The following is a 72,089-nucleotide window of genomic DNA, read 5'->3' as shown; positions in this document are numbered from 1 at the left end:
GCATTGTTACCTATTTCTGCTATTTACATTGTGCTTTTATTAACTTATTTATTGATTAATTTATAAACCACTTCCCAGCTAAACGTTTCCAAAGCGATGTACAATAAACAAAATGCATGATAGAAATAAAGACACAGTTTAAAAGCAAAAAAAGTTCTCAGTATATTTGGATTAGATGTGTACATTATTATACACATACATCAATTTCGTGACATTCAGATTCACAACCCTTCTATGATGTCTTGATTTTTGTACAGTCATTCCTCGGGTTACTGCTGCTTCATGTTGCGTTTTTTCGGGTTGCGGACTGCCGAAACCCAGAAGTACCGGAATGGGTTACTTCCAGGTTTCGGCAGTCACGCATGCGCAGAAGCACTAAATTGTGCTTTGTGCATGCACAGAAACACTGAATCGCGACGCGTGCATGTGCAGACGCGGTGCTGCGGATTGCGAACGTGTATCCCGCATAGATCATGTTCGCAACCCAAGCGTCCACTGTATTCTCTTTGGGATCTTTTGATCAGTAGTGGAGGAAGCCGCTCAGGCGCCTGGGGCAGGGCGCACCGCAGGGCCGCCGGAGTCTGCCTGCCTCCTCCCACTCAGCCGCCCTACAGCTGGAGGGAGGGGAGGCAGCAGGCAGACCGTTTGGGGCAGAGTGGAGCCTGTGGGCACTCAAGCCACCGCGTCACTCCCAGGAGAGATGCGTTGCTTGGGCACACTGCAGGCCCCATGGTGAGTGCCACCCGCATTTTGTGTTGGTGACACCCAGGGTGGACCACACCCACCACACCCCCCTTCCTCCACCCCTGCTTTTGATACATGTGTATCAAAACACACACATTTAAGTGTGTTTCATGCACAAGGGTCACACACTACTTATGGCTCCTTTTGGACTTAGAACAGTATCTTCTCCTTCCTCCATGAAATATGAACTCCACTCAGTTGTCACAGGCTGGTCCATACTATTAAAAAGTGTAACACAGAGACTGCTAAAGGCGCATGCCTGAGTTCCACTTCCCTCCAACATTATAATTTAAGGTGTCTTTGCATGGCCTCTGCTAGAAGTGAAACTGCAAGCAATACCAAGCATGAAAGATGTGCTGATGGGGATGCACACAGGAGAAAGAATGAGAAGTCAGGTTGTCTCTTCCATCAGCAAGGGTCAAGGCCTAGTTCACATATGCATGTAAATAATTTTGTGTGGCACTCCAAACTAAAGTATGGGACGCGGGTGGCACTGTGGGTTAAACCACAGAGCCTAGGACTTGCCGATCAGAAGGTCGGCGGTTCGAATCCCCGTGATGGGGTGAGCTCCCGTTGCTTGGTCCCTGCTCCTGCCAACCTAGCAGTTCGAAAGCACGTCAAAGTGCAAGTAGATAAATAGGTACCGCTCCGGCGGGAAGGTAAACTGCGTTTCCGTGTACGCCGGCTCCCTTGGCCAGTAAAGTGAGATGAGCGCCGCAACCCCAGAGTTGGTCACGACTGGACCCAATGGTCAGGGGTCCCTTTACCTTTTTACCAACCTAAAGTGAGTGTGAGTGTATGCTTGAACACTCATAATACAACTCCTTGAAAGTAGGAAACATGCTCAGCCAGGAGAAGGGACATTTACTTCTATATATTTGTGTAATTCTATAAAGATGAACTATAAGTATTTCTTTATAATCACCTCTACATTTGTAACTTTTGGAGATACTCCTGAATCTTCTGTTTTCCCAGAAGATGAAAATGGAGATGTATAGGTGAAAATCAGTGATTTCGTTGTACTTGTACATCATTTCTGTTGTTCTGTTTACGTAGATATTTACACAACCACCAGATTATTTTTAAGAAATGAAAGCAGAACACCACATGTATGGGCAGTCCACAATATTAGCTGTGCACAAAATAAAGTATTCCAGTATGTACATTTCTTTCCAATCCGGCATCACATTTTTCAACTGCCCACATCCCTTAACTGTTAAATATATTGGAATTTGATACTTCTTTACATCTGGCCATTTTGCCAAAATCTTTCTCAATTATATGGGAATTCTATCCTTCCTTCCATCTGGTCATTTTAAAGTTTATGCATTTTACAGGGCAATCCTATGCATGTCTACTTAGAAGTAAGTCTCATTGGGTTCAGTGAGACTTATTCCCAGGTCAGCATGTGCAGGATGGCTGTCTTAGACATTTATGGATCCATTGGGGTATGGAATTTTGGAATGAATGAACTCTGTTCTCATTTGCACTGATGATCTGGAGAGGGAAAGAAAGCCAGGAGCCTGCCACATTCAAATAGCTTAAATGGGAAGAAATGAATTTAATATAGCTGCTAAGAGCTTTTATGTGCAATGGTGTTTATAATGCAACTCCTTTATTTGAACTATTGCATATGATAGAGATACCGAAGAGAATCATCTTGGTGGGCAATGGTGGAGAGAATTGGCTCATGAAGTATGAGAATAAAACACCAGCTGGAATTTCTTTCTAAGCATTTGGCTCGCTAACAATGGAGAGACCTTTCGGTGACCTGAACTAGATCAGCTGTTGAAAAGCAACTTGTAGCATCTGAACAGAATTCAAAAGCTATTGCTAAACTCCTTTGCCTGGCACCCAAAAAGTTCAAGTGCTCCAGTAGAATACCTCTCTTATTGATTTCAAGTAGTGCAAATTAAACAACATATCTTGGTTGGATTTAATGCAATGTTCAAAAGGGAACACGAATTGCATTCCATACTCAAGAGGGCTCCGGACATGAATACAAATTAGAGAAGCATAAGGACAGTAAAAAGGCTCTAGTACACCCCCCAAAAAGTCATCTCTGGAAGATTGGGGGCATGGGGGCTGCAGGGTAAAGGAAGTCCTGATGCATCTGCTAGCGCATGATGCCGGATCTTGTCTTCGCTGCACATAGCACATAAGCCATTCCACGATTATAAAACCAAAATAACAATTATACCCATGCAATTCCAGACAAATGATATTTCAAAACAAATGATCACTCCTGCAGGCAAATGCTATCTCAGCTTCTAAATTTTTGAAGCCATTATCTTTCATTAATGTCGAATAATGACATCCTATGCATAATATATTATCAGCTGGCAAGTTGCACTCTCCACGCTGCTAACTAATCATCACCTATACGAAGAAATATTTCTCCAAAATTTTGATGCCCAAATTACTCATACAGGAGACACTGTAAAATACAACATATACAGTCTCCTACTTTTCAGCTGAACCACAGATAGATGGGCTGATGAAGCTGGAATCTTATACAGTGGTACCTCGGGTTAAGAACTTAATTCATTCTGGAGCTCCATTCTTAACCTGAAACTGTTCTTAACCTGAGGTACCACTTTAGCTACTGGGGCCTCCCGCTGCCGTTGTGCGATTTCTGTTCTCATCCTGAAGCAAAGTTCTTAACCTGAGGTACTATTTCTGGGTTAGTGGAGTATGTAACCTGAAGCGTCTGTAACCCGAGGTACCATTGTATTTTGCTTTTAAACAAGCTGTAGGCATAGTTCTTTATACTGCCAAACCTTGATCACTAGATAATGAAGTCTCAAAATTTTGGGCACACACTTCAGCCAAAGTTAAGTGGTTTAAAGCCCAATTTAGCACAGGCTTTACAGGGCACTCCCGTGCATGTTTACTTGGAAGTAAGTCACACTAGGTTTAGTGGGCTTCATTCTCAGATAAGTGTTGCAGCTTCAGTCTCTCTGCCACTGGGATATTAGTCTCCAATAAACACAAAAGGCCAGTCTTTTCTGTTGGAAAAGCTACCTTCAAGGTGTTCAGTGAAGTCCATTAAAAAGTCCTTTAAAACTTTTTGTTGTTTCTAAAACTAAATTCTCCATTTAGAAAATGGCACAAGAAACGTTTATATTATTGGCTTACATAAGTTGCCTAAAGAAGTGGTTTATTAATAAATATTGGCGTGCTCTGGTTCATAGGGTCATGAAGAGTCGGACACGACTAAACAACAACAACCTTGACAGAAGTCCAGCAAAATTATATGTAAATTCAGTTCCAATTACAGTCGCACCTTGTAAGTTGAACGGCTTAGTTCTCAAATGTTTTGGCTCCCAAACGTCACAAACCCGGAAGTGACTGTTCCAGTTTGTGAACTATATTTGGAAGCCGAATGTCCGACGGGGCTTCCAGGGCTTCCTGCAGCCAATCAGAAGCCGCACTTTGGTTTTCGAATATTTCGGAAGTCAAATGGACTTCCAGAATGGATTCCATTTGACTTCCAAGGTATGACCGTATATTCAAGATCTATGTGCCATTGTAAGCAAAAAACCCTGTCAATAATAAGAACCCTGGAAACTGCTCTTAAATAAGCAGGTAGTTTGACAATATACCTTAGATTCTACACTTCCAGAAACCTGCATGTGAATACCAGGAAGTGAGGTCACATTGCTCGCCCAATCAGTGTTGAACACACTGTAGTCTCCACCCCCTTGATGTCCATGCAGTGGCATGGATATCTAATCTGACGGAGCTTATGCATGTGTGTCAGTGGTCACTGCGTGGACATCTAGTGATGGGGTCAGTGATGTGCTTGATAGCAGCAACGACAGCAGTGGCCCCCACTTCCTGGTAATTGTGTGGAGCACATTTCCCATTATTAGCATGGAGTATCCTTCACACAAAAGGGACGCGGGTGGCGCTGTGGGTAAAACCTCAGCTCCTAAGACTTGTCGATCGTATGGTCGGCGGTTCGAATCCCCGCGGCGGGGTGAGCTCCCGTCGTTCGGTCCCAGCTCCTGCCCACCTAGCATTTCGAAAGCACCCCTAAGTGCAAGTAGATAAATAGGTACCGCTTTATAGTGGGAAGGTAAACGGCGTTTCCGTGTGCTGCGCTGGTGCCGGCTTGCCAGAGCAGCTTCGTCACGCTGGCCACGTGACCCGGAAGTGTCTTCGGACAGCGCTGGCCCCCGGCCTCTTAAGTGAGATGAGCGCACAACCCTAGAGTCGGACACGACTGGCCCGTACGGGCAGGGGTACCTTTACCTTTACCTATCCTTCACGCAACTGTTTCTGTATCCATGTCTGCCAGGTCCCATAAATTGCATTGCCAAGCTGCACACACAAAAACAATACAAAGGTGAAGATCGTGTTACGGGTGTGGGTGATGGATGACATTTTATGTGCTCACAGTCCTGAAGTCCTTCAGAATGAACAACGGCCTAGATACGTTTTCTCTACGACTCAGGAACAAAGGAGAAATAACTAAACATTTTGTCTCCATTTTAATGTTATTTAGCTATGTTGTTTTAAGAAACACATACTGGGACGCAATTCAAAAGGGTGCAATTTCTAAGACTATTGCAGAATATAGTGTGTTGTCCTATTGTTTCCACACACTCATGAGAAATGTGGAGTTCCCCAAGCTTTCCGCCCCCCCCCCGGAAGAAAAGCCAAAGAGTCGTCATGGCAACACTATCTATGTAGACATAAGTCAAAACCAAGGCCTCAGGTATCATGACTCTTTGTTGTTCATCACCTTCTGTGGGTTAACAGTTCCCAGGTTCATTAAATTTGCTTTATTCAGTCTCTGTGTTACAGACTTACACTGTCAGACTTCGCTGTGATACCCCATTGACAGATTTCTCTCTCTTTCCATAAAACGGAATGTGAAGGGAATCACTCGACATGAAAAGCAGGAAAATTTGCACACTTACCTAGAAGTAAAACCAACTGAACACAGGAGGACTTCCATTCAGAGAAACATGCATAGGATTGCACTGATATCATTGGGCATTACTGTCTGAATCTGTGTGCACGCATCACATATGCTGAATTTATCCCCAGTCTTTCCACATTGGGTGAGAAGGTCTGAAGGGAGGAGATTCTTTGTGAATTCATCTGAATGCACAAATAATCCTCCCCAGGATTGGGTACCCATTAATGGACAATTTATTATCTATCACATCCCCATTCCCATTCTCCTGAAAGTGTAAGCATAGGCTTCCCCAACCTGGTGCCCTCCAGACATTTTGGATCACTTCCACTAGCCTCAGCCAGGACTGTAACACCTCCTCTATCCATAGGAACCTCCCCAGACCGTTCGGCTGGCACCTTCATTATACACTTTCAGGCACAGGTAAAAATGTTCCTCTTCAACCAGACCTTTGGCTGATTGACACCTGACACCCTTTTAAATGCATTTGTGGTAGGTGGGATTATTGGTTTATTTTGCTCTTGTTCTTGTTTTCATTATGTAGTTTGTGTTTTCTATCTTGTATTTTTATGTTGCCAACCGCCCTGAGATGTGAGGAGGAAGGGTGGTATACAAATTTAAATAAACAAATAATTTGATAATAATAATCAAAGTAATCCATGCCCCAACATTTGGAGGCCCAAAACCTGACATAAGCTTCCTGTTCACAGTGTAGCATTTTATGATTTGTCCCTATTTCTTATAATTTGTTTGCTTGGTTTTTTTTAAAAAATAGCATCAGTTAACTCTTTTTTTAAAAAAAGGAATTCACCTATTCCTGCACCAAAATGGGTTTCAGCCGGCAAAAGCTGATGCCACAATAAATCCATGGTGTCCCAGACTAAAGGAATATGCATGCCTCTCAATTGACTGCAAGGGTTCTTGAGCAGTGTGGGACTTAGGTATAAGCTAAACAAGCTATAGCTTAGGGCCCCACTCTCTTGGGGGCCCCCAAAAAAAATTAAAGGAAGAAAACTGGATGTACATTTCGAAAACATAAGATAAAAACAAATAAAATAAAACCTACATACAGGAAAGCAGCAAATAGCTTTAAATACCTATTAGGTCCATAAATTACCATATAACTTATATTCAACACAAAAATAGCAACAATTTGTTGTTGACAAAGGACAGCTGGACAAAAAAAGGGCCCATTACCTTCAGTAGCTTAGGGCCTCATCAAACCTAAATCCAGCCCTGGTCTTGAGGGTTGCACACTTTGTTCTATTTGTGCAAGATCCCTTCATAATTTAGAACCCTGGAATATCAGAATCACATAAGGAACCCCCAAGGGGAGAAAAAACTCCCTGCTGCCGATGTTCAGCTCCCAATATGAGAATGGCAATAGAGGTGGGGGCAGGAAACAGGCCCCTGCTCACCCTCCCAAACAGTGAGCCTTTTTTCAGAAAAACAGCAGCGCAATAGTTATAAGAACTAAAGTATGGACAAAGATTTAATATAAAATGAGATCTGAGAGAGAGAAAGAGCAGGGCGAAGGTGTGAGCCTTCCTTCCTAATCTGAATGCCAGATATACACATACACGTGAATTAACTTTGGTCAGTCATCCATCCTCTCTGCCACCTATCAGGTGGGTGCCAAGGGACTGCAGAAACTTGCAGAATCTGCTGTGGCTAATCTGAGTGCCAAATTAAACCGACAAATAATTAAACAAGAGGTGAACTAAATCAGATTCCAGGTGGAAAGCATCCAGGAACAGATGAAGTCCAGCAGATCAAAACAAATGAAGGAAGGACCTCCCTAAATGCAATGAAGTTAAAAGCGAATAGAGCCAAAAGTGCCGTCTGCCAATCTCTGGCTATAAAGTACACGGGAGTCTGCCAATGTGGCAGAAAATATAAATGGTCCCTAGTAAGCAGAGTGAAAGGAAACCAAGTTAATGGAGCCCCTTTTCTGAAGTACTGCAGCAGACAGATGTACAGTACTTAAGAAAACCCAAGCATCTCACCAATCAGCTGGGATAAGAAAAGTTTGTTACCAAATTGCATCGTTTTTTAAAGTGGTACATGAATATTTACCTCAGGGCCGTCTTAAGCATATGCGGCACCAAGGTGCAAAGATCCTCCCAGAACCCCCCACCCCCCCAGGTTGCCCAGAGTTGTGGATGGGCCTTTCCATGGCCCTACGCCAATCCCAGGCGCGCAGGAGGGTGGAGCTGGCTCGCTGGCCTCTGAACTTGTGGCGCAGAGCCGCCCACAGCAGAAGAGCCCGCTGTGGCGCTCCAACCGATGGGCAGGCTCTTCCCCAGACTTCAACTCTCAGGCCCCAGAATCTCGGCCTGGTGCCGCTGATAACCTGGTGCCCAGGTGCCCTGCACCCCTGGCACCTATGATTAAGACGGCCCTGGTTTATCTGTTCGTTGCCTGCCTTAAAAAGAAAAACTTTTTATTTTTTATTTTTTAAAATAATATTTATTAGATTTCCAACAAGAAAAAAGTTACAAAGATAGTAAAAAGAAAATACAAAAAATACAAAAACCAGAAAAAAATACAGTTAAAAATAAATCCCTCTTTCTATTATCTTATCACTCATTTACTTATTTTCATGACTTCCTCACACCTCCCTTTTTTGTATTCCAGTTAATAGTTAGTTCAGCAAATTCATACCCTCTTTGTTTACCCTTATTTCTTTATCTTCACATATTATAACTTCGAATTTTCATCTAATATCAATCCATTTTTACATATTCCTATTTTGCCTTATTGCTAAAACCACTTCATTTCATTCCAACATCATTAACATTCAATAATTTTACAGTGTTTCTGTAAATAGTCTTTAAATTTCTTCCAATCTTCTTCCACCAACTCTTCTCTCTTTAAAACTTTTTAAAATTATGGGTTGGATCCAGACTTAGTCATGCTTAGAGTCACTTGGGTCTACTTTAAGCAATACTAAGTCTGGATTCAATGCCGTATTTCAGAATGCTGGCTTTCCTTTCTTTTCTTTTTACACTTACAGAATATAACTGAATAAATTCAACATCAGTAGAAAAAGAAGGGTAAGAATGCACCTTCCAAAGGGTAATCAAAGGAGAAAGAAAGGGTGGATAGCTTGAACCCTGTTCTGAGTCCACCCCACCCCAGGGACACACAAGGGATACAGAGGGAAAGGAAGTTCTATTGCACAAGTGAACTCACACAATTCTACTCACTCAAGAACTGGATTAGATCAAGGGCCCATCCTATCTATCATCCGGTTTTCAATGCAGTGGCCAGCTAGGAGCCCTGGCAGTAACACTAGGATTCCTCCTCATGAATTTAGATTGTTCCCAAAAATTAACAAGTGGGCACATGTTTTGTAAAGGACATGCAAAACATTCTATAGAATGATTTCCAAGTTTCTCTGAGAAGTTGCGGGATCTCTTTCAATATTGAAAGTCACCTTAAATTGTTATCAAGGAAACTTAACATCCCAGACATTGTGGCACAGTGACAGCCGAGTAGTTCTTAGGTTATGGGAGGCTTTCCACAATGTCTATAATTCCTTTGTACAGCAATCAATGTTTACAGTAAAAAAGAAAGAAAAATCTCCAAGTATATTGACTGCTCCATAAACCAACAGCAGCTGCTTCAAAAGAGAGGAGTGAGGTCTTTGATTTCCACAGAAAACATGGAAAATCATAATGACTCGAGACACTCTTGGACCCTTGACTCATAAATGTTTCTCATTCATGTATCACTTTCAGCAGAACTGGATCATTTCATGAACAATATAATACAATATAAATGACTGGCAAAAGAAGACTTGTCTCACTATATACTTTACTACAAATAACAGCAATCCTAGAACAATATTAGTGTTTGTGTGTGTATTACTGGGCACAATCGAGCCAATATCAAGTGCTTCTGGGGCCTACTAATTTCAACAACAAGGAAGTATTATGCATATAAAAAGGTAAAGGGACCTCTGACCATTAGGTCCAGTCGTGACCGACTCTGGGGTTGTGGCGCTCATCTTGCTTTATTGGCCAAGGGAGCCGCTGTACAGCTTCCGGGTCATGTGGCCAGCATGACTAAGCTGCTTCTGGCAAACCAGAGCAGCACACGGAAACGCCACTTACCTTCCCACTGGAGCGGACCCTATTTATCTACTTGCACTTTGTGCTTCTGAACTGCTAGGTTGGCAGGAGCAGGGACTGAGCAACGGGAGCTCACCCCGTCATGGGGATTCGAACCGCCAACCTTCTGATTGGCAGGTCCTAGGCTCTGTGGTTTAACCCACAGCGCCACCCGTGGCCCCCTATTATGCATATACTTGATAGTAAAATAATACTCATAATTTACATAGCGCTTTTTGACGTTCACACACATGTTAGCAATACCACAACAGGCTTGCAAAGCTGTTTTGGAACCCTGGAAAACCCTGGAGGCCGAGACAGGTCTACAAATTGCTCCCAGCTTCACACAGTAACCTTTCACAAATTGGAAGGTGACAACAGCAGCGATTGAAGGAGCAGGGCCACAGGTTCTCACCCCTGCTTTGTTTGCTCGCCAAGAGGCAAGGAAAGGAATGTGCTGGGCTCATTTCTTTTGCAAAGCAACAGAATTAAGTTGAGTTGTTTATTCTCTGAGGTTCACTTTGTCTTTGTCAAATTTGATACATATTTAATGTGCAATTAAATGTTACAATAAAAAATACATAAGACGAGTGTCACATCATCCTAGAACTCTCCCGTTACAGAATTAAATCCCAGCTCAAGCTTTAAGTATCTGCTGTGCTAATGACAATGAGATTTCCCGCAAAGGAAGTGACTCCGATATCAGCCTTGAAATGATTTGCCTGAAAGATGAGCTATTTCGAAATATATTTTCATTAAAAACCACTCAAACCAATTGTCATGATGAAGCAGATTAAGCCACAGTTCTCTGGCATGTCGTCAAATAATTCAAGGGTTGGCAATTTGGGGTTCATATCATAACCCCCATCTGGAGTCTTCCACCAACCAGTCCCTCCTGAAGCTTTCCCAATGGCTTGGCAAAGTGGAACAATTTCCAAGAGGATAGAACTGAAAGGGATCCTTCCATTCTAAAGCAGTATCATCATAAACCTGGTTCTTTTATTAACCGGATTTTAGGATGTGGAGCCAAATATTTAGTGTCTTAGTTCTAAATCAGATAGTTTATTTCAGAATCCGTACTTCTCTTTAACGTCTGTCATACTAGGTAGTAGGCTGGTCTAACAGGAGAAGTTAATTGACTTTGGAAGACATTTTATTGTAGGGTTGATAAATGAGAACAGTATCAGAGATGGGAAAGTTTAAAGCCGTATCAGAAAACTTTATCTGCCATTTAATATAGCAGGCCCTTTAGCCAGAGCTATAACTTGTGGGGAAATACTATTTATTTGTACTTCTTATGCAAAAAAAAATTCAAAAACCCCCAAGAACTTGCATTCTATCTGAAGTTCTCTCCCTCTCTTCCTATTCAATACTTATTTTAAGCCTGTGGTATTCCAAATGACACACTTGCCCACTAGATTTCTGTATTCTTAATGGTTGACAACAGGGTTCCAGTTAGTAGCTTTTGATGGCTGGTGGCTCCTTAAGCTACTGAAATATGTTTCACGCTCTAGCTAGGTCTGTGCTGAAGAAACAGTTTTGGTCATCTTGAAATATAGCAGAAAAGAGCAAAACAGTCAGGTGCACATAATACAATGAACCTTATCAAAGATATATACTTTTCCGTCTCATTGATTTCAATGGCAGAGTTAAGCAAATTTGTCAATCACTTCCAGTTAGATCAAATAGGACTAAAAGGTGCTTAACTTTGGCTCATTATTCATTATTTTTCCGTAACGTGGCTCTCTAACACTTTTTTTTTTAAAGTAAGGAGGATTACAGCTGTAATATTTTTGACCTCGCAATCATCATTGGATAGGCCCTTCCCCTTCTTCTCCCCTCCCCTTTCATGCATAAATATCTCCTCCAATCCCTTTTCAGAGCTAAGATGCATTATTATGTCTGCACCACTGTTAATGCTAACCCTAGTTAGCTCAAACTGCAGCTGATGGATCCACTTCTAACCTCATGTCTTAAAACATGGGTAGGCAAACTGAGGCCTGGGGGCTGGATCCAGCCCAATCGCCTTCTAAATCCGGCCCATGGATGGTCTGGGAATCAGCGTGTTTTTACATTACAGTGGTGCCCCGCAAGACGAACACCTCGCAAGACGGAAAACCCGCTAGACGAAAGGGTTTTCCGTTTTGGAGGCACTTCGCAAAACAAATTTCCCTATGGGCTTGCTTCGCAAGACGAAATGTCTTGTGAGTTCCTGTGGGTTTTTTCCCCTTTCCCCCCCTTTTCCTAAGCCGTTAAGCCGCTTATCAGCTGATCCGCTGATAAGCCGCTTATCAGCTGATCCGCTAAAAGCCGCTAAACTGCTAATAGCGCTAATCCGCTGTCAATGGGCTTGCTTCGCAAGACGAAAAAACCGCTATACGAAGAGCCTCACGGAACGGATTAATTTCGTCTTGCGAGGCACCACTGTAGTAGAATGTGCCCTTTTATTTAAAATGCATCTCTGGGTTATTTGTGGGGCTTGCCTGGTGTTTTTCCATGAGTAGAATGTGTGCTTTTATTTAAACTGCATCTCTGGGTTATTTGTGGGGCATAGGAATTTGTTCATTATTTATTTTTATTTTTTCAAAATATAGTCCACCCCCCCCAACAAGGTCTGAGGGACAGTGGACCAGCCCCCTGCTGATAAAGTTTGCTGACCCCTGTGTTAGAACAAGGAACTGAACTTCATGATGGCCACCCATGCCCATTTCTCGGGATTACAGAGTGCCTGAGTTCACTGTGGAGTTCAGGGCTCCATTAATGTCCATGGAGGGTATTTGTGGAAGTGGCTCATGATGAGAGAAATGCTTTAAATGCAGACTTTGAAGGCTGTAGCTTACTGCTTTGAGGAGGCAGAATGAAGCATCCTCTTCTCTCTCCTACTGTGATGGCCTGGGACTCGGGCTCGGACTCAGAACCAGAGGAGACTCAGTCTGCACCAGATCCTTTGCCTCAGGCATCATCTGAACCAAGTCTGGGGCCTGATCCTGAAGAGTCCCAGTCTGCACAGGTTCCCCTGCAACAAACACCAGCTGGGCCGAGTCAGGGGCCTGAGCCTGCCCTGGCTCCAGATGTGGGGATTACCTCATCGCCTTCAGGTGGGCCATCACTTACAGCTGCTCCTCTACTGGTTTGGTCAGGGGAGGCTGAGGTGGCCTCTGGGTCTAGTAACCCACCAACGTCTCCCAAGCTGCAGAGACTAAGGTCTGAGAGGAGAGACCTGAGTACTCGCAGGAGGAGTGCTCACCTTCGGGCGAAACAGGGAAGTAAGTCACCGGGGGATCAGGACCAGTCACTACCCCGACAAAGATAAAAGGCTGTCGGACCCCGCCCCAGGTTGTGGGAGCAACCTTGCTGTATGATAGATCCTGCATGAGATCCTGTACCTGTCCTTGCCTGGTTTCCTGCCTCGTGTCCTGCCTTGGCCCTGTTGGACTGTCTCCCAGCGGAAACTTCGGATTCTGGACCAGTCCTGGACTGCGTTTCACGGGTTACCCCTGGGCCCAGCACACCTACTAAGGCCATTTGCTTTACTTGCCTTTGACTTAGGTTGAAAGGGACTTGTCAGTGGCAGAATTTGGGCTCTCAGATTTCAGCGGCGCCCTGTGTGATGCTAAAATTCAGTACCCCCTGTCTCTCATGCTCCATTCAACACCATTGTTGTGGCACCCCCTGCAGCCAAACTGGCCATGCTACACTAAAATCGCCTCTGGAGTTGTGAATCAAAGCTAGCCATGTTTAGTGCCAACCTTGGTACAAAAATTATAACCAACTAACTATGATTAAATGCAGAACATCTGCAATACATCACCCTATTTATCCCTTTTGAGTCTGTGCAGCTCAAATTAGTGATCTGCTTAGGAACTAAATGCTTCTCTAAATTTTAAGAACTCAGAGCAGCAGAATGTGAGGCAAAGCTGTAGATCTACTAACGGGCCACAATCTAAGAGAGATTTAAATACATCATTGATATCAATAGGCTTAAGTACACTAGGTTATGTCTTGAATTGTCTCTAAAAAGAAGAGAGGAACACCAGGAGTAAATACAAATCATTTATAGTGATTGATCCAAAGGTCTACTGTAGCAAGTAAAAAAAACAAAAAACAATCAGTGGCACCAAGAAAAATAAATGATGGAAAGCTTTTAAACCACCAGGAGGCCAAAGTAAAATGTATCCGCTTAGGCAAGATAGTGGGAAATTAGAGACAGTGGATAACAAAATGGTTGTTGTTGTTTAGTCGTTTAGTCGTGTCCGACTCTTCATGACCCCATGGACCAAAGCACAAAATGGTATTAAACACAAAATGGAATTAAACACCAAATAATCACTTTGGATCTGTCTTAAGCAACAATGAAAGCAAGGCAAAACAAGTGGGTGGCAATTTGGCTAAATCGCGGATCAGATCTACTAGGATAAAAGAACCCAATTTATTGAATGTGGAGATAGCATAAGAATTGGTTATAACAATGTCAGTCACTGTTAACATCAAAGGCAGTTAGATCTAGAGAGCACAGAGTGCAACAGAGAAGCCCTGAAAATGAAGCTAAAACAGTTCTGATGAAGATTTGTTAATTGCTTACTCTAGTTAGCATCAGGAGTGCCTGACGTGCTCTGGTCCATGGGGTCACAAAGAGTCGGACACGACTAAACAACTAAACAACAACAAATAGTTAGCATATTTTAATCTGGCCTATCCTATGGGTTGTTGGTTTTTTTAATCAACTATGCTTCTGATCTCAAAAAAATCAAGTACAACTTTGGTATGACTGGAGAAATCTGGTATAAAAAATTATATGCATCAAGGTCATCATATCATTCTGGTTAATCACTTGCTGTCTGTAAAACTATCTGATGAATCAAGTTGTATCAAATCAGAAAATTGTGTTTCTTGCTAAAAAAAAAAATGCTGATGAAAGTAATTAGGAAACATATCCAGTGACAGAATCAAGAAAGTGTTAGCAGTTTATTCCATCAAACATAAATTTGGCCTTTTTGTTTATGTTCTTCTGTAAAATTCCCTGATGGTGTGTTATAGAATATTCTTTGCAAATGCTCAATGTTTTTGGTATTTGGTTACATTCAGTAAACAATGTTCTTCTTTCAGATGCAGAACCAGGTTGTGAGGTAGACGCATGTGCAATCCCAGCACACAGGAGGTGTTGTACCAGGTGTATTTGCCCAATTATTTCACCTCATTCATCCTCCGACATCAGAAGGAGCTTGTCTCTGTGTAGGCCTTGTCAGTCCTGCTATACTGTGTTCAGCATCAGCTTGATTTAGAGCTTCAGGGCCTGGAGACGGAGGAGGTGATGGATGAGGTGACTCACCTTCTCAGATGTTCATTAGCTACAGGGCACACCAAGTGAAATGTGTATCTCAAAACACATCCTGATGTATGGCGGTTGACCGCATTTACTTTGGTTACACAGAGCATATGCATTATAAGGATTATTTCACAGCCATTTTGCCGTCGTCGTGAAATGATTTCACCAGGCTGATGACAACATTGCCTTGACAACATTTTCTCCTGCCAATCCTATCTTGCTCAATGTTGGGTTTTTAAAAAATGTCACCAATTAATGACTAAAATAGGTACTCCTGCGTGGCTGTATATAGCAAGCAGCCTTGTGATGCAGTTACACATACACAAAATTCCCTCTCAGAGTTAATAGGATTATCATCATCATCATCATCAGCCAACTACAGATCATTGATTAGTTATGGTGTTTGGGTGGATGCAGACATACTATGATTTCAGTTAGCATTTTGGGAAACACTTAGCTTTTCATTAGTAACTAAGAGTTTAATTTATAAACTTATTTCCCCTCTGAAAACAGAATCGCCTGATCCTGTACTTGTCTACACTTTTTCCAAATAGGGCATGTAAATATGTGGTACAGCATATCTCCACACTTTCAATATCATGTGTTTAAAAAGGGCATACACATTGCATTCTACGTATCTACACCGAATTCCTGTAGTGTCCTGCGTTCCTAAGCTATATTGTGTAAACCACGATACAGTGGTGCCTCGCAAGACGGAAAGAATCCGTTCCGTGAGTCTCTTCGTCTTGCGGTTTTTTCGTCTTGCGAAGCAAGCCCATTAGCGGCTTAGCGGATTAGCGCTATTAGCGGCTTAGGGGCTTAGCGGATCAGCTGATAAACGGATTAGCGGATTAGCGGATCAGCTGATAAGCGGCTTAGCGGATCAGCTGATAAGCGGCTTAGCGGATCAGCTGTTAAGCGGCTTAGCGGATCAGCTGATAAGCGGCTTAGCGACTTAGAAGAAGGGGGGGAGGAAAAAAAACCCGCAGGAACTCGCAAGACATTTTCGTCTTGCGAAGCAAGCCCATAGGAAATTCATTTTGCGAAGCACCTCCAAAACGGAAAACCCTTTCGTCTAGCGGGTTTTCCGTCTTGCGAGGCGTTCGTCTTGCGGGGCACCACTGTATTTGAATAATGTATGCCCCTTTGCTCCTCTTGCATACAACATATTGTGTGCACATGCATAGGGATGGGCATGCACACTGAGTTGGGGTACCAGAAAACAGACATGGCCTAGTGGGCCTTTTTGACACAAAATTATCTTGCTGTCTGGAATGGACTCTACCTATGCGTCACAGCGATAAGAAGACTGCAGAAGTTCAAGAGGTCCAAAAAGCAATAACTCTGAAGCACAGCATCCCCCGCCCGCCCCCGGCCTTCAGAACAATACATATATCTCATTTAATGTTAAAATGGATACATGAAAGCCAGGATCAAATGAGATATGGTGGGCAATCCTGTACCAACCAGAGATTTGGTATACAGAATTTTGACAAGTGTCCATGGAAGCCACAATAATTGTATTCCATTCACTATGGTGATCGTTCTTCTTCATCATTTATTTGTATGCCACCTTTCTGCAGTTAAAATGAAACTTTGATGCCTAAACAATATGCCACCCCAAGAGCCTCTAGGCTTCCTGACCAGCAGGCCCTGTAGGAAAGATGGTCTTTGGCCTCTTCAGCAACCTTGGTTGCTGTCCTTTCATTGACACTCCTGTGCCTGTTTGCTTGTCAAAACACACTTCTGTGTCATTCTGGACACAGGAGTATGGCATGAATGTGTATATGCAACTACAGTGGTACCTCGGGTTACATACGCTTCAGGTTACATACGCTTCAGAAACAGACTCCACTAACCCAGAAATATTACCTTGGGTTAAGAACTTTGCTTCAGGATGAGAACAGAAATCGTGCTCCGGCAGCAGCGGGAGGCCCCATTAGCTAAAGTGGTGCTCCAGGTTAAGAACAGTTTCAGGTTAAGAACAGACCTCCGAAACGAATTAAGTACTTAACCCGAGGTACATGCCCTCTAAGTGTCCCAATTTTCCAGGGACAGTCCTGGAATTACAGAAACTGTCCCAGTTTCCAATTTGATCGTGGAATGTCCTGATTTCCCTTTTTCCTCCTCCCACATCTAAGAGAACAAGTAAAAGTGGTGTGAATGTAAAAAACAACAACAGATCCCTGTTCATACTGAAAACAAAATACCTGTACCAAGTGAAGGAAACAGTGAAGCAAAGTCCTTCTTATAATTTTGAAGGAAAATGTCAACAATCCACTTGACAAAAAAATTAATTGCAAGGCTTCAGCAGCCAGCCATTTCTTCGGAAACACGGGGAATGCTTATTCCTTTACTGTAAATGGGGCCTTACATTGTCTACTCATAAGTAAGTCCCACTGTGTTCAACAGAGCTTACTCCCAGGTAATTGGGTAAAGACTTACACTGCAATCCTAAGCATTTTTACTCAGAACTATGTTCCACTGAGTTCAATGGGACTTACTGTCTTGTATGTTCCTGATCATTCTCAGTTTCTATCAGCATCACCACAATGATGTAGATGTGTATATGATGTCTATGTTTGCAAGAGATCAAACGCAGGAGAAGCTTCCTTATGTAGAACAGGATGTCCCTGTTTTCGCTGGAGAAATGTTGGAGGGTATGCAACTAAGAACCTTCACAGATCCAGCTGCTCATCATTACACAGCCAATTCTCACAATTCTCTTGAATGTCTCCTGAAGTGGAGACGGACAAAGATGTACATCAGCAAAAGCAAAGAGATTGCTAGTATTACAGGGGTTCTGAACCAAAAGAATAGGAGAATGCAAGAGTCCTGTTAGACTGGATCAGAGTATTATCTAGTTTCCAGTCTCCCACAGTTGCTTCTGCAAAGCTTCTGCAAAGCTTTTTAAAGCTTTGTGCCGCATCTATGCTTTGTGCAAGTAAAATATATAGCGGAAGATTTTGCAGAAGACAAGCATGAAATTAAAAAGTGCATGATGAGCCAAGATCTCTAATTTGTCATTTTAGATAACACTGTTGGGCTCTGAGTTACCTAGTGCTGAAGAATTAATAAAAGCTGTATATAATGTCATAAAAGTTTTTATACTCATGCAGGGAGCCATCGATACATTAACATGTCAGTCAGAGGAGGCTGGTCTCTGGCATCTCCAAGCCTCACGCTCATCCATGTGGTTTCCCATGGACCAAAACTGCATGACTGGTATGATTTTTATATCATTAACATCTTATTACGAAATAATGTAGAAACGTAATTTCTCTAAGTGCCTCATCACTTCTTGTTTAGTCTGCCAAATGCAAGAAGTCTATTTTATGGAGTGAGTGAACGAAGTGAATTAAGCCAAGATGCGATAACTAGTTTGGCATCCTGAACCGAAGGTTTCATTCTGCGCTGAGGGCAATGTTAAATAGACGGTGATAAATGTCCATTTTGTTGTAAACCTCACCGTTTGGTCAGAAACCTGAAGCTCTGAGGCACTGATCCAGCTCTAGTTGCATGAAAAGAGGGTACGGTGGACACTCGGGTTGCGAACGTGATCCATGCGGGATGCATGTTCACAACCCACAGTGTTTGCAACCCGCAGCGGCGCATCTGCGCACGTGCGGGTTGCGATTCAGCGCACATGCGCAAAGCGCAATTTAGTGCTTCTGCGCATGTGTGACTGCCGAAACCTGGAAGTAACCCGTTCCGGTACTTCCAGGTTTCGGTGGGTCTGTAACCCAAAAAAAACCGCAATCTGAAGCATCTGTAACCCAAGGTAAAGGTAAAGGGACCCCTGACCATTAGGTCCAGTCATGGCCGACTCTGGGGTTGCGGCGCTCATCTCGCTTTATTGGCCAAGGGAGCCGGCGTACAGCTTCCGGGTCATGTGGCCAGCAGGACTAAGCCACTTCTGGCGAACCAGAGCAGCGCACGGAAACGCCATTTACCTTCCCGCCGGAGCGGTACCTATTTATCTACTTGCACTTTGACATGCTTTCGAACTGCTACATTGGCAGGAGCAGGGACTGAGCAACAGGAGCTCACCCCGTCGCGGGGATTCGAACCACCGACCTTCTGATTGGCAAGTCCTAGGCTCTGTGGTTTAACCCACAGCGCCACCCGCGTCCCTGTAACCCAAGATATGACTGTATTAATGTGCACCTACTTGCACAAGAATGTGGCGTTCAAACACATGACAGAGGGTGTGGCCCATTCAAAGCAATGTGCTGCAGGCAGACATTTTAAATTGAACGAGCAGTTGGATGAGCATCAAACTAATGCTCAGTCCAGGAAGAAGTGTCTGTACAGAAGCCTTCTAATATCTATCAGTCCCCTTAACTTGATTGGGGCATTAATGTCTAACATCCTTTTATGGCCTCATATAGTGGTTTTGGCACCAGCGGAGTGAAGAAGAAGAAGAAGAAGAGTTTGGATTTGATATCCCGCTTTATCACTACCCTAAGGAGTCTCAAAGCGGCTAACATTCTCCTTTCCCTTCCTCCCCCACAACAAACACTCTATGAGGTGAGTGGGGCTGAGAGACTTCAGAGAAGTGTGACTGGCCCAAGGTCACCCAGCAGCTGCACGTGGAGGAGCGGGGAATCGAGCCTGGTTCACCAGATTACGAGACTACCGCTCTTAACCACTACACCACACTGGCTCTCGAGGGGTGGGGGAAGAGGTTAAGTGGTTCCTTAACCTCTTCCCCCACACCTCGATTGCACCAGTCCCATCCATTTAACTTCCCCACACGTGTTTTTGTTGTTGTTTTTTAGCACTTTGCCAAACACAGAGCGGAACTAGCAATTTCTCTGAACAGAAATTGTTCTAGCTGTTCAGTAGCTAATATTGACATGTTAGTATAGGAAGGAACCCTTATATGCCAGTGCAAAGCACTGCAATGCTCAGCAGGTGTTCCTCATAGCCAACAGTCACATGATGAAAGGTATTACAAAACGGGCTGTCGGAGATCAACGGGCTAACATATAAATATTTCAGACACACACAATTACTGCACTAAAAGCCCTCGCAGCTAGTAAGGCAAAGAATAAAAATATTTCTATCCCTTTTGCAAAATATGAAGTCATCAAAGCTGAGAGACATTCAAAGCCATCTATGGGACACCAGCATCGAAATCCTACTGACAGTTCCTTAAAAAATCATTCCAATTTATTTTTTTAAAAAAAAAGTCAAAGCATAAAACAATACCAAGATGTAAAACAACCTTTAACAGTCTGTATGACTCTTCCTTACATGAGGTGAAAATAGCTGGAAGAAAAGAAAATAATGGGAGGACAAATGCTGTGCACCAAATCCACTACAGAAAGCTCCTTGCTAAATATGTTGTTGTTTAGTCGTTTAGTCGTGTCCGACTCTTCGTGACCCCATGGACCAGAGCACGCCAGGCACTCCTGTCTTCCACAGCCTCCCGCAGTTTGGTCAGACTCATGTTTGTAGCTTCGAGAACGCTGTCCAACCATCTCGTCCTCTGTCGTCCCCTTCTCATTGTGCCCTCAATCTTTCCCAACATCAGGGTCTTCTCCAGGGAGTCTTCTCTTCTCATGAGGTGGCCAAAGTATTGGAGCCTCAGCTTCACGATTTGTCCTTCCGGTGAGCACTCAGGGCTGATTTCCTTAAGAATGGATACGTTTGATCTTCTTGCAGTCCATGGGACTCTCAAGAGTCTCCTCCAGCACCATAATTCAAAAGCATCAATTCTTCGGCGATCAGCCTTCTTTATATTGTTAAATATAGTGTCATTTTATTAAACAACCTTAGGGGCTGCCACAGAGAAGGCCCTCTCGGAAGCTGCCAGAACCTCTGAGGTCATGGAACTACCATGTGGATTTTAATGCCCCAAAGGCTCAATAGAGGATAGAGGCAGTTTTTCAGATATCTGGGGCCTAAGTCTTTCAGGACTTTAAGCACTAATGTGAGTACCTTGGATTGAGCCCAGACATGAACCAGTGCAGGCATTTTACAACACAGCTTATACACATTCTCAGCCAGTAATAAGGTTGCTGCATTTTGGACCAGATGAAGTTTCCAAGTCATCTTCAAGGGCAGCCCAACATACCAAGTGGAAGGCCACAAGTTAGCCACTTCTGGTTTACACAATAAGGTGGCTTATGAGTAATAGTTCTGTTGCAATGAAAAGGAGATATGAAAAGGAGAAAGTGTAGACTCCATTCCCTCTGGCATATGGCCTTAATAGACCTAGGATTCCCTGTTTGGTCCAGTAGTTAGAATAGCGATGAAGGAAAGAAAGGAGTCTCTCCCTCCCTCTAAATATATCTTCATAGGTCTTCATCTGGGCACAGAATGTGCTGATAAAGATGACGCCTCCTTATGCTCAGTTTCAAAGAAACCAACTTTGTAGGGTTTTCTATCAGTAGGCCACTTAAGAAAAGCAACACATTTAGTGAATATGGTAAGAACTACCTCTGACTGACCACCACACCAAAAATGAGCCCAAAATAGCTGCATGAATACTTCTCCCATCATTGCTATCAATAGAAAACCTTTACTAATGTTCGCTTGATATCAAACTGTTGGCCACAATCCAGTGCACTTCAAACAAACCTGCTGGCCCTTGCCTGCAATTAAATGGTAGCTGATGAGGATGGTTTGGATGAGTATCAACATAAATACCTGGAAGGCCCCTAATTTATATATTGAGTATTCAAAGATCAACTGTCTTGCTAATTGTTGAGGTCTGTGATTATCACCTTTCAGAAACATACTTAGCAGGGAAATCAAGCCCATCAATATATACACTTAGGATCCTTCTTGACCAAAGTCTTTATTAAATGGCTCAGCTGCCCAGACACCTTTTAGTGGTAGAATGTGCAGCTGCTGGGACAAGAGAACTGTTGTTTGTAGATCCTTTATAACAATGTGAGCATTTCTTAATGTTAACTCCCTAGAAGAGGTTCCCGTGCAATGTACTGTGTATTTTTTTCCCCAAGCGCCTATGGTTTACTGCGCCTGAATCAGTATTTGTAATATATCTGTGAGTCACCACAATGTCATTCCTTTGGGGATACTAGATTTTATTGGACATTGTTGTTGTAATTGTTTGCTAGGGGGAGCTCTTGCTGGTATTTTTCTTGTCCACATTAAGCCATATAATACAAATGACTTCAATAGCCTATAGTTTCTATAGGTCATTAGTAAGAACTTATCACTTACAGTGTTCTTTTTCATCCTTCCCACGATAATGTCCGTGCTCCAGTTGATTGATTGCATATTTAACATTATTGGAAGCAATGCTTTCTCATGGATGTCAGGCAACTAATTTCTCCAATTATTTCTGTATCAGTGTCATTCTTCTCATGTATAACTGTCACCGACTACAATATGCCTTCTAATGTTGCTTATTATCAACTCGGAGCACAGTTAACTCATTTCTTTCTCCTGGTTTTAATCAAAATTGTCTTGGGCTTCCATTTGACTGACATTTCCCCAGCACTCACATATATTATTTTGGATTAATTTCTGCTTTGTTAGCCATCATCTCTCCATCAGTTTGTTTTGCTTTCTAAATAATGTGTAATGATTTGTGCAGCACCCTGGGATTTAAATTGGATTATTCAAATTCGATGTCTCCATTTCTTTTCTCACCGCTCAACCTAGCCTATCAGTGGGTACGTGTGCGGTGTCCAATTTCTCCTTATTGAGAATTCAGGCTATGGTGTCTAGTCACTAAATGTAATCTTGAAACAGGCTTCCAGAAAATACAGAGGCGAGACTGCAGGAACAACCAGCTGTATGGAAAACATAGCTAACTTTACCTGAATCCCTCTTAACTCAACAATAATTCCATTTCATACAAAAATCAATATGAAATAATTTTCTGGCCATCTTGTATACCCTTCCATGAGCAAATCTTTAATTTATTTCCAGTGCTCAAGGCCAGGGGAGTTGCGGGGAGAAGGAGAAGGGAAGTAGCTTTGGAAAACTGGAAATAGCAGTTCAGGGTGGGTTCATATGCAGAGGTAGAAAGTATATATGGCCCACATACGGGTAATTAACAAAAGAATTGGCTGGGCGTCTCAATTCAAAACGTGGGGCTCTGCGCACTCCCCAGTAGTAGAGAGCCCCCAACAGAGTTAAAAACAGTCTCAGAGTTAACCAGCAGTATAGCACAGGATATAGGTTGTTAAACCTTTTTGCATATCCTGTTTAGTCTGCCTTAAAATCCTTGCCCCCCTCTTTCTTTCTATCCATCTACCAATGAACAGAGTACACACTGTTAATTAAGTTTAAAAGCTTTACTTACTAAATCCAAAGGTCTGATTTGTGCATTGTTCCATGCAGCAACAAGGAGAGCACAGGCAGATTGCACTTGGATGCAAAATACCAAATATAGTTTCAGACATGCAGTCCAAACTTGGAGTATATTGTATTCTTGTGAAAAGCAGGGATATCACTGCATAGGACTGTTCTTCATGCAAAGAACTAATACTATTGATTAGTCTGAGCTTGTGGAAGCACACGGCAGCCATCCACAGATGTCTGCAGTACAGACTAGTGGTGACAATCTAGTTTGATCCCTACAAAGCAAAGTTAAGTGAAAAAAATGGTTAATTCTCCATGAGTCAACAGAGATGACTCATTTTCAATGCAGCTGCAAGCATCAGTGTTTCTGGGCAGAAATGGCATGTAATGCTGGGTGGATAAGGATCTCAGGTTACAGCATTTAGTGTGGGATAGTGCAGAGAGTTTGGAGTGGCGTGGAAAATTGGAACTGTGGAGGAACTGGAACTGTGGAAGACTGAAGACTTTGTGAAGGAATTGGAACTGTGGAAGACTGAAGACTTTGTGAAGGGTTGCTGAGCTTTACAAGCAACTGAACTCATAACTTAACTTGTGGATTTTGGCACAGCAAAGGTTTTGTAGCAAAGAGCCCTCTCTGGGCTCAGAGAGTGAAGATTTCTTGTAACACCTATAAATAATGTGTGCATAAAGAGTGTGTGTTGGTAAAGATAACTGCTAAATAGCTGTTTCCTGTGGTGAGTTTAACTGCTTGACTGAGCTTCTGTAGTGCCCACACCGAATACCCAATAGACAAAACACATTCAGAAGTGAAATAATGGTTAAGAAGCAAGGTTTGGGACAAGGGACATTCATATGTAGGTCCAAATGACTGATTTCTGTACAAAACAAGAGCACAGGGTGTGGGAGAACTGAAGCAGAGGATATATGCTCCTTTTGTGTATTGATGGCAAAGGGCAAATCCACATCATACACTTTTAAATAAAATGAATTCTCATAGGGAATCCTGACAACTGTGGTTTGTTAAAGTTGCTGGAAACTGTAGTTCTCTGAGGGGAAAATTACAGTTCCCGTGGTTCCTTGAGGTAAGTCATGTGCTTTGACTGTGTTTCAAATATTTGGTCTGGCTCTGCCTCCAAGTTGCCCTGTTCCAATATCAGATGGCAATCTGGAACTGTGTTGCTCTGAGTTGTAACCATAGGATATGGGCAGCCTGCATCATGGTTTCAAAAAGTGGCATGAACAACAAAAGACTGTAGTGCACCGAGAAAGTAGCTATGAGTCCTGAGGACTGGATTAGGCTGTGGCATAGAATACCACCTATACTCTGGTTTATTTCCCATATTCAGTGTATTACAGGAAAAACCTGGCAAAAGGAGCTACTGGTATGCCCCGCAGAGGATCTTAAGGTCCATGAATAACCATAGTTTAGAGGTCCCGGGCCCTAAGGAAGTCAGACTATCCTCCACCAGGGCCAGGGCCTTTTCAGTGATGGCTCCGACCTGCTGGAATGCTCTGTCCCATGAGACCAGGGCCCTGCAGGATTTAACTTCTTTCCACAGGGCCTGTAAGACAGAGCTATTCCGCCTGGCTTTCAATTTAAACTTAGCCTGATCTTTTATTCCCCTTCCTCCCCTCCCCCTCCCCTTTTTATGAAGATTAACCACTCTGGTTTTAACCACAGCTAATTCTCCCCTGGTCTCTTCGCTGGCCCAAATAGGACTAATTTAGCCAGCTAGCCCTGGTGACCATCTAATGTTTATTGGATGGATTTCCCCCCAAATTGATTTTTGAATTCTGAATTTATTGTTATTCACGTTTTATATTGTATTTTATGCTGTTTTTTGTTGCATCAATTAAGTGTTTTAAATTTGTTGTTAGCAGCCCTGAGTCCGGTCTTATTATAATTCAACACAGTGTGGAACTTGCCTTATGGCACACTTGCCAGAAAAGTTGGCCACACAAGTGATGCAGGACACGTGAAAGCATCATTAAAGGGATTCCTGTCTAGAAGAAATTAGCAGAACACTCTACAGCATCAGTAAGAGCCAATGTGGTGTCATAGATTCACTTTGGTGAAGAACACTGAAGGAAGAAGGAATGAAACCACTTTTAAAAGAGAGCGGGGAGGGAAAGGGGGGGTCTATTATTGGTTTTGTATTTAGTATTCATTTGTTTGAATCCCCAGCAATAAATAATTTAATATAATAAAGCTATCACTAAAGTCGCTGTGGTCGTAAATCAGTGTTTTTACTGTGCAAGGCTGAGCAAACCATTTTTTACTGTTCAAGTGTTGTTTTAAATTAACTGAATAAGATTTAAAATCCTCCCTTGGGGAGAGGAAAACAGTGTCTGGCTTGGCCTTCAGGTGTTTTCATGAAAATGTACTCACAGCTGCTTTGCAATAACTATTACATGTGAAATGTTTAGATATCATCTAAAAATAGGCATTCGCAGCCTGCGCGGCAAAGAGGACAAATAGAGACAGAGGAAAGAAAGGATTGGTTGCTTGCCGTCTCAGAAGACTTGCCCAGATATCGGTCTATGGGCTGAGGCATGTCATCCGTATGTGATTGACACCCAGATGTCTTTTGTGTTTTTCATTCCTGAAATACTGATGTCAGTATAGTATTGGATGAGGACGAGGGTGAACAAATGAAAGCTTAATCAAGGAAGGGAAAAGGTGCTGGTGGCTGATGTTTAGGAAATCTTCAAATATGTAACCTGTTTTGAATGGTGTTACACTGTGTGGGGACCCCAAGGGCCTCAAAAATGATAGCCTATCACAGACATCCCCAAACTTGTCCCTCCAGATGTTTTGGGACTACAACTCCCATCATCCCTAACTAACAGGACCAGGGGTCAGGGATGGTGGGAATTGTAGTCCCAAAATATCTGGAGGGCCGAGTTTGGGGATCCCTGACCTATCACTTTAAGAAATTCCTAAGAAAGGGCCTCAAAAATGATAGCTTATTGCTTTAAGAAACTGCTACAACACCCCATCTCACCCCAAAAAAATCCATTTTATTTAGGGGATGACTCCTACATTTAGAATGACCAGGAGTGCTTTCAGCTGGTGTGCCAACCATACCCTTCCCTCAAGGAGCCAGATGTGGCAACTGCCAAATAAGAACACTGCAATATGGCCTGCCTTATTGAAGTTTGAAGACTGTTTGAAAACTACAGTTGGTTCGGAACACAGCCACCAGGGTGTTAACTGAAGCAGGCAGACTGGAACATATAACACCAGGGTATCATTCCCTACACTGGCCAGTTACCAGTTTGTTCCCCACTTCAATTCAAAGTGATGTTTCAGGCACTGAAAGCCTTATATAGCCATATCACCCATATAAATCTGCACATCCTTTAAGATCTGTTCTGGTTTCTCTGCCATCTGAAGAATTACAGACAGCATATTGGAGCACATGCATGAATTGAGCCTGCTACGAATTTAGCTGCGAAGTGATGTGTAGCAAATATGTACGGTTCAGCATTTTGACCCCGATGCTCTTTAATGAAGTACCGCTGCAAAGAGTGATTAGGTGGACCTTGCCAAAGACTGCAGTGCTATGAATCAGCCGAAATGTGGGGGAAACAAAAACACTCTCGGGAGCAGAGCATCTTTCTAAAAGATGTCACAGCAGAAGCCCAGCCATGACTCAAGCAAGAGCAAATTGGCATTTAATGACTCACCAATACCATATCCTCCAGCACCTCCGCTTTCCTTGGAGTCGGCCCATCCAAATGGTGACTAATCCCAAGACAAGCGGCCAGCAAAATGTGATCTTCCATAAATGCTTGCTCAGCGTCCAAGATCTGAAGACATCGCATCCATAGGTAGCATGGCAAAAGGCCAAGTAATCATTAGGCAGGCAGGCAGAGTTTGCTCCTAATGTACTTCTTTTGTTGTGAGTCTGTTCCAAACTCTGTTACACCTCAGACTATAGTAAGCATATGGAATATAAATAGTCCTGTAGCATGTAGCAGCAGAAAAGCACAATGCATGCCAGCTAATAAAACTGAACTATACATATTTTGTGGACATGCTCAAGACCGCAATACCTCAAAGACTGCCTCTCCCGATATGAACCAACGCGGACCCTGCGATCATAATCTGAGGCCCCCCCTTTTTTGCAATGAGATAGTATTCTTTTTACTGCTAAAAGAGATATAGCATAAAATCAATATCTAAATAGAACAGTTTGATACTTTTCATTTATTTTCCCTATCTATAGTTCACCCTATATGTCAGGCATAGGCAAACTCGGCCCTCCAGATGTTTTGGGACTACAACTCCCATCATCCTTAGCTAACAGGACCAGTGGTCAGGGATGATGAGAGTTGTAGTCCCAAAACATCTGGAGGGCCGAGGTTGAGGAAGCCTGTTGTATGTTGTAACCATCATAGGGTGGGATACAGAAGCATTCAGTTTAAAACAGAAAATGAAACAGAAAATGCATAAGAAAAGATATAACCAACAAATTTGAGAATAAATATACAGAATGTTCCAGGCTACCATTTTAAAAAAGCCAGTTCCAGGACTGGAACCATTCCTTAGCCACATTCCTTATGGGTTTCTGTTTGCATATGCCTTTGATATCTCCACAGAATCGTGAGTTGATCTTCACACTCAAGTTTCACAGTAGAGTAATACCGCCTGCACTTCACCCTTAGCTCTGGGCTTTCATTTTCTTTAACATTTTCCGGATCGGTTACAAATTTTCCCCTGGAGGTGTCGTTTTGAGTAATTTTCCAGAAATATTTTTCTCCAAGGACCAGCGTTCCACTTAAGAGCTGTGAAGCTGCAGCAAGGAACCCCATATAGATAGAAAAGCCAGCACGTTGGTCTTTTGGAACAAGAGGCACTCCCAAAACTTGGGGAAGTTTCATTCCTTCGTTTGCAAGGACAGAATACAGATTCCACGAAATGGAAATCAGTACAAATGTTCCCGCTGCCAAGTCCATAATTGCTCCAATGGAAAAGAAGGTAAAGATGAAATTGTCGTGTTTTCCAGGCTTGAAGATGTTATAGAGAGCAAAGGCCATACAAAAAACGGCCACCGCATTTGCAACGATGGCTAATGGCATCAAGTCCTGGGCAGCGGTTATTTCAGTGGGTAGGGACTCCTCATCGTTTAACGCTGTGCATATAATGTTTATTTTCTTCACTGTAATTCTACTCACGGAACAGGCGCCCCAGATCCCAATCCCCACAATGCCAGGTTTGTTGCTGCCCATGATGTTCCCAACCTGCCATACTCTCCATTCGATATTGGCTGTGCTGCAGATGCTCATAATGCAGCCAATAAGAGCCAGGACAAAGGCACCAAGTTGAAAACAGGATACCCTGCACAACAGCCGAACAGGAAAGGAGCCATAATGTGCCTGGAGTGGAACTTTAGCTTTGGTACTGGGAAGGCTGGCAACTGAAGGCATGGTGAAATTGGTTCTTCAACCAGTCTCTGGTACCCAAGGGCTTTCTCTGACCTCAGAGAAGACCTGAGAAGACTGAAGCTGGTTTGAACTGGTCACCTTAGCAACTGCTCCTTGGAGTTCTGAGGCAGTTAGAATGCAGCAATGCTCAGAACAACACAAATCATAACTCCAGGGTACTGGTCGTTTGGAACATTTGGCAACTGTTATGTGTTGAAGTTCTCACCCTAGCCACCAGGGTATATAGTTTTCACTCAGGTCCACGTCAGTTAATTTAGGCGGGAAACCCTGGGTTTTTGTTGTCACAGTGTTGACAGCCAGCTGCCTATAAAAGCAGGCCGGCTGAGCTGTTTGCTGTTCGGTTCAGTTCCAGCTTACTTATAAAGAACTACTTGGAGAAATCTCTGTGTCGTCTGCTATGTCCACCCACTACTTAACAGCAACTGCTTGGAGACAGTATGCTTTCGAAGACCAGTATGATTCTGGCACTTTTAAAGGACACTTCTTTGTTAGAAGTAAACTTATGCAAAGCTTGGGTACAAAATGTGGAAATAAACACTCCAAGCTGCCCGTTCCGAAGGAATGAGCGAGCAAGATTTGAAATAAACAAATAGACAACCCCCCCCCCCAAATATTATTTTTTTTCCATTGGGTTTGAACACCGCTTTGAATTACAGTAGTGCTGGTGGATAAGACTAAGGATCCATCTAATCCAGCATCCCTTTTCTAAAAATGAAAAGCTTTATAAGAACTCTCTGGGAACAGGCAAGTATTATTTCCAGGGCTTTTTTTTCTAAAAACAAATGTTTAGGGGTATTCTCATTTTGACTCAAGAAAATCACCATTTTATAGTTCAAATTGGGGGAAAATAAATACAGTAAATGGACAAAAGTACAAAGATTCACAAAATGTTGAGGGGTATGTGTGCCCCTGCGTCTGCGTCCCCCCAGAAAAAAACACTGATTATCTCCATTTTATAGTCTGGTAGAGGTTTGGAGACGTCTGATACTGAAATAATTTCTAGCTTAAGTTAAGACCACTCTGTAAATTCATGTTGAGGGTGATCTTTGGGGGGTTTTTTGAAATATTTTTTATTGGTTTAACAAAATAAATCACACAATTAAATTTTGAACTAAAACAAGATTCTTCCGAATCTTAGGACTTCCCTCCTCCCCTCCGTGGGTCCTTTAAATATCTTAATCATCTGCATATTATAGTTCATCTGAATTATAGTCCTCCAAAATACCCAAAGTCTTTATAATATTGCAAGAGTTATTCGAAGCCTGCCAAAGAGTTCAAGTGTTTACAGTGTTCTTTTAATGAGCACTCCCACTTTACATTGTGGGTGCCCTTTGCGGGATCGCACGTGGTGCTACAGTTCCCAGGGAGCTTACTGGCAAACAGGGGCTGGCTTGCCTCTCAGTGTTAATTTTTGGAGGTAGTCAAGTTTCTTGCTGGGAGGTGGGGCCAGCCCCATTTATAAATAGGGGGTGGAACCGACAATAGCCAGGCAGTCGGCTCTGGAGATTCACCCTCCCTCCCCTCCCTTTGTTTAATGTTTCTTGTTTGCAGGTTAACTTTTTCTTCCTGTTTAGCAGGCTCTGCTATGGTCTTTGACTGGTTGCTGTTGAAGGACCGGGAAGAAATTTCCCTGCACCGGCAGCTTTTGTCTTCCCCATAGCAATTCGTCACAACTTTGGCGGTTATGGCCTTGGGTGGAATCCTTTAGTCTTTTCTTCCCTATATTGGAGGTGGGGGTGGTGACTCACCCCCCTGCGGCAGCGATTCCAGGGTCCCCCTCTTAAAGGAGATATATAATGGGTGTCCCTGGCCATACACTGAAAGGTCGTCAGTGAACTACCCTGCATGTGGAGATATGGCTTGGCTGCCTGCTATACTTAAGTCTCGCAGAGCACCCCCATATCCCATTTATCCTGATGAGCCTCAGTTCCCCCCAGCTGGAGGGCTGGGAGGGATACATGCCCAAGGCCTCAACCAAGGGTTTCCTACATTCAGAAGTTCAATAAAGTTGTGGTCTAATTTTAATTCCATATAACGTCTTTATTCCTTCCTTATGATCCTTGGGTCTGGGTCTGTCGCTGCCTGGTCACGCAAATACAGTGGTACCTTGGGTTACATACGCTTCAGGTTACATAAACTTCAGGTTACAGACTCCACTAACCCAGAAATAGCGCTTCAGGTTAAGAACTTTGCTTCAGGATGAGAACAGAAATCGTGCTCTGGCAGCGCGGCGGCAGCAGGAGGCCCCATTAGCTAAAGTGGTGCTTCAGGTTAAGAACAGTTGCAGGTTAATTACGGACCTCCAGAACGAATTAAGTACTTAACCCGAGGTACCACTGTACAATCTACATTTGTCCCATTCTCTATTGAAGGTTTGATCCTCCTGATTTCTGATTTTCCCAGTCAATCTAGCCATCTCTGCGTCTGAGGTCCTTCTTCATGTGCCCCCCTCATGAGTGATCCATATGGTGACAACATGAGAACGGGCCTTCTCTGTGGTGGCTCCCCACTTGTGGAATGCTCTCCCCAGGGGGGCTTGCCTGGCGACTTTGTTACATGTCTTTAGACATCAAGGTCTTCGGCTAATTAAACAATCTATGGCTTTTTAAATTGTGTGTGTGTTAGGGTACTGTTTTGTTTGTTATTAGGTTATGTATTTTTGTGTTTTACACTGCAAAGCACCCTATGAGCCTCACTCAGATGAAGGGCAGTATAAAAATAATAATAAATAATTATAACTATAAATATAATACAGTAGTACCTTGGTTCTCAAACTTAATCCATTCCGGAAGTCCGTTCCAAAACTAAGGTGCACTTTCCCATAGAAAGTAATGCAAAACGGATTAATCCGTTCCAGACTTTTACAAACAACCCTAAAACAGAAATTTAACATGAATTTTACTAACAAGACCATTGACCCATAAAATGAAAGAAATAATGTACTGTACTATAAAATAAATAAATAAGACAGTACTACAGATGATATTAAAATTATTTTTCTTTCCTACCAGCACTGATGATAGTCATTGTTTGGATGGGGGGCTTTTATCCATTTCCGCAGTCACACAATCAATCAGTAGCTGAACTGAGTTACACACAATCACAAAAACAAATTAACCAAAAAAGCCTCAAAAACGCAAAATAAATAGCAAAAACAAAAGCGCCAAACTTAATCCGTTCCGGAAGTCCGTTTGACTTTCGAAATGTTCAAAAACCAAGGTGCAGCTTCTGATTGGTGCAGGCACCCCGGAAACAATAGCCGACAGCCGCAATGGACGTTTGGCTTCCAAAAAACATTCAAAAACCAGAAAACTTCCAGGTTTTCGCATCTGGGAACCAAGGCGTTTGAAGAACCAAGATACCACTGTACACTGTGATATGTTGTTCTCTGTAGCGACACGGTTGGCGCTGTGGTCTAAACCACTGAGCCTCTTGGGCTTGCCGATCAGAAGGTCAGTGGTTCGAATCCCCACGAAGGGGTGAGCTCTGTCCCAGCTTCTGCCAACCTAGCAGTTCAAAAGCATGCCAGTGCATGAAGATAAATAGGTACCGCTGCAGCGGGAAGGTAAATGGTGTTTCCATGTGCTCTGGTTTCCATAATGGTGTCCCATTGCACCAGAAGCGGTTTAATGATGCTGGCCATGACCCGGAAAGCTATCTGTGGAGAAACGGTGGCTCCCTCAGCCTGAAAGCGAGATGAGCGCCACAACCTCATAGTCGCTTTTGACTGGACTTAACCATCCAGGGGGCTTTTACCTTTACCTTGTTCTCTGTGAAGTGACTCTGCCATAGAGGATGCAAAGACAGGCAAACACTGGACTGAACAGAATATTATAGGAGCAGCTTAGTAGGAAGAGAACTGCACTACATTATCAGTATCAAAAGTTAAAACATAGGTTCCCCTGTTGCAATCTGGCAATCCTACCACAGGCATTCCATATCATGACCAAAGTGGGGCTATACTCTCACCTCCTGCGCACGCCCCTCCTTACGACAGCCCAGCGGCGTAGCGTGGGTTGTCAGCACCCGGGGCAAGGCAAGTAATTTGTGCCCCCTAACCCGGGGAAAGACAAGTAATTTGCGCCCCTAACCCGGGGAAAGACAAGTAATTTGCGCCCCTAACCCCTAACCTGCCACCACTGCCAGCTTCTTCTTGCTGCTGCCTGAGCTGGGGTATTTACGGTAAGGTAGCCACGGCAGCGGCGGCGGGTCCGTGTCAGGTGATCTGCGGCGAGTTGCCGCTGGCGCTGCCGCCCAAACGACGACGCTTGCCCGGAGAAGGAGGAGGGCAGAGAGGCGAGGAAAATGCAACATGGTCCAGCAGCTGCAGCAGCGGCGGCGGCGGGGCTGTGAGGAGGGGCTGCCTGGCGCGCTCTCCACGGCCCTGATGCGTGGGGACCGCGGCGAGCGCTGAGAGCCGCTGCCTGCCAGACGCCTTCAGCCCGGACGTGCGCACAGCTCGTCGTTTCCGCAAGACATGGGGCTCTGCTACAGCCTGCGTCTGAGGCTCTTCGGCGACTCCTGAGGCGGCGAGCGCGGGCCCCCCAGATGTTGCGCCCGGTGCGGCCGGGCCCCCCTGCACCCCCCACGCTACGCCACTGCGACAGCCCACTGGATCTTATGAATGTCTCTGCAACTTGTTCTGATTTGGGTAACAGGCCACCACTATGATGCCTGGTCACTGGAGGAAAGAGCTCTGCTGCTTCTGAGCATTGCTTTTGACTGAACATTTTTGACTGATCCCCTCGGGCTCAGTGACAGGCTTTGCAGGGGCTGCGGCTGAACCTTCCATGTACAGTGCTAATTATAGGACAGTCCTCAGGGGTTTTCCCTCAAAATGGAGGCAAAGCAGTTTGCTCTGGCCTATTTCCAGAGCAACTCAGCTGAGGTGGAGCTGCATTCTCAAAGATAGTTCTCTTGTCATGGAAATCACTAGTTCCCCCTTCATTGTTTAGGCTGCATTGTTTATAACATTAGGGCATTTACCACTTCAGATGCATGACCTTCCCTTCATTAAAACAAGATTTCCAAGAGCCAGCCAAATCACAAATTAAGGAGAATGACGAATGTTAGTTTTGTACATTATGGGATGCATACATGCAGAAAGGGATAGTTAGGGTCAATAAACATTTAAAATCAGAGAGTCACAACAGGGGTAGTCAGCCTTCCACTCCTTTCACATCCCTGGTCTGCTTTCTGCGTTTCAACAGTCTAATTTAAGTTGAAAAGTCACTTTGCGGCTAATACTCTTAAACAACTGGGAGTCGGGAGCACATGCTGGACTACTGAAATGCCAAAGCACTGTGGCGAGAAAGTAAAACTTCCAGAGTTGTGAAAATCAGATGCATTTAACTCAATGTGTAATGTTGGGCAAACTGAACTGCACGGTTTTATTTCCAAAGAGAAGAACCTTCCAAATCACAGATCCAAACTTGACTCCAGATGCAATGAATATTTGGAGCATAACGATAGCTGGCACTGAGTGGCTCACACAGAGAGAATATCCAGCATTGCAAATACATGCACTCGTTCCCAGTGCAATTATTGCTAGTGACTCAAGGTGAACTGGGACGCGGGTGGCGCTATGGGTTAAACCACAGAGCCTAGGACTTGCCGATCAGAAGGTCGGCGGTTCGAATCCCCGCAACGGGGTGAGCTCCCGTTGCTCGGTCCCAGCTCCTACCAACCTAGCAGTTCGAAAGCACGTCAAAGTGCAAGTAGATAAATAGGTACCACTCTGGCGGGAAGATAAACAGCGTTTCTGTGCGCTGCTCTGGTTCGCCAGAAGCGGCTTAGTCATGCTGGCCACATGACCTGGAAGCTGTATGCTGGCTCCCTCAGCCAATAAAGCAAGATGAGCGCCGCAACCCCAGAGTCGGCCATGACTGGACCTAATGGTCAGGGACCCCTTTACCTTTACCAAGGTGAACTGGTGAGCTGCTCTTATGGTCCATGTCTAAGAAAGTTCTTCCCCTCCCAAGAAAATACTGAGCTACTCATCTCCCATGTATCCCTTAACTTCCTATATTGTATTATAATAGATTTAAATTGTTTCAAAAGGCTTGAGCAAATTTTGGCTGAAAATAAGACCACAAGTATCAGCCTGCCATTTGCATTCATTATGACTTGGATGGTTTCTGCGCAGCTTTGTTGTTTATTTATTCATGCTTTTATTACGGTACTTTTATATCCTGCTTTCCCCCCAGTGAGCTCAAGGCAGCATGGGTGGTTTCCTAACCTCTCAGCTATCCACACGCAGAGGCTTTCTCCCTGCAGACAACCACAACTCATGAAACTAATACCACCAGGTAGAGAGGGAGGCGTGCAATTGTGGGTCAGGACCAGCAGCACAGCCCTGCTTCTGTGCTCTTGCTTCAGTTTTTGCTTTTCGATGGCTTCGCAAAATTGGTTCACACTGCTTTGGGGACGCAAGTTGAAAAGCAGCACGGAAACCCTGCAAGTCAATGTTGTAATCCTATGCACACTTCCTAGGCAATAAGCCCTGCTGAACACAATGGGGCTCTTGTCCAAGCTAAACATGCCTAGGATTGTGCTGCACATATTCATCATGAGCTGCCACACGAGGCTGGTAATGCAGCAGTTTCTGAAAAGCTGGTACCTCAGACACAAGCTCTGCAAAGAGCCACTGTAGTTTTTCAGTTCCCTCCCTCCCTCTGTGGGAATACCTCTCAGGCATGTTTCTCTGCTTCTGCAATCTACCAGCATCAAAGAAGAGGCATCAAAACAACATCACACCCTCGTGATGTGGTATGCAACTGCCAGCCAGAGTGTTAACCTCAGATCAAGCCTTCCATTAAACGTAGATCCCAGAGTATCAATATAATCAATGGGTTTAAAGTGCTGCAAAAATATCAAGCTTAGAACCACACGTTCTTCTCCCCTGCATATTTTCACTGCGGCAGTTGCTTCCTAATTCATTACTGTTTCTCGGAGATCTTGCTGAGATCTTCCTTCTCTTCTGTCATAATTGTAGGTGCGGGTATCCACCGTCTTCCTTAATTATTTTTCCATCCACGTCAGCCTCCATTTTCCCGAAGACATAATTCACATTAATTAGAGTGTTTTATTAGCCCACCTTAATCTATGGATTCTTTTTGCGGCATGATGGGTGGCTGACTTCATTGTTTCCCACCCCACCCACAACAGGCAACATGCAAACAACATTGCAAAGAGATAGCTGCTAAATAATCCGGGGGGGGGGGGCTGGGTAACAGCCACAATGCTGCGCCTGAGGGAGTTTGTGGTGTCGGCTCAGCCTTCATTTCTGTCAGTGGCAGGTACAAATTTCTACGTGCATCAGCTTTGCTCTTCCACGTATGGTATAAATGGAATGGAATGATGATATTATTCTACATTATTCCAGCTTGCACCTGGAAATTAATGGACCCTGAAAAGGATTGCGACAAGATAATGTAATGCCATCTTCCAGGGATACCAGAGGATAGGTGTTTTAAAGTTATTCACAAAGAGTGAAGCATAACTAGGCTGGAGCTCTGTTTTATCTTTTGTGAAACAAACCCCAAAGAGCATTCCCCCCAGGTCAAACAATTGTCATGTGAAACCAATTGGCCTCCAATAGCTGACCATAAAATTCCAGTCACCTGTTTCTCTTTTTGAAATTCAAGCCAATGTTTTAAAGAGAGTGGCTGTGTATACATAAAAGACATCCAAAATTACTACAGGATTTTCCCCCAGTAATAAATGGGGAATGTATAATGAGAGAGGCATTTCCTGAGGTCCAGAGCCCACTTGTAAAGTTATATGTCCCTGCTTACTCCCCAGAAATGCACTGCCAGGAAATTATCCACCTGGAGAGTGAATCTTTATGTATCCTCTATTCTGTCATCTTATTGACCTCATCATTGCTTTGTCAAATTCATCTGTGCCAAATGCTGCTGTCACAGAGGTTTGTAAAATTTTACTGCATCATAAACGGGAGTCCGTGGGTGTGTATGGACTATCAAGTATAATACATTAATACGAGCTAATATCTCCAAAACAAGCTAAGAATGTGGATTCCCACATCTGCATTTTATAAAAAAAATTAAACCCAGCCTTTACACATTATATACACAGTACCTATTAAAAAAAGTAAACATCACTATTTCAACTGTGGAACAATTTGCTGTGTTTCATGTTCTTGTTTTTTCAGTTTCAAAGAGGTCACCCTATCCTCTTGATTATTTATTTACTAATTATTTCAAGAATGTTCCCCTAGGAAGTGTTGCCCTTCTTCTGAATTGTGTTTGGGCACCAGACAGATCTGCATGCATGCTGATGTTGGTGTGGCATTATGACACCATCACATCAACAGGGCTGGGGAACGGCCATTTTCATAAAAGGGAAAAGTTGAAGGGGAGAAAAGGAACATCTGGAAAACTACCAACTGGTTAGTCTGACTCTGATACAACAGGTGAGTTGTATATGGGGCAGTGTGGACAGCCACCTCCGGCAGTTGGGTTTGGGCAGGATTATTGTTCTATAATGGGACGTGGGTGGCGATGTGGTGTAAACCACAGAGCCTAGGGCTTGCTGATCAGACGTTCAGCAGTTTGAATCCCTGTGACGGGGTGAGCTCCCGTTGCTCGGTCCCAGCTCCTGCCAACCTAGCAGTTCGAAAGCACGTCAAAGTGCAAGTAGATAAATAGGTACCACTCCGGCGGGAAGGTAAACGGTGTTTCCGTGCGCTGCTCTGGTTTTGCCAGAAGCAGCTTAGTCATGCTGGCCACATGACCCGGAAAAACTGTCTGTGGACAAACGTCGGCTCCCTCGGCCAGTAAAGCAAGAAGAGTGCCGCAACCCAAGAGTCGTTCGTGACTGGACTTAACTGTCAGGGGTCCTTTAGCTTTTTGCCTTTTTATTTTTCTGTAAATAGAAAATAGAGGTGCTGGAACTGAGTTCTGACAAGTTCTGGCTGGAAAAAAGCGCCCTGGTTTGGGCCATCATGGAAGGGGAATATTGACTATATTGGGTATTTATTCCCAGAGAAAGGCAATTGTGGAATAACCGGTTTTTGGGTGGTTTCCTTTAAAAAAAAAAAAAAAAGCTCAACAATTTGGATTTTTACTTTTTGAAATATGGCAACCCTAAGCCTTGGGTACTATGCACTTTGTATTGGAAAGGGGAGTTGTTTACTGTTTTGCCTCAAGCACCAAAATGTCTTGGGATGGTACAGTGTTGCGCATGAAGTCTCTGCCGCTTTAACAATGTTTTTCCTGTACCATTCAAGACAAGTGGTCACCTACTTCCTGATTTCCCCCGGTTATGTTTCTGTGGCCAAAGCTCTCTAAGCCAAGGACAGAAATTGCTATCTTGATTACACCCAGCATGCGATAAAATCAACATCAATTGTAAAATTCATTGGAATGTATCTGCTATAATCATACAGTAATAATCTCCAGGGAAATAGAGAGCTTTCTTCTTTGAGATATTTTTGAGTGTGCTCTTGTTTGAGTTCAAGCACTTAGAAAATAAGCCATTTATCTTATTAAGCCATGTAGCTCCCACAAATGTCACATAAAAATGTAATAGGGAAAAACAGATGTTGCATTACAGAAAATGATAGTGAAACTTATTCACATTAAAAATTGTAGGAAATAACCTAGGCTTCCACAGCCTCGTTTAACTGCACTGTGGATGAGAGCTTTGCTCTGTTCTGTGTTTGTGAATCGTACAAAGTGAGTCCCCCCCCCTCTCTTTCTTTCAGAGGGAGCATGCTTGTTTTCTCCTCCTGTGGAGGGTAGGACTCGAACCAATGGCTTCAAGTTACAAGAAAGGAGATTCCAACTAAACATAAGGGAAAAACTTTCTGACAGTAAGAGCTGTTTGACAGTAGAACAGACTCCCACAAGAGATGATGGACTCTCCTTCCTTGGAGGTTTGTAAGCAGAGGATGGGTGATCATCCATCATGGATGCTTTAGCTTAGATTCCTGCATCACAGGGGTTGGACTAGATGATCCTTGGGTCCCTCCCAACTCTAAAATTCTATGATTTTATGAACCATCTCAATTTAAGGATTATTCTTCCTCAGAGACAGGTGCACTGCATTCCCTCAAAACCAAGTACCATTTCAAGAAGGACACTGACAAACTGGAACGTGTCCAGAGAAGGGCAACCAAAATGGTCAAAGGCCTGGAAACGATGCCTTATGAGGAACGGCTAAGGGAGCTGGGCATGTTTAGCCTGGAGAAGAGGAGGTTAAGGGGTGACATGATAGCCATGTTCAAATATATAAAAGGATGTCACATAGAGGAGGGAGAAAGGTTGTTTTCTGCTGCTCCAGAGAAGCGGACATGGAGCAATGGTTCCAAACTACAAGAAAGAAGATTCCACCTAAACATTAGGAAGAACTTCCTGACAGTAAGAGCTGTTCGACAGTGGAATTTGCTGCCAAGGAGTGTGGTGGAGTCTCCTTCTTTGGAGGTCTTTAAGCAGAGGCTTGACAACCATATGTCAGGAGTGCTCTGATGGTGTTTCCTGCTTGGCAGGGGGTTGGACTCGATGGCCCTTGTGGTCTCTTCCAACTCTATGATTCTATGATTCTTAAAGATGTTGCAGAGCTCCAGAACAACACGGGTTGGCTCAAGTCCTAGGTGATTCTGTTCCCACAGACAAAAATTTAAATCTTCCCACTTCCAGATTTTGGTGTGTGTGTTCATGCAATGCCTTAAAATAAAATGTGATGAAAATGATGTATAGATGGTATATTACACCCGTCAAATTAGCTAAAATGTATAAAGTTAGTAATAAATGTTGGAAATGTAAAGAAAAAGAAGGAACATTTTATCATATGTGGTGGGAATGAAAAAAAGTGAAAAGCTTCTGGGAGATGATATATAATGAGATGAAAAAAATGTTGAAATATACATTTATAAAGAAACCAGAAGCATTCTTATTGGGCATTGTAGGAGGTGATATAAATAGAAAGGAATGTAAGCTGTTCTTATATGCAACAACGGCAGCAAGAATGTTATTGGCCCAAAAATGGAAGCAAGAAGAATTACCGACGAAAGAAGAATGGAGGATGAAATTAATAGACTATGCAGAATTGGATAAACTAACAGGAAAGATCCGAAATCGGCAGGACCAGAAATTCACAGAAGACTGGAGTAAGTTTACAGATTATTTGAAAAGTATTTGTGATGACCAGACTACGTTCATAGGTTTGCAAGAAGTTTTGTGAGGAGTATTATTGGAATTATTGCAAAAATGGATAAGGGGGAGAAGGGTTAGTTAAGACAATTAAAGGTAATAAGAATTTAAGAAATGCATAAGAAGTGGTTAAAACGGTGAATCATCAGAGGTGCTGAGGGAAGTCCAAAAAAAGATTGTATAAATGATGAAGTTTTGTGGTATGTATTATAATTAATATTTTAAAATTAATAAAAATTATTATTTGAAAAAAAGATTTTGGTGTGTGTTGGGGGGAGAGTTGTGCAACTTATGAGATTGCCATGACCAGCAAAAGGCGTAAGCAGGCTCAACGTACTGCTAGGAAAGAGCCCCACTGGTTCCACCTGTCCCCTGACTAGGCCTGGGTTGGGTTGCCACCATCACCTCCCTGGCACTGCCACTTGTCCCACTTGAAACCCCTGGCTTTGCAGGACGCTGAACATTGTGGGAAATATATGAAAGATTCGGACCCTCCTTCCAGATGGGCTTGCCTGGTGATGCCAGTGCCCTAGGACAGGAAGCTGTTGGCCCAATGTTGTATTTTCCACAGTGCCCAGTGTTTAGTATTCCTAAAGCCACTTCCGTCGTAGAAAGGAGGTGGGGTTGCGGGCTCTCAGCCTCCGTGCGATTGAGGGAATCCCGATCGCATCATCGGCTGGCCTGCGGGGCGTGGCCTGCTCCATTTAACGCAGGGACGGCCTGGGATCTCCCTCTTTGCCGCCTCCAGCTGCTCCGGTTTCCCACCTTCCCGCCCTTTAAGGTTTCTTCGTCTTTGACCTTGCTATGGACCTCGGTTGGTCGCCGTTAAGGGGCCTGGTAGGAATTTTCCCACTTGGCAAATTGGCACCAGCCACTTGGTTTTTTGCCTACCTCGTAGCAAATCGTCACAACTTCCTTGGTATTGGCGGTTAGGCATTGGTATTGGTATTGTTATGTAGATGGAAGGGGGGAGGAAGCGCCATCACCTGCCCCGCATATTGAAGGGTAGTCCGATAAAGGATTCCTGGTGGCATGGCCCTGTCTGAAGCCTATGGAGGTGAGGGCCTAAGCCACACCCCCGAGCGGTGATACCGGGGGAATTCCTAGTTGATGTGCATCAGCAGGACTCCCCCTACTGGTAGTTAACCCTTGCCGGACTTCAAGCGAACAGGCTGAAGCCGGATAGTTGGTTAGGACCAATGCCTAAGCCAATACTGCTCATCACCTGTAACCAATAAAGTTGTGGCCATATTTAGCCCATTAACCTTAAATATCTGTGTCATGTGTCTTTATTTCCACTGGGGGTGGGGGGGCTCGCCATGCAATGCAGGGCTCCCATGTCAAGTGCAAAGATTCATTGGTGGCTGTGGTGCCACCCCAGATTGTGTCACTAGAGGGCCCAACTGGGCAGACCATACATTCTCCATCCCTACTGTGTACACTTATTAGTTAAAAATAAATAAATAGCTACATTGATGTCTCAACTCTTCCTTATGTGGTAGTGGCCCAAAGGGCCACAATGAATGTGATAATGTGAACCCCTATAAATCCTTGAATATGGCCCCAACAGAGAAGTTAAGGTAACCTGTTGCTTTAAGAAACTAATGATTTTGCAAGATGCCGTCCCCCACTGGGACAGAAGGACAGCTAAGACGTAAATCACGGAGATACAGCTCATAAGCTAGAACATAAGTTGATACATGGTGCAAAGGGCTACACGTAACACAGGTTCCCAACATGCACACTAACACAATGTTAGTTTGATCACGGTGAGAATCAAAGTTTAGTTTGCAACACTTATTGCGCATGTGTATTAAACATGAAATGAGGTAATGATGTACATGACTGGTGAAAATTCAAATCCTTTGTTTGAAATGTTATAAATACCACCGCCCTGACCCTTGGGCGGGTTGCAGTTTTCCGTAAAGATTCGACTGTAACCTATTGCTTTGCAATAAACAACAACGGACTCCTAACTCCTCTTGTCTCTGAGTTTTATTGGCGTAAACTCAGAAGATAAACCATTTTTGGCTTACAACACTACGATGACACCAGTAGAGTACATATTTTATCCTAGCAGAGGGGAAAGAAGCATTTAAAAATATTCTATGCCAGTTTGCCAGGTCACATGACCAAGCTGAATGAGTTTGGGATCCAGTCTAATCCCCACTTGCCATAGAATTGCTCCCTTGAATGCTTTCACTTGGTAGAATAGACCATACTGCCCAGGCTGGTGCCAAGCCCCTATCTCTCATGTCCATTTGTGAAGGTTAACCAATTTCACAGAATACCAGAAGCATACAAGTTATTATATTGATTGAGAATAAATTGTAAACTGGCTGTTTGCAAGAATAATGGTAACTTGTATCACAATTACCAAAGCATCAGATAAAACTCTGATAAATGAAACTTAGGTTTTCATGAATCAAGAGAAAGTTATCTCACAGTATCAACGTAAATCTGGCAACACAAAGATGGCACTAATAGTGCAGTCGTAAGATTGCAATAACACTTCAGAGGTTACATTTGCCATGAGCATTTAAAAGGTCAGTTAACAATAGAAAACATATTTTCAATGTAAACTTAATTAAGAAAGGGGTTGGCCAAATCTAAGGCAGATCATACATTAATAGGTAAGTGCAGACAAGGTTTCCCCTTAGAAATCACAGAGGCAACTGTATGAAAGTGGCACTGATAGTTGTTCTTAGAGGTTAAATTGATGATTTAGAGTGCTAAAACCACAACAGCTGTCAGCAATAAGACAAAATTCACCTTATTTCTCAGTCATAGTTAATATACACATTAAACACATGCTTTGAAAACCACAGACTTACAACTACTGCCTCTTTCACAAATCAGTCCCCCAGGGACCCTAATCCAGATTAAGATTATGAGACAGGGGTGTGGAGGAGTGCTTAACCCTTTTCCTCCTTGCAGCATTTCCCTGTTGAGAATTACATATTCAGGTAGGCAGCCATATTGGTCTGTCGTAATAAATAACAATGGTGAAAGATATATTTTTTTAATTTATTGAAAGATGTTCCAGTAGCACCTTAAAGACCAACTAAGTATAAGCTTTCTAGGTATGAGCTTTCGTATGTATACACACTTCTTTAGATACTCTGAAGCAGAGGCTGCTACAACCTTATAAGTGTTGATGACTGTTAATGATGGCAGTTGGTTCCACAGGGAAGGGCAAGGGATTTTTAAAGGGATAAAAAGGTAAAGGAACCCCGTACCGTTAGGCCCAGTCGCAGACGACTCTGGGGTTGCGGCACTCATCTCACGTTATTGGCCAAGGGAGCCGGCATACAGCTTTCCAGGTCATGTGGCCAGCATGGCTGAGCCACTTCTGGCGAGCCAGAGCAGCGCACGGATAGATGACCAAAATTAGCTTTAGCATGTATAATAGGTCATGAATCCAATATCTCTATTCAGACCAGGTTTTTAGTTTGGTAATGAGTTATAATTCAGCAATTTCTCTTGTTGAGAATTGTTCCTGATGCTGTTATTGTTGGAGAGAGAGGTTTGGAAGAGAGATTCCTACCCTCCGGTAACAGAGTTAAGCACAATGGTGATTCCTCCAAGCACATTAAAACTTGGTTAGATTTACATGTGCCCTCATCTAAATTTAAACAAATGTTTCCTGCAAAAATACTTAGTATAGAATAAATCATAGACACTTAGCTTTGCAAACAAGTGAATCTTTTACTCACCGTTTCCAGAAGTCACAGCAAACAAGCTCCTCTTCTCTTCCTGAACCAGAAGAGGGCCGAAATGGGTGGAACAGTCTCTGATTGCTTGGGGAAAGCCCTGGAGAGGAGAGGAATTAAGATACCTTTGAGGAGGCAGAGACTTTCAGTTTCAGCAACTGATTGATGGGTTCAGTTACAGATAGGTAGCCGTGTTGGTCTGCCATAGTCAAAACAAAACAAATTCCTTCCAGTAGCACCTTAAAGACCAACTAAGTCAGTTCTTGGTATGAGCTTTTGTGCATGCACACGAAAGCTCATACCAAGAACTGACTTAGTTGGTCTTTAAGGTGCTACTGGAAGGAATTTGTTTTGTTTTGATTGATGGGTTGACTGCTGTGGGTGAACTGCTGTGCTCCTTAGGCATGATACTCTGCCAAATCTGTGAAGATCATGTTTTTGCTAATAAAGAGTTAACTCCAACTTTGAACGGTGTGATTTACTGCTGGCACACTTTTCATAGCTGTCAACTTTCAGATTTGAAAATAAGGGATCAGCAGCCTCACCTGTCCCGGGGACAGTCTAAGGGATATCTAACAATCTGGGATAGCAGCAGAAAGCAGTGGGAAACGGCACTGGAATAAGGGAATTTCCCGCAAAAAAAGGGAAGGTTGAGAGCTATGACTTTTTGACACTGTCAAGCTGCAGCTTGGGGCCACCAAACGTTGGTCCTGCATCAGTGGCGCATCTCTCTGCCCACAGAGGCGGACAAGAGAGGGGGTCTGCGCAGCATCCTAATCTCCCCCAGTCAACACCAGGGGGGGCTGCATTTTAAGTGGGGCTCCCAATGATCAGTAGACTGTAACATCTAATCTAGATTACTTTCCTTTTTATATAGTACTTGTGGGTGTGGCTCTCATACACTTTCATATTCTATATCCCTCACACACACACCCGCTCCATGTTCTCTATTTCACCCATAAAACTGCCTGCCATTTGGTAATTTGAAGGAAAAAAGGCAATGTAAACAAGCATACACATGTCTATAATTGGAATAATTCATTCGGATCATAGCATGTGCATTTTCACTGCTCTTTTGAGTCTGATTGCAAAATTATGGGTGGGAGTGTTGGGGGTGTGACTCTGAATTCTAGGTCCTTTTATCCCTTAAAAGAGAGAGAGAGGGAGAGAGAGAGATTCCAGAATAACAGGCTGAATGCTCATTCTGAGCAGCAGTCAAAGCACAATGTATTTCCTGCAGATTAAATGCTGGCTGGGAGTTGGTGGCATTGCGCAGGGCCATTAGTACCACTCAGCCATTAATTCTCCAGGAACTCATCTTTGCCAAGGTGATATCTATGAATGTTAACGGGGCAAATTTCTCCCATCCTCCAAATTACCAAATCTCTACATAGCTACATACCAAAGCTCACTCATAAACAATACCTTACTTTAGAAAATATATGTATTCCAAATAGCTCCTTTTGCAGCCATTTTCTGCCTTACTAGCTTTCTTCTCTTGTCTTGTACAGTACAGTTTTATACACTTGAATGGTCAGTCAATCCCCACCCCAAGGTGTTTGGTTATCAAGGTCAGTTAATATTTCCCCTTCATATCTCCTGTTGTGTTGGCGACAAGCTTTGCCAAGAAAAACCTTTCGAAATGTTAAAATGCCGGGGGTGGGAAATGGCTAATTTTCCATTTGCAATCAAGGTGTCAAGATTTAGTAAGGAACTTGTCTTTCCCTCTGCTTTATTTTCTTACCCTAGAAGAAAGTCAGCTATAACAGCAAAGAGCGGCTGCTATTCTGAGTTAACTTATTTCAGACTGGGCTGAACGTGCACACATCATAACCATTTTGTAAATGCTGCCAGTTCCTTGCTGGTTGTTCAGGTTTAGACGCCCCAAGATCATGATATCTAACAAAAGTGGATGGGGAAGTCAGCTTGGAGGGGGAGCGAAACCCCGAGGAACCATCTAACTGCATCCCAGTAATTCAACATTCTGCTAAGGTTAGCTAGCAACACTCTTATTTCTCATCTTGAAATGTTTACAGTGATGGGCATGTTTCTGAGTAAAGGTTAAGGAATGAACCCAGTCACAGAGGCGGAAGGATTGGTATCTCATTCCTTGCTCATGCTGGAGAAAAACATCAATTTTGACGTAGATGGGCATCCATTCTGCATTAAAGATGCAGGCAGCCAGTTTGGGGAGACAGGTGAGTAATCCAAAATGCATTGACATTGTGCACATTTCAACAGCACTCCTCAGATGCAGTGAGAGTGGTGCAGACCCACTCTGCACAGGCTTTCTGTGTTTGCTGAGCAGTTTTCCACTTAAGAAAAGCCAGAATATTGGATCTGCTCTTGCTATTCACATCCAAAGGAACAACCTCTAGAGAGTAATTATTTTTATCTACTACTACTCTTTTATGTTGGGACGCAGGTGGTGCTGTGGGTTAAACCACAGAGCCTAGGACTTGCCGATCAGAAGGTTGGCGGTTCGAATCCCCGCGACTGGGTGAGCTCCCATTGCTCGGTCCCGGCTCCTGCCAACCTAGCAGTTCAAAAGCATGTCAAAGTGCAAGTACAGTGGTACCTCGGTTACAGATAGGTAGCCGTGTTGGTCTGCCATGGTCAAAACAAAATAAAAAAATTCCTTCCAGTAGCACCTTAAAGACCAACTGAGTTAGTTCTAGGTATGAGCTTTCGTGTGCATGCACACTTCTTCAGATACACACCTTTCTTCAGATACACCTTCTTCAGATACACACAGTGGTACCTCGGGTTACATACACATCAGGTTACATACGCATCAGGTTACATACTCCGCTAACCCAGAAATAGTGCTTCAGGTTAATAACTTTGCTTCAGGATGAGAACAGAAATCGGGCTCTGGCGGCGCGGCAGCAGCAGGAGGCCTCATTAGCTTAAGTGGTGCTTCAGGTTAAGAACAGTTTCAGGTTAAGAACAGACCTCCAGAACGAATTAAATACGTAACCAGAGGTACCACTGTAGATAAATAGGTACTGCTCCAGCGGTAAGGTGAACGGCGTTTCTGTGCGCTGCTCTGGTTCACCAGAAGCAGCTTAGTCATGCTGGCCACATGACCCGGAAGCTGTACGCCGGCTTCCTCGGCCAATAAAGCGAGATGAGCACTGCAACCCCAGAGTCAGGCACAACTGGACCTAATGGTCAGGGGTCCATTTACCTTTACTACTACTCTTTTATATTAGCTGGGCTAGTGCTATTGGGTATAGAGTCCACTTAATTCTCAGTATTTTTGTAAGGGAGTGTGATGACCAACACAACGTATGCATGCAGTTCTTTTAGATAAAAAGTGCTGGTGCATTCCTTTTCTATTGCTTGTCCCTTTAGACCACATGAGAGCAGCAAGTGTGCTTACCCCGTCTTTAGGTAGGGCAGCTTTGTGGGGTGGCCGGTAAAAAAGGTAGAAAGGTAAAGGACCCCTGGATGGTTAAGCCCAGTCAAAGGTGACTATGGGGCTGTGGGGCTCATCTCGCTTTCAGGCCGAGGTAGCCGGCATTTATCCACAGACAGCTTTCCGGGTCATGGCCAGCAGGACTAAACTGCTTCTGGCACAATGGAATACCACGAAGGAAACCAGAGCGCATGGAAATGCCGTTTACCTTCCCGCTACAGCAGTACCTATTTATCTACTCACACCGGCATGCTTTCAAACTGCTAGGTTGGCAGGAGCTGGGACAGAGCAACGGGAGCTCACTCCATCGTGGGGATTCGAACCACTGACCTTCTGATCAGCAAGCCCAGGAGGCTCAGTGGTTTAGACCACAGCGCCACCAGCGTCTCTGATGTGTAAGTGTGAATGAACCACCACAGATGACACTTTCAGATCATATCAGGTCAAGCACCATATTTTTCCAAAGGGGACAGTTTCAGTGGTGTTGTCAGGGTAGGACTTTGGAACTAAGGTCCTGAGCCCCACACAGCAAAATGAGTTGCAGCAGAGGCATTCTGTCCTGTTTTGCCACCTGAGGCAACACGGGGACATGTTGCTGTATTGCCCTATCCCAACACCCTTACCTGGGAATCCAAAGAAGTGGCCAATTCACCCTGCCTTGAATAGCAGGCCCCTCCAGAATGCAGCAGGTTTGGCTTACCACAATCTGAAGTACTACATATTGCCATCTAAAGAGTCCCCCAGGTAAGACTCCTAAGTACAGAGGGAAAAATTATCTAACTGCACCATTGGACAGTTGCCCCATGTGGCAGAGAGTCATTACAGCCCTGCAATGAGAGTTCAGACGATGTGTCTGGAATGGGTGACCGAGCCCTAGGATGGATTTTTATGTGGTGGTTTTATTTTCAACCTTACCCAATCCATTCTGCCTTGCATAGGATATCCTCACCCTGTTGTGCAGATTCGAACCGCCAACCTTCTGATCGGCAAGCCCAAGAGGCTCAGTGGTTTAGACCACAGCGCCACCCACATCCTGCGGCCAGTGCCTCCCCCCTGGCAATGCAAAGCTGGAATGCTGGCAATTAGTCTTGCCGGAGCATGAACTCCAGCTCCATGCCAGCTTGCCAAAATGGCCAGTGGCAGGCTGTTGCAGATGGTAGTGCTCGTCGGGGGTGGGCCTGGGGGAACAATCAGGCTTCCCTCAGGTCCTCTCCCAGGGGATCCAAATAGCCCACACCAGCCTCCAACACCCAGGTTGTTAAGTTGTGGGCGAAGATAGCAGATGACACAGCGATTTCTCCAGAGCAGCTCTTTACTTGCAAGCTGGACAGAACTGAACAGCAAACAGCTCAGCTGGCCTGCTTTTATAGGCAGCCGGCTGTCAACATTGTAGCAACAACAACCCAGAGTTTCCCGCCTAAAATGACTGACGTGGACCTGAGTGAAAACTATCTACAGACCTGAGTGAAAACTATCTACAGTATCCCCCTGCTGGCCCAGGGTGAAACTTCACTACATAACACAGGTAATCTGAGTCTTTGTTTGGGGGGGGTGTACCCTCGCCTACATCTCCAGTAATAGGGTATCCCATTAAAGGGATCCGTGAAGGGCTCGTTTCTGTCCATATGCCCAGACAGTGGCTTGGGCCTCAGTGCTCTTAAAGGCACCGATCCTCGTGGGGATCCCCCTATTTGATGTAAGCCATAGGAATCCCCACTGCCAGTTTGACCCTGATGTCATTTCCAGCAGGTGGGCCAGAAATAAATGGTTACTGAAATATACTCGGAGTCGAGTGTGGATTTCATGCTCTTTATTCAGCTCATAGTAGTGAGGAATGGAAGTTCCCCCGAAATGTCTGCTTTATATACTTAATTTATACAATGGGCCCCACGTGATTGGCTAGTTCCGGGATTCACCCAATCAGGATGCGGATTCACTTCCACCTGGAGTTGGATTGGGTGGCTCCTGCAGACCAATCAGACTGCTGCAATTTGGATCCTATTCAATATCCTATTCAATATCCTATTCGAGCCAGAACCCGAACCCCAGACCAGGGAATACCCCAGGCCGCAATGCACACGTAGGCGGCCAGCACACCTTGAGGACTATGAATGCGACCTCCCGGGCAGGACTGGAACTTAGAGAGGAGGGGTGTTATGTACTGAGTTGAATAGGGTCCAAAATGCAGCAGTCTGATTGGTCGTAGTCTGATTGGTCCGCAGGAGCCACCCAATCCAGCTCCAGATGGAAGTGAATCCACAACCTGATTGGCCTACAGGAGAATCCTGGAATTAGCCAATCACATGCAGCCCATTGTGTAAATAATGTATATAAAGCAGATACTTTGGGGGAACTTCCATTCCTCCTCACCACTATGAGCTGAATAAAGAACATGAATTCCACTCTCGACTTCGAGTATATTTCAGTACATAACAGTTACCTATTGCCTACGCCAGGCTTCCTCAACCTCGGCTCTCCAGATGTTTGAGACCTCATTTCCCAGCATCCCTGACCACTGGTCCGGATAACTAGGGATCATGGGAGGTGTAGGCCAAAAACATCTGGCGGGCCAAGGCTGATGAAGCCTGGCCTATGCCAAACTTCTTCATCTGTAGTCAATAAAAGTTGTAGCCTGATTTGATCCCATTCAATGGTGTGGTGTCATTTTTTGGTAACACATCTGGGGTGTGGGGGTGTGCACAGCTTGGGCCTGCAAGTGGGTCAAGAAGATGTGCATTTTACAGAGGAGAGCACTGAAAAATGCATGGACATGCACTTTGCGTTACTGACACCTCCCACATTATGTATCTGAGTGCAGAAAGGTTTCTTATGAAGCAGGTCTAAGTGCCTCTCAGTTAAATGGATTGGACTACATTTGATGACTTAAAAGTCCTCCCCCTTCATAGATATTCTATTTTTCTGATGATCAATAAAGGTCCGCTTCAAGCTGATGAGATCAAGTAGCTCAGCTGGCTGCTAAAACAAGAAAGCAGAAGAAGACCAGGCTTAGTTCTCATTGGATATTAGGTTCAGGCAATGGAATTAGCTGTAAAATAGTTTCTGCTTTTTCCCCCTGAGAAAATTTCTGAGATTTTTATTTTTCAAACGCCTCAGGGGGTAGAAGTCTACTATGTAGATTTTAACCCCTGAATATTTTAAACCATTTTTGTTTGTTTGGCAGCAACCTCCCCCCCCCCCCCGGACAATGCCACAGAATGGATGCAAAGTGGCTGCCAGGCTGCCAACATGGCTGCCGCTGTCATTTGTGGTGGCAGCCGAAAGAAAGGAAGAAATAATGATTTGGTAATTCATAATCTGTCTCTGCTCAAATCCATACCTATCCCGAGTTATTTTCCAATTGGAATGAATTAATATAGCTCTGCAATTTCGGTAAAAGCAACATATACATTACAAAAAATGAACAGACTCCCAACTTTTCATTTCAATTTATAGTAATAGCATTTTCAGATTATAATCCTGTATGATCTGAGGGAAGCAGAGCCACTGTGGTTTCCTACAGATAATGTTGGACTAATTTCCTATCATCCGTTATTGGCCCTTCAGGCTAAGGATGATCAGAGTTGAACAGCATATGAAGGGCTCTACCCCAATCTGAGGCCATATTCTAGCCTATCTTTTAATATTTATTATACACACACACACACCAAATCTCAGTTGCTTTCTCATCAGATGTTCTCAAGGTGAGATATGCAAAAATATAATAATAATAAAAAAAATTATTTATACCCTGCCCTTCCTGGTTCAAAAACCAGGCTCAGGGCGGGTAACAACAAATTTAAACAATTATAAAAGCATCATCAAATACAGTATAAAAACATGAATAACAATAAAATAAAAAATCAATTAGATAATCCCCAGGGCTAGCTGGCTGAATTGGTCCTACTTGGGCCAGCGAGGAGGCCAGGGGAGAATTAGCTGTGGGGTCTCAGAGCGGGTGGTCTTCATAAAAGGGGAGAGGGAGGGAAGAGAAGGGAAAGAAGAGATCAGGCTGAATTCAAATTAAAGGCCAGGAGGAATAGCTCTGTCTTACAGGCCTGATGGAAGGAGGTTAAATCCTGCAGGGCCCTGGTCTCATGGGACACAGCATTCCAGCAGGTCGGAGCCATCACTGAGAAGGCCCTGTCCCTGGTGGAGGATAGTCTGACTTCCTTAGGGCCCGGGACCTCTAAACTACAGTGGTGCCTCGCAAGACGAAAAGAATCCGTTCCGCGAGTCTCTTTGTCTTGCGGTTTTTCTGTCTTGCGAAGCAAGCCCATTAGCGGATTAGCGCTATTAGCGGCTTAGTGGCTTAGCGGATCAGTTGATAAGCGGCTTAGCGGATCAGCTGTTAAGCGGCTTAGCGGATCAGCTGATAAGCAGCTTAGCGGATCAGCTGATAAGCGGCATAGCGGATCAGCTGATAAGCGGCTTAGCGGCTTAGAAAAAGGGGGGAGGGGGGAAAAAACGCAGGAACTCGCAAGACATTTTCGTCTTGCTAAGCAAGCCCATAGGAAATTCGTTTTGCGAAGCACCTCCAAAACGGAAAACCCTTTCGTCTAGCGGGTTTTCCGTCTTGTGAGGCATTCGTCTTGCGGGGCACCACTGTATGGTTATTCACGGACCTTAAGGTCCTCTGCAGGGCATACCAGGAGCGGCGGTCCCACAAGGGCCCTAAGCCATAAAATGTATAAACAGAAATGTTTAACTAAAAGACATGTCAGTGGCATCCAGTTTGCATATGGTTGATTTGTTGATGTGAAATATACACATTAATGATTCCTATTTTTCCCCCTGTTCTGGCTTAGTGCAAAAAATAACTCTCCATCCTTTCACAATTGTGGCTGGGCAAACCTAGCCAGATGTGCCCATCTGTATAAATATAATATTTATATATTATAAATATAAATAGTTTTTAAAAAAATTCTGGAAACATTTTTTTTGCATTCTACAATTGGCATATATAGAAATGGATAAAGTACACATAAATGTGGATTATTTTTAGAGATTTCATACTACTGGAACTTTAACAAATATCACTTTTATTTTGATGATCTTACAATTTTAAAAAGAATTGTACCAGTGATTAGTATGCGCAAATAAACTTTTAAAGTCATTTTTATTGTACTAAGTGATCAATGCTTCATAGTTGAAGAAGAGTGTCATCAGCATAGATACAGATATATTTCATAGGAGATGTATTTATGCTTCATACTTGATATAGAAAGGTACATTTTTTAAAATTGAAGAAGAGTGTCATCAGCATAGATAAAGATATATAGATATATTCAGTAGGAGACAGGTACATATAATAATTACAGCGGACAGTTAACTTATGTTCTTCAGTCCTTCTACTCGGTACAGTGAAATTATGTTGTTTTCAAATGAAAGTTTAAGTAATTTAATTTTAAAAAGTGACATCTGTTCCATGGGCTTTAATGTTTGATATTTGCCTTGAAATCTACCTGTATTTCTCATACTACAGAATCCTTCTGTGATGGCCTCGATTTTAATTTTTTATTTTATTTTAAACGGGTTTGATCTTTTTATTTGTGAAATGCTCCTAAGAGTCACAGAGCAAAAGCAACCTCATAATTTTCCTCACAGGGCTTTCCACACCCCACACATTAACAACTCATTCAATTATATCTTTATATGGTGCTGCTGTTTGTGATTATTATATCCAGGAATGATGAGGATCAGCGTAAGGTCTTTGGGCACCAGGGCATGAGATTCTGGGCCAAGATGATTTAGATTTCTAGTCCTTCATTTTGTTTTATTAATACCCAAGAAAGCATCTTGTTAACTGAACCCAATCATTTTATGGTGATGTGCATGTGATAAGCTCAAGGTGAACTCAAATGGATAAATATATCTAGGGAGCACAGCTGCAGATGCTTGAAGAAAATGATGGAGGACAGCTTCATAATGTCAAATACAAAGAAGCAAAATAATTTTATTCTGATTCAACTAAGGACTACCCCTGCTATGCATATTGCTAGCTGGATGGAGGGTTGCCTCTGCAATCTCTTTAGTATTTTAAACTCTTAACAGTGCAATCCTGTGCACATCTACTCAAAAGTAAGTCCCATTACTTAGTTTCAGGTAAATGGGCATAGGATTGCAGCCTTAGTTTTAAATCGTATTATTGCTTCACCTGGAATATTGGTTTGTATTGGATGGTGACTAATAAAATCAATAATAATACAGAATAAAGCAACAGGGTATTGTGGCACCTTAAAGAATAACAAATTTATTATAAGTTAGAGTCCACTTCATAACCATGTTTTCATATTCTGGCAAGTTCCTAAGCTTGGTCTCATGGAGAAAGCGAGAGAGAGTCCTAATGCCCAGTGAGTTGCATGCCTAGGTTGTGGATTTAAATATCCACAAATATCCATATCTACTGACAATGGTCTCCCTGGCTGCGGTTCCAGAATTGTGGCGTCACTACTGAGAAACCTGTGGGATGTAATCCACTGGGAGCAGTCAAATACAACTGGGCTGGAGCATCCTTCCTTGCATGTGACTAGAGGTGGGCATGGTCTTACCTGTCCAGGTAACAAAAAGGACAAGGCACGCAGCCATCTCTGTCTCTTTGATTTCCTCCCTCGTTGGACCAGCTTTTAGCTAGAATTGCTCTGTTGGCTCTTAGCCAACAGTGGACACTGGGATTATCTCCATATGGGATAGATCCACATGTATATACTTTGTAATTAAGTCTGCCTTCAGGGATCCAACTGTGAACTGCTAATGTGAGTAAACTTCTTTTATATACTTTACACAAGATTGTGGCGTGTTTATTCTTTTAAGAGGGGTATAAGGGAACTTACCAGGATTCTAATATTGAGAGGCTTAAACAAGCCTGCAACCAGCTATATCTACTGTGCCTTTAAAAGGGGAATGTAAAACTCTGGTAAGTTATAGAACTTGCTAGCGCAAATTAGGAAGGATAGTAATAAAAAATATATATTTTCCTGCCTCCCTGAACATTCCCACCAAAACCCATGTCCTTTACGTTTATAGTTGTTGCTCTTTACCACAGAAACAACTTGCAACCAAGGGTTCTTCAGGTACCACCTCACCCTATGTAGGTCCCTGCTCAGCAGCTGTACTCCTCAGATGGGGCATGGCTGAGAAGTGCACTTAGCTCAGCAGAACTGTTGGGATCCACGGCCTGGTAATCTAGCAAGGAGGTGGTGGTGGAGGGAGGGAGGGTCTCCATCCACAACATGCAAGTGCACGACATCATTGCCCTTGCTGATGTCAGCAGCCCTTGTCCACACCAGGAACCAGTATTCATTCTTTATTATTATTTTTACAGTGCGGGAGTGATCTGTGCTTCCATCTTAATGCAGCAAAAGGGTTGCTTCAACTACCAAAGCAAGCAGCAAGAGAAACGAGATGGTCCTATAAAACAGTGGTAGCTGACCTGTGACCCTCCAGTGTTCTTGGACTGCAACTCCCATCAGTGCCCCATTCCTCTCTGCACCATGGTTGACGGTTAGGGGTGATGGAAGTTTTAGCCCAGTAACACCCAGACTTTACACCCACATTGTAAAGGCATACAGCGAAAAAGGTTGTCCCATAAACAAGTGACAAAATGGATTGAAAGGGGCACACCGCCATTCCCAACCAAATGTGGAATAAGAGACCTGATCATTTGAAGAATAACTTAGCTTAGAATAGTGATTGTATTCTAACTTGCATTTACTGACAAACTACAAGCATTCTTTATATATATAAAAAGCATCTGCATTTACAACCCATAAATTCTTCCCAGCCCTTTAAATGAGCTCTCCATCTTCAATATATTTGAGTTCTCTATAAATCTACCATTCCTTAATCTAAATGTAATCATCTTGTAATAGACCGATTCCAGTAAAAATGCCATTAATCTTGTTTCCTTGGAAGAGAAGGAGGCAGAACGGCAAAGAAGGGAATAAAGAGAAAATTTTCTTCTAGTGTTTCACTGTGGTGTTTTTTATTTAATTTCCAAATTTAAATAGAATCATGATGAACAGCAATAAACATGGGCAAGATCCAGCGAATGGCAAGCATTTCTTGCACAGTGGAATTTAAAGATGCTCCAATTGTGCTGCATATGATTTTGTTTACTTCCACTTGGGCTCCAATGTTTCATTTGGTGTTTTAGAAGGACCACAAAATGCCGAATGAAGGCCCTTTCAAGTTACCAATTGTCTAATGCAGCTATAAACCACTGAGCCTAGGACTTGCCAATCAGAAGGTCAGCGGTTCGAATCCCCGCGACAGGGTGAACTCCCATTGCTCGGTCCCTGCTCCTGCCAACCTAGCAGTTCAAAAGCACATCAAAGTGCAAGTAGATAAATAGGTACCACTCCAGCAGGAAGCTAAACTGTGTTTCCGTGCGCAGCTCAGGTTCGCCAGAAGCGGCTTAGTCATGCTGGCCACATGACCCGGAAGCTGTATGCCAGCTCCCTCAGCCAATAAAGCGAGATGAGTGCTGCAACCCCAGAGTCGGCCACGACTGGACCTAATGGTCAGGGGTCCCTTTACCTTTACCTTAATGCAGCTTAACAATTCAGACATCTCCATTTTACAAAAATATAAAAACACTCTCTGTAGGATTCCCATTATTGTCACGAGAATAAATGTTATGTCACAACAGTGACATTATGCTTCCTCAAGTTTGTATTTCTGCAACCTCAAACAACACGTGGTTGGACTACTGTAATGGGATCTTTACGGGGCTGCCTTCAAAAATGGACCGCATGCTGCGGCTTGTGCATGTTGAGCTTAGCAACTTGTCAACATCATTTCACAGAGGTCATGAAGGCATTGCCCTGCCTGGCGATATGCTACTGGGTCAAATTCAAGGGGCTTGTCAGAAGTACACCTGGGTTCCCTTGCCCCCTTGTCAAACAGCTGTACCGGCACCGGGGCCGGATTTAGGTTTGACAAGGCCCTAAGCTACTGAAGGCAATGGGGCCCTTTACATGTCCAGCTGTCCTTTGTCAACAATAAAAGGTCGGTTTTTTGTGTTGAATATATGCTATATGGTAATTTATGGACCTAATAGGTATCTAAAGCCATTTGCACATAACAAAATAACCAGTCCATGCAGAATATAGGCACTCTATACATAGAAAGGAGCAAACCAGTGATATTTTAGGGAGCTGGTCACCACTACTGAGAAGGCCCTGTAACTTTGCTTCTTGACCGCAGACATAGGTATGAGAGATAAGTATCCTTGCAAATCCTTAGCATCTATGATTCTATGGGAAAACATCATAGGGGCCTACACAACACACAACACTGGTTTTATTTTATTTGTTTTTTATCTTATATTTTGGAAATGTACACCCAGTGGATATTTTTCCTTTAAATTTTTTTGGAGGCCCAAAGAGAGTGGGGCCCAATCTATAGCTTGTTTAGCTTATATGTAAATCTGGCACTGATGTATCGGTACCTCCAAAGCTGGGAAAGACCAGGGACCAGAAATGCAGAAAGTTTGCTTTTCTGTGCTCCTCCAGCAATTTCCTCCATGCCCGTGGGGACTGAGTCTGCTCTGCCCCTTTCCCTTCTACTTCTCTGCCTCCCTCCCTTTCCCCTCCTGCTGCAACTCTCACCGGCTCTCTCTGCCTTTCTTCCCTCTGAGTCATGCTGGGCGCTCCGGTCAGACTTCTAATCACACCACCAAACTGGAGAGGGAGCCCTGCAAGGCTGCTGCAACGGCCCATGCCAGTGGCCAGATTCCGCCACCAAACTGCCCGGGGCTTCATCCAGCCACCCAGAGCAACAGAGGAGCGGCCTGGGGGTGGCCACAAATGGGTGGGCTCCTAGCCCCTGTGAGCCAGAGTGGAGACTGCAAGCCTAGCCATTGCTGCCACCTGGAGCTCAGGAGCTTCACCCGCATCACAAAAGACAGGATTCTAAAACCCTCCAATGACATTTGCTGGCAGATGGCAGGCAGCCAATCCCTGCTGTGATAGGGCCAGCATTGTGATTCGCCAGTTACAGCATAAGACGACCTATCACAGGTGGGGAGGTGTGTTGCCTGGGCTGAGTGTCTCTGTTTGCCATCCCTCTTGATGTTACAATAAATCCTTTTTGAGCTGAAATCTGGTCTTGGGTCATGGCTGAGCCCACCTACATTTCAGAGAGGCATGGTTTTTGTGCCCTCCTGGACCTGCACCCTTGACAGGGGCCCACCTGGTTAACCTCTAGGTATGCCCCTTCACGTGATTACTTAAAAAGCCCTAAACAACTTGGGACCTAAATACTTCAAGGAGCATCTTCATGTGAATCAACCTGCCTCTGAGTTCAGATCATGAGATCCCTTTTGCGGCAATCTACAAGAGGGACCTCTCTGCAGTCGCAGCCTCCCTCTGGAATGTCTGCCCCTCGGATACTTACAGCTGACTCTGACTGTTGAGTTTTCGTTGTCAGCTAAAAGCATATTTATTTGCTCAGGCAATTTGCTTTTTGCTATGTTTGTTGTTCGAGTTGTTAAAAACACACACAACAACCTGGCCTTTGATCTGATCTTTATGTAATTGTTATTTTTATTTTATTTTCTATTATTTTCTATTTGCTTTGTTGCACTCCACCCTGAGATTGCTAGTCAGTGAAGGGTTGGTTTAAAATGTTCTTAAATAAATAAGCACTTGACTGCATCTAGCCAACAATGATAGTAGTGGTGATTTGGATTGCAGAGTACAAACCAATTTGTGCAATCAACATCAGTAAACAAATGAAAAAAAGCTTGTGTGTCCTCAGCAACAACAATCACATCATTCCTTTCCTTTTCCTCTACAAAATTCTTATGAGATTCCCATCTCACTTACCTCTGATGTGCTTCCAAAGATCCCCCAGAAAAGTTCCTTTTCAAAGAGCAGAGACGTTTGAGAAAGGAGAATGTTTAGTTATTTAATTAGTTAGTTAGTTATTACATTTATATCCAAGGAGCGCAAGGTGGAATACACAGGTCTCTACCTCTCCATGTTATTCCCACCACAGCCCTGTGAGGTAGGTTAGGTGAGTGAGTGAGTGAGTGAGTGAGTGAGTGAATGAGTGACTGGTGCAAGCCCACCCAGTGAGCTTCACGATTGAGTCGGCATTCAAACCCTGGACTCCCAGGTCCTAGTCCGACACTACACCACACTATTCGTTTCTTGGAAGATCACCAGCGCCAAAGCAATGATTCTTCAACATCAACTTCATTGGACTGGCCATGTTGTTTGGATGCCCAATTATCATCTTCCAAAGCAACTACTCTATTCCAAACTTAAAAATCGATAGCGTAATGCTGGTGGTCAACAAAAGAGGTTTAAAAACTCTCTCAAGGTAAATCTTTTAAAAATGTAGTATAAACACCGACAACTGGGAAACGCTGGCCCTCAAGTGCTCCAATTGGAGAACATGGGCTTTGAAGATGCTAAAACTCAGGACAAAAGGGAGAAACATGCTAAGAGGAAGGCACAATTGGCAAACCCTCACCATGATCAACTCCTGCCCAGAAACCTATGTCCCCACTGTGGAAGGAAGTGTGGATCCAGAACTGGCCTCCACAGTAACTTATGGACTTACTGTTAAAACCGTGTTTATGGAAGACAATATTACTTTGACTGATCGCCAAAGAAGAAAGAAGAAGAAGAATAGCCAAATCCTTAGCGTTCATAGTGGAGAAGTGTTCTCATTACCTCAAGGGCATTTATTTCTAGAGTGGTTTTTTTATTCTTCAGCCCTTTTACTTTATTTTAAAAGGACTTTGGTTTTGAGCCTGGTCTGACCAATGCTGAATTGACCAAATGATTGTTGTTCGCTTTAGCCAGCCAAGTAGCCAACATACAGAATCAACAGTCTGATCACAAGCAGATTTCCTCCTTCACATGGGACTTACTCCCATATATGTGTGTACAGAATAGCATCCTCAGTTCCTAGTAAATATGCTTTGGATTACAGCTTTATGCTTAACAGCTCAGCAAAAGCATGAACCTGAGAGTTCTGCAGGATCATCTCCAAATTCAACAGCTGAAGAAATAAATCTAACTTCATTATGTCACTTCTCCAATTTCTTTCTCTCTTTAATGTAATGTACAACAGATTTCCTTCTGCAGAGCATTATCCAACTTCACTGTCAGACCAGCTTATTCAGATCCCATCTGTGTGCTTCCAAAAACAGTAAAAACAATTTCTTGAACAAGACTCATATTATCATAAAGACTAAAGTTAGCAAAATCTCTCCAAAAGCACACTTTTTTTGTCTTCTCTGGAAAGAAAAAGACCCTCAGATTAGAGGGTCTCCCTGCAATAAATTTTGCCATTTTCCTGGGCTGTTCCTGTTGGAGAGTGGCCTGTTTTGACCCAGATGAAGAACCTGCAGCACATTGTCCCAGTGTGGAGGAGAGAGGCCTCCATCAGTGCCAACCATACCTCCTTCTTGGGGCTTGCAGGAAGGGGGGTCTTATCCATAGAGGCTAGTGGCGCCAGGGCGCCAAGTTCTGGAGGGCACCAGGGAAGAGCTGGAGGCTGGACACAGCGCCTCCCAGCATCAACTTGCCACCCTTGCCCTGCCTCCACCATGCCACGCCAAAGCAGCGCCGTGCCTGGAGCCTCCATCTGCCATGGCCACCGCAGCATGAAGCAGCCAGCTGAACCAGGAGACACCACATCCAGCCTCCGCCTCTTCTCTGCTGGAGGAGCCGCCCTCTAACCACTGCCCACCTCCTCCAGCCCCGCTGGCGGCGCCGTCCTCCCTAAAAAAATGTTCAACAACTCTGGGAAATGGGGAGCGGGGCCTGCTGGAGGGAGCTTTGCACCACAGCGCCGGATATGCTTAAGACGGCCCTGCTTGCAGGGCAACTCTGTGTGTGTGTGTGGCAGCACCCAGTTATGTCAACATAGCTCACATTCCTCCATCTGAGCAAAGGGAGGGGCTTCCACCATTTCCTATGGCTTCCCAACCGACACGACAAGTGTACAATTGTTGCTCTAAGTTCCCTTTTCTTGGAGCAAAATAGATGAATAAATATTGTAATTGGTATAGGTTGTGACTTCAGATCACGGGATGCTTGGCCAATTAGAAAACAAATCCAGGAACAAAAAGTCAAGTTCAAAAGACTTTACAGGCACAGCTTCGCCATCAAGCTGGAGAAAGAACATCTGCAAATAATCAGCTGACGCGTCTTTTGGGGCAGAGTTGAAACAGCAGGCAGTTTCTATTATCTTGGTCACTTCATTACTTTAGTCATCCAGCCCTGTTTGGTGATCCTGGCAGATGTATTTAAGTGCAGAATGGAGCACATAATTCACAGTGAATAATTTCATATGAACAGTTCATTCTCTCATTTGAGTGTACAGGACGCAGGCAAAAGTACAGATACCTCCGGTTTAGTCATTATTTTAAAATGTTTGGCACTGTGTGTTTTTTTCTGGCAGCCTCCATTATGCAGTGGCTTAAAAGTCACAGTATCAGCCAATGAATGAACCAGAATTTTTTTCCAGGGAATAGGATATTAATCTCTTCATGAGCAGGCAAAGTCCAGCAGCAGTGCTACAGACTTCAGGTTCTTTTCAATGAATGAGCAATTGAGACGCTTGCTGCCTTTGGAATGTATCTGCTTACAATTGTCTAAGTAGACTCCTAAAAACAGGCAGCAAAAAAACCACCAGTCCTGAATTAGATTCCCACTGACCATTTGAATGGCCTCTGCAGCGCACACACTTTCCTGATCGCTTTTAATCCAGCTGAACATCAAATCAAAACCTCTCTCCCAACTGGAATGGCAAAAATATCATTTTTCTGCCTCCTCAGTTTTTAAATACCATTTAGAGATCATCCCTGAGTTGGGAAAAAAAACAGTTGACAAACAATGAATGCGTATACAAGGAGGCTACATTTCCTGTTCTAAATTGGTAAAAAAATCAAGCAAGTCCATTTTTGTATGTGCTGCAAAAATACATAGGAAGATGTGATTAGTCCTCCCGAATCTGAGTTATCGCTCCATCAACTTTCGGTCAAAATCAAGCTCTTAAAACAATCAGAAGAATAATGGTCTTCGTATTCCAGGTGCTTACATTAGGTGGTTAAAGCACTAAACAACTTAGGCCCCAAACACCTGAGAGACCACCTCCTTCCCTACAGAGCCTCTTGGGTGTTAAGATAAACAGAGGGGGCTTCCTTGGCAGTTCCAACGTCTTCGGAAGTTCAAGGGATGGTGGCCCAGGAGACAGCATGCTCTCTGGCAGCCCCTAAACTGTAGACTTCCCTCCTAGCAGGGATCTGGCATCTTCATTATCAGTTCTCATTGTTTGCTGAAGGTATTATCCCCACACCTCCGCTGGCTTTGCTGCTTCCATGCGGGGAAACCTGATCTTTAGTGCTGAGTTGGAACCAGCAACAATTGAGTTTCCCAGGGATTGTTGTTTGTTCTGATTTAGCACTAAAGAGTGAGTTTTCTGGGGGGAAGTGGCGGGGCAAAGGCAAAAGTGCTCAGAACGGAAGTGTGGAATAGCCTGAAGATCCAGCTCTTCATCCTGGCCTGTGACACCTGACATATTTTGGAGACCCACCCTATTCTTGAGAATGTGGTTTGTTTTACATTGTATTTTAAATTGTTGTAACCCATCTTGAAGCCTTATGGCGAAGGGTGGGTGATAAATTGAACAACTAAATAGTAAATAATGGTGCTATTTAAAATGTATTCAGGCCTCTTAATTTATAGTTCTTCACTCAGTAGCAGGTGGCATGGTGGAACAGCATTGCTCACTTGAGCTGTAGTTGATTGTGTCGTTGCTTATGAGGAGGTCAAACAGTGATGTAAACAAAAGCAACACCCTGGCCAGAGGACAGGTGAGTATCCCCACTGTCATCTGCTCTCAGCCTTCTAGTTTGCTCAATGGACAGCTGGGAACTGAAGCTGAGAAATAGTGTTTGTCAAAATCACACTTAGCTTGTGGTTCTTCATTTTTAAATTGCATTTATATCCCACCTCCGAAGGAGTTGAAGGTAGAGTACAGGCATAGGCAAACTCGGTCCTCCAGATGTTTTGGGACTACAACTCCCATCATCCCTGACCACTGATCCTGCTAGCTAGGGATGATGGGAGTTGTAGTCCCAAAACATCTGGAGGGCCGAGTTTGCCTATGCCTGGTAGAGTACATCATTCTCTCCCTCCTCGTCTAATCCCCACCACGACCCTGTGAGGTAGGTAAGGCTGAGAAGGAGTGGTTGGCTCAAGGTCATCCATTAAATGTCATGGCTGAGTGGGGATTTGAAGCCGGGTGCCACAGGTTCTAGCCTGACACGCTCGCAACCTTGGCTCTCCCAGCTCTGCCACTGGACTGCAATTAAACCAGCCCCATTTGAATCCTGATGCTAATTGTCAGATTGGGTTTCCCTGCAGAGATGCAGCCCCTTGCTGTCATATGGAAAGCAGAAATAAGGATCACTCTTAGTTTAGGATTCTGTGCTCTGACGTGCTTTTGCCCGTCGAGCCCGGGCTAATCTGTCTCCTTGCTATTCAACACCTGTCTCATCTATTTCGTCTTTCCATTTTATCTGTTTACTGCAGTGACTGCTCTTCCAGCATTCTGGACAAGCATCATTTCACCTTGCGGCAGAGTTAAACAGCTGTAGCTGCTTTCCTGTAGAAGAATTACTCAGTAGAAGCCCTTTAGGATAGCTGGTTTGAATAGCCAATGACTGCATCCATATGTTTACCCTAGGACAGCTTAAAACAAAGTAACAGAAAGGGACAGCTTTGAAAACTAATTAGAAATACCATTGCCACTCAAGGTAGAACAGCTACTATGTGGAGGCAAGAAAACAGTCGATGTTGCATTCCAAAGCTTTTCTATATAGACAACCAGGCTTGGTAAACAGATGTTCCAGGCAGGGCCCGGTTTGGACTTCTGCCTCCCCAATGCTCTATCAGTTCATCCTTCTCCATTCAATTCCCTCTCCTTCCAGAAACACACTGCCTCAGGTGCATTCTGCTATTTACCTGAACACGCTGTGAATGAGGGGAGGGCTGTGCAGTTCACGCAAGACCCCACCCCAAGTCCCTGGGTACATTGGCTCTTCTTCAGACCTTTGTGCATTCATGCAGGTCACATTCACACAAAGGTCTGAAGGGGTTTTAAGTGTGTTAAAAGATCTTCTCCCTGCCCCATTTCGATTCCCCGTTGCAGAGAGGTTTCAGACGGCATCCGACAGAATGCCTGTAAAAGCCCCCGTTAGACCTTTGCACTAAACCTACAAAAGTCTAAAGGGGAGTTCTCCTGCTCAGGTAAAGGTAAAGGGACCCCTGACCATTAGGTCCAGTCGCAGACAACTCGGGGGTTGCGACGCTCATCTCGCTTTATTGACCGAGGGAGCTGGCGTACAGCTTCCGGGTTATTTGGCCAGCATGACTAAGTCGCTTCTGGCGAACCAGAGCAGCGCACGGAAACGCCGTTTACCTTCCCGCCGGATTGGTACCTATTTATCTACTTGCACTTTGATGTGCTTTCAAACTGCTAGGTTGGCAGGAGCAGGGACTGAGCAACGGGAGCTCATCCCGTTGCGGGGATTCAAACCGCCGACCTTCTGATTGGCAAGTCCTAGGCTCTGTGATTTAACCCACAGCGCCACCATGTCCCCTCCTGCTCAGAGCCAAGGCTTATATGCATGTATGTCCCCACCCTGGTGAAGTTTGATCATTCACATGCTCAGATATGTGAATACACACACACTTCTGAGAAAATAGCAAATGCCCCAAAACAGTTTATCGTTAAATAAAGAGTAAATATTGGGATGCCGATGCCGGTGACAGATTTGCCCATGGCTCATTATCTAATTAAAGGTAAAGGTAAAGGTACCCCTGCCCGTACGGGCCAGTCTTGACAGACTCTAGGGTTTTGTGCTCATCTCACTTAAGAGGCCGGGGGCCAGCGCTGTCTGGAGACACTTCCGGGTCATGTGGCCAGCGTGACGAAGCTGCTCTGGTGAACCACACGGAAACGCCGTTTACCTTCCCGCTATAAAGCGGTACCTATTTATCTACTTGCACTTAAGGGTGCTTTCGAACTGCTAGGTAGGCAAGAGCTGGGACCGGCCGACGGGAGCTCACCCCGCCGCGGGGATTCGAACCGCCGACCATGCAATTGGCAAGTCCTAGGCGCTGAGGTTTTACCCACAGCGCCACCCGCGTCCCCAATTAGATGGCAGCTAATTTTGAAAGATTACAAACTGCCTTAAATTCAACTCAAATCTATAAACAAGAATATTCTAATATAGCAGATAAAATCATTTTGTAACTTCATTTAATAGGAAGCAGGTGGTGGGAAACTCATGCCTGTGTCAGGATGAGTTCATCACTTTGAAGGGGATTCCCAGTAAAAAAGAAAAAAGAAAAGAAATTCACACCTGGGATTTAGTGGCCTTCAACTTTCAGCAGCCATAAAATCTCTTCCATAGTTCTCTGCAAACTGTTGGCAGCCAGTCCAGGTTTGTTATTTCCAAGTGTAGGCAACAAGCTGATTTAGAGTAATCTGCAAAAACAATGATGTGTTTCCTTCACTTGTGATTCTAGGGAGTTTTCTCCTTCCTTGCTTTAGACTCAGACCCTCAGTGTGATAGTTTGTGCACAAAAGGATGGAAACGGGTAAACTAAAATGATCTCAGCCTGGCTTGAACTGTCATCAGGCACATGATTTTGAACAGCTGAGAAGGACTTTGGCAAGTGGTAAGTGAGGGTTGAAGTTCTGGTTTGTCCTTTGGTATTATTAGTCCTGAGACCAAACATCTCCTCAGACCATGCTCATCACTTGTGCCTCAGTAAGTTCCATCGAGTTCAAAGCAGCTTACTCCCAGGTAAGCTTGCCTAAGATTGCAGCCTTATGCAACACAGAGTTATAGCTTGGATGGAGCTAATTGGTGGGATAAAATTTTTTGGTGATTAGTCATTACAGTGGTATCTTGGGTTAAGTACTTACTGTAATTCGTTCTGGAGGTCCGTTCTTAACCTGAAACTGTTCTTAACCTGAGGTACCACTTTAGCTAATGGGGCCTCCTGCTGTCGCCGCACCGCCATAGCACGATTTCTGTTCTCATCCTGAAGCAAAGTTCTTAACCTGAGGTAATATTTCTGGGTTAGCGTAGTCTGTAACCTGAAGCGTACGTGACCTGAAGCGTATGTAACCTGAGGTATCACTGTACTTTTCTAGTCCAATCCGTAACACCACGTTCTGGCAGGTAATCAGTATTGGGGTCTGAGATAACAGTAAAACTCAGAGCTTTGCGCTACTCCTCACTCCACCCCTAGCAAGCATCCAGGCTCCACCTAGTATCTCACAAAGTCCCCACACTGGCTCTGCCATTCATCCCATCAGGTTCTGCCCAGGTTCCACCCTGATGCTGCCTCCTCACCTGCCACATTCAACCCAAGCCTTGAGCTGTCAGAATCCGCCCAGGGGTGGGCAAGTGATAATCTTCTTATATTGCATCATACAGATCAACCCACCCAAACCAGATGACAGTGCAATGCAGTCTGCAGGTACGTAACAGTGGCCCAAAAAATCCTTTCCCACCTTTCAGGCATTTATCTATCATTAGTTGCCTGACCTCAGTTTCAAAGGAGCAATTGTCCCCTATTGCATACGCCCTATTATGTCCTCTAAAACAAATATTGCCGCTAGTGTGATTCTATTCGGCCCGTGGTCATTTCAGCTGAACCCTTCCTGACTTACCTACTCTTGACATTAATGGTTTCCAAACGCTTCAGATTTAAATCATCAAAATGAAAATCTTTGCATCCATATCCGGTTTTAAAGACAGCCTTTTTAAAAAGGAAGAAGTCAATAATCGCTCCAAAGCTTTGACATTAAACAAACTAAACTTCAAATAATACAATGATAGAATAGATTTAATAAACTCAATGTCCAACTTCAGTAGTACTTAATCTCCCAGAATTATTATGTCACCCACTATCACCTCATAAGAAAAATTCCAGAAAGCAATTTCCCAGTGCACAAAAGCACACTATTTTATGCTTTTCTGTCACATTAGAAAGCAGCAGCTATATGTCTAACTGTTAAGGAGTTTCCACTGGCAGCATACGGTATATATGAGATAATAATTTTGGCAATAGGGTATGGATAGATAACTCTTGGTCCAAGGGCCGGATTCAGCCCACTGAATTCTGCAGCCAGGCTGCATTTGCCAAATCTCCTTCCTCCCACCCTCCACCCCACTTATTCCTCCTGCTTCCTCCCGCCAACCCCACCTACCTCCCATCCTAGGTGAAGGGAGGAGGACTGGCCAACGGGGTGAAAAGGAATTGTTGGGTTCACATTTCCATGCAATCGCACCTTCCCAAATGAGTATATGTGAACTGAAATGAGGCTATCCTTCAAAATTTGCACTCCTCTGAAATCTGCAATGCAGTTCTATATCTTTAAAAAAAAAGCATTTGAAAAGCACGTATTAGGGGAGAGTATATTGGTGAAAATAATGTACAGAATCCATTGCGCTGGGTAACATTGCTTGCAAAGTTGCGCATATATAGGGAAGCTGCATGTGAACACATGTACGTCTAGAAATGCACATGAAAGTATATGGATTTTCATGATTTTTTAAAACCACAAACTGATCTGGAAATGGGCAGAACTCAGCTTAAGATTGGAAACAAATGAAAAACTGAGGAAAAAATGAAATTGACAAACACCTCCGTCTTTGCTGGCTGGCAACTCCTCCCCATTCCCTTCTCCTCACTCAACCTCAGCCAATCAGGAGTGTTGACATCACCTTACTTCCTGTATGTTGGTCAAGCCTGGCATGGCCAGCCATGCCATCACCTCTGTCTATTTCAGCACCATTATTTCCTCTCTCTTTCCCAATTTTTTCTGCATGATAGCCAGCGGGAGCTCATACCTGGACCAGGAGCTGAATCCAGAGCTGGAGGACAGGTGGGGTGTTCAGTCCCCAACCTTCCTCATGCTGAGTGAGGGATGTGAGCAGTAGAATTTCCCCTACAACTGAGGAGCCTGTCATATCACCTCCACCCATGTGAATTTACCTGTAAGCTAATGTCTTTAGCAGAGGCCTTTTGTGTGACCCTTTGCCGTGTGAAATATAGAGAGTAGGGACTGTGAACAGGCCGAACCCAAACCTTGGGAAGTCTGAGTCTGTCTTTGAGCATGTTCCTCTCATTTGACAGTCCGTTCCTTTTCCCAGGGAACTCTGCAAAGGGAATAGGGGACCTCCTAACAATTATCAGCACTCTTAACAAACTAGAGCTGCCAGGGTACTTTGGGGGAAGCCATGGCTGTTTAAAGTGGTGTGATATTGGTTTAAATATATAGGGCAGGTGATGCCTTAGCATGAGGCAGATCCCAAAACCAGGTGGGGAGAAACAAAGAGAGATTTCCTGCATTTATCCACTCGCTATATTTATTTACTATACCAAAGAACCAATAGATTCCTTGCCACATAACTGAAACCAGTCAGTATATTTTAAATCAATTTTAAATATTCTGCTTAGAATATTCTGCTGCAGACTGCAATCCTATATCCATTTACCATGGTGTAAGCCCCATTGAATCAAATGGGACTGCTGAGCAGACAAGTACCAAACTTGCAAGCCAGTAACTGTGGATAGGTAGCTGGCATGATGTCACCTTAACAAATTTAATTCTTTCGCACACCTTGAGCAGCCATTCACTTTTGGTAATGATCATGTATTTCACACTCTGGCACAGGTCAGCCTAGCAGATTCAACCTATGTATCCTCTTTTCAGAACTTCTACCACTGTATCCAAAAGCAACTGTGCACCCAAACCAGTTAAGCAAGGCTAAAGAAGATGAAAATATATTTTTAAAAAATCCCCCGACTGCTAGAATGGGAAAGAAATGGATAACCTGAATTATTTGCTGAAGCATTAAAACAATTGAATAATTTCTGGTGTTCTGATCATGAATACAATGCAATGCATAATCAGATGAAATAATTACTTTCTCAAATGAGAATATCACTCATAATCCCTGCATTGCTTGCGTTCTCACCACCTGTTAGATTTCATCTGTAGTAGAGAGACAAAGGGCAAGTGACAAAATTCACAGCATTCTCAGAAAAAAAATGCGACAATATATATTCAGGCATTTGCAACAAGAAGACATCCAATATGGTTGGGCGATTAGTAAAATGGAGGGGTAAATGAGAGAAGACCTGGATTAAGACTAAGGACACATGAGGTGGTATCTGAAAATTTCTTTTGCACTAATGGATGGCTGTCTGATCCAGCAGTCTTCCGTTAGTGGAATGGGGAAATAGGCTATTTTTGCCAATCCTCCCTGCCCAGTCCTCTGCATGCGCCCCAAATCTTTTTCAGAGTTAGGGGACCCTTCCAAACAGGGTGGAAGCTGATCCAGGGGGCTACAGCAGGTCCCTCCTCATTGTGGGGTGCAAGGCTCTGCTGGGTCAAACATATAGTGGTTGCACATGGGACCCATTCCAGAGCTCTGGTCAGATCTCGAGGAATTCACAACCGGAGGTGCAGTTTCTGCTCATGTTCATGGTGCATAGAGCGCTTCTGCGCATGTGTGCATGTGCGCATGTGCGCATGTCCGCATGTCGAAACCCAGAAAAATACTGCTGGGTTTGCCGCGTGCGTAATCTGAAGGATACGCAACGAGAGGTGTGCATATCCAGAGGTACCATTGTACTTCAGTCAGCATGAAGGACCCCACTGGATACGACCCCACTGGGCTTACTAAAAGCCCAATATCTCACCGCCCCCCCGGGCCGGATTTAGGTTTGATGAGGTCCTAAGCTACTGAAGGTAATGGGGCCCTTTATATGTCCAGCTGTCCTTTGTCAACAACATTAAACAACTGTTTTTTGTGTTGAATATATGTTATATGGTAATTTATGGACCTAATAGGCATCTAAAGCCATTTGTACATGCAGAATGTAGGCACCCTATATACAGAAATGTGCAAACCAGTGATATTTTAGGGAGCAGGTGAGCAGGCGGGGCCCATGACTTACATTATAGGAGCCTACACAACACAAAACACTGTTGCTGTATATACCGTAGGTTTTACATATTTATTTTGTTTTTTATCTTATATTTTGGAAATGTACATCCAGTTTTTTTTCTACAAAATGGAAACAATTGCAAATATTTATTTAATAAGCCCTGTTCATGGAAGATGTTATGTACAGGGAGCACATGTGGGGTCACAATTATGCCTGTTTGTAGCACCCTGCTTGTGGTTAACGCTTAGCTGGAATGAAATATTCAACGCAGCAATAGAGAAATTAAAATAGTAATTTATTTGTCAGACAAATAAAGAGGCACAGTGGTACATGGTTACCAAGCTCTGGCCTGGCCTCCTGCCATTCTGGCCAGCACTTATATTCCCTTAATCCAGCCCCCTTTGCTCCTCCTGTGGCTGCCTCTGTCCAATCAGCCTGGTTGAAATTCCTATTGGCTGTTTGCTAGAGCCAATCACAAAAGATACACCCACAAAAGATACACCCACTTCCTTGCCCTTATATGGGAGACAAAGAGCTATATATAAATGACAAATAAGTAATAATATATCTTACATGGAATCTTAATTACCAGCTCACCTCTTGCCCTTCTTGCCCTATTGCCTTCTAAAACAAATGGTTTAATCTTACATTTTATGTTCAACAGATGTCAAGGATCTTGAGTTTCACATCAACATTGAAAGATTTCCTTCATTTAATGTTTCTAAACAAAATGCCTGACAACTATATATCAAGACTGCCCGGATGGCGTCTTCTGTCTGGCAAGGGGGGGGCTGGTGGCTGACTTAATTTCAGGATAAATACAACTCTTACAACCATATGAAATAAGAATCTAGCATTCCTTAAATCCTTTGCATAATTACATTTAAGCCAATATATTTAAGCTAATATATTTCATACATTTATCATAGGTAGCCTCTTAAAAGAATAAAGCTTCTCAAAGTGAAAAGGAAGGAACTCAATAAAACACAGCTTTTAAAAGAAGCCTCTTCAGTTTGCACCTCCCCCTTTCCCCCTCCTCTCCAGCCTCAAAATAAAATAGGAAGAAGCTGCTTCTTCTGCCAAGCCAGTTGCCTTTCCAACATTTAACACATTTTAACCTTTTTTAACTCTCTCAGTTTAAGAAACAGCTTTAGAAGAGACTTCCCCAAAAATGCTCTCTTTCTTTCTAGCTAAATGTTTTTCCTTCCATTTGCTCCTGGCCTTTCAACCTTAGAAAGAAGATCTGGCTCATTTTACTGGGAGGCACATTAGTATTATCTTTCCCATTCCTAATGGTGTTTTCTCAGCCTTGGGGCAGCATATGTAATTTTCCCTTTTTTATGACTTTGAGAATTGTTTTTCTACTATAAATCAATGGGGCCCTTCTTGTGTTAGGAGGAAAAACATCTTGCCAAGGTTCTTTTAGGCAGCTGGTCTTTTGCCTGGCATGAAACATTTGAAAATCCTTTTTTTTTAAGCTCATTTTTAAATACAAGCCTTGATTGAAATATATAGAAGCTTTGATAAAAATGCAGGCTTATGATTAGATGCCTCATTCCCCCCTTTCAAGCTCAAGGACCTTCATCCCAAGTGTCCTTGATAGCTTGACCTTCATCATATTCCTGAGGTAAAGCTCTGTATAGGGCCATGATATGAGGTAGAGTTTCATTTGAAACCATCTTGCTAATTGTACTTCTAAAACATGAAATGATACATGGCATCATACATAAAACCAATACTACTACTGTCAAGAAAAACAAGCAAGACAATAGTATCCCTTTGAGTCCTGTGACATTAGGTAACCAATTGGTGAGCCATCCCATATCCCATCCTTCCCATGTTTGTACTGGGACATGTGCTATATTCTCCATCTTTGTGGCCAACACACGGATTGCCTCACCATTATCAGAAATGTTAAAGCAACAGGCATTCCCTGTCAAGTTCAAGACTCCACATAGGCCTCCCTGCCTGGCAAGTACATAATCCATTCCCATTTTCAGCTGCAAAATGGCGGCTCTACTTTCATCCAACTGTTGTGCAATAAGTCTCAAACTCTGGGCCGTTGCATTGGTTACAAGTTCCACTACTGCTTGCAATCGAATTATTCTGTTTAGATTATAAATAGGATCCCGTGCCCCTTGTATGAGCTCACCAGGATTCCAGGAGGCAGGATCATAATAGGCTATAATGCGCTCTGGCGGCCAATCATCAGTACCGCTCCAACTTTGGGTACTTCCTCCTGCTATATGAGAAATATCAGCATTCCTTCGTGTTCGCCTGGCCGAACTAGTGGGCATAATCCACATTGGTGGTAATACCCAACCCAAGAAACAAGTCCCACTCCATTTGGAAGGGAGTTTCTTGTATGCCCATTCTCCACATATCCACCACAACCATCGGGTCTGAGGTTTTTGGTACGGGGAATACAGAAGGCGAAATACCAAAAGGGGTAGAGAGTTCACAGTGCAGTATGTTAGATTGCCTTCTTCTGTCACAGTTATGTTCCACACCACTTTCCATGCATGAATAAAAGGAGGTGCACAGGGCAAGGCATTCCGAGTTCGATAGGTAGTACCGTGTGCCCAGGTATGACTATTCTTCTTATAATCCCAAGTATAGTGACAATGAGAAGAGCCTATCATGGGAGAATCAGCTGCATCTGATGATTTATGTACACAGAATTCCCCTTGTACAGGTATAACTCGTAATGGTTTAGTTGAGTTCCATCCGGGGAAATTCTGTATTTCAGTTTGGTGTGGCATTTCGCTTACCATACCAATGGCATCTAATGGTATCGGTAATAAGGGCATACCTCCCTCTGAATCATCTGGCCCAAGAGAGCAAACAAGGCAATTGGTCCTATTTGCAACATTAGCTACCATTTCAGCTAAACCTACCCACATATTGTGGTCATGGCTGAATCCATATTTA

At 43.7% G+C, this 72,089-nt stretch overlaps 1 protein-coding gene across 1 annotated transcript; it reads right to left on the bottom strand.

The window, feature by feature from the left end:
• Nucleotides 1-14,734: 14,734 nt before the first annotated feature.
• Nucleotides 14,735-57,024, bottom strand: LOC309339859 (uncharacterized protein). The gene is made up of 4 exons (XM_081858389.1): nt 56,766-57,024; nt 43,740-43,836; nt 17,617-17,849; nt 14,735-15,134 (listed from the first exon to the last, which is right to left on the bottom strand). Exons 1-3 carry the CDS (start codon nt 56,916-56,918, stop codon nt 17,791-17,793), a joined length of 309 nt encoding a protein of 102 aa, XP_081714515.1. The 5' UTR covers nt 56,919-57,024; the 3' UTR covers nt 14,735-15,134; nt 17,617-17,790.
• Between the last annotated feature and the right edge of the window lie 15,065 nt (nt 57,025-72,089).

Source organism: Podarcis erhardii, assembly GCF_964252035.2.
Source record: "Podarcis erhardii genome assembly, chromosome: 4".
Classification (NCBI taxonomy): Eukaryota; Metazoa; Chordata; class Lepidosauria; order Squamata; family Lacertidae; genus Podarcis; species Podarcis erhardii.
The sequence above is the reverse complement of the archived record's forward strand: the minus strand, read 5'-3'. Positions and strand labels throughout refer to the sequence as shown.

Excerpts from the sequence above, each read along its gene's own strand:
- LOC309339859 (XM_081858389.1), bottom strand. The coding sequence starts at position 56,918 with ATGAAGCCCCGGGCAGTTTGGTGGCGGAATCTGGCCACTGGCATGGGC. Across the intron at positions 43,837-56,765 it reads AAGAAAGGCAGAGAGAGCCG|GGCTTTCCCCAAGCAATCAG; the intron begins GTGAGAGTTGCA and ends TCTCCTCTCCAG. Across the intron at positions 17,850-43,739 it reads TGCTGTGACTTCTGGAAACG|GAGACATTCAAGAGAATTGT; the intron begins GTGAGTAAAAGA and ends TCTCCACTTCAG.